Raw genomic sequence first — 72,089 nt, 5'->3', positions numbered from 1 at the left:
GTGACTATGTCAGATTGCTCCATGCTCTCCAACTCTTTCTTCAGACAGGCACGGAGAGCAAGGGAAATCTTTCTTGGTGGTTAGACCACAGGGGTTGCGTCTGGGTCAAGGTGAATGGTACATTCTCCTGGGAATAATCCTATTCCTGTAAAAACATTAGCAAACTCCTCCAGTACATTGTCTGTCTCTACTGGTGCTGTCACTGATAAAACTAGCTTGATGAGGTCCATGTCTAAACATGCTTTAAGACCTAGCACTGCAGGTGCTCTAGTGTCAACAACATAAAAGTCCAACATCATGTCACTTTCTTTGTATTTGCATTTGAAAGTGCATGTGCCTTTTACTGGGAGCTGTCCAACACCATAACCAGTCAGTCTGCACGTGGTCGGTTGTAGCTCGCATTCAGATGTCAAGCTGTGGTACTTATTCAGAGGAATAATGTTTACTTGTGCACCAGTGTCTAGTTTGAACTTTAGCTTTGTGCCTTGTGTTCCTATCTCAATGTCAGCAAAGGCTTGCTCTGTCTCTGATATTTGACTTTTCTGCATCACTGAATTAATAAATAGTTCATCAGCGTTTGACTCTTTGATTGACATTTCATCTTCACTCACGGTGTGTACTGTTTTTCCACAGTAAGCTCTGCACACTTTTGCAAAGTGATTCCATTTTTGTGAGGATTGAAAATATGCTTGGCCTATCATGAGGGTGTCTGTGTATGTTAAAAGCAACATTTTGCAACATGGTGTGACTAGCGGAAAGGCTGTGGCTGGCCTTGGGTGTAGGCAGCTATCATTAATCATTAATTGTTGGGGGCACATACAGAACGTAGGGTAGGGAACAAACAGTCTTTTATTAGATAACAGGAGCCAGGTGTGTGATAACTGTATTGAGTGCATGAGCGCATAGGTATTCTACACAACTACAACGACTGACCGCTGAAGTGTCTAGGGGGCTGGGACCAGCTTGTGTGCCAACAATCAATGATAGGCTGATTGTAGTCTCTACTCTGTGACAGGCCGGCTCGGAAGCAAGAACTACTTCTGTCAGAGTATATTATAATATCTTTGTCAGGAACAAGTCAGTTCTCTGTTCTACCCTGCATGGTGTTACAGCGAACCCGTATATACAAATATTGCATTTACTACTTATTGCTTAGCTAATAAAAAGTACATAGTATACAATCGGTGACTCAATGTCATATTTATCCTGATACAAGATTCGATTGACGCAACCCTTAACATTTTCCACATTTAGTACACTGTTTTCCTTTAGCTGGGCAATTTCCTTGTTCGCCATGCACTTTGTATCCACAATATCCACATGTTTTGGGGCATTTTGAGTCTGTGTCGCAAAATGCGTTCTCTGTGCACCAGAGGTGTGCTATGATGTCTGCCTGACTGCGCACTGCTTGTTCACATGATGTGCACGTGCTGCCTCGCAAAATGTTTTTCATCTGAGCTCATGAGATCTGGCTATGTCGATAGCTTTGTCCAGCTTTGTCCAGCGTTACCTCAGACCCAACATTCAAAAGTTTCTCTCTCACTCGTGGTGAGTGTATTCCAAATACAATACGGTCCCTGACCATCTCATCCTTGTTTGCATAATCACAGTCTTTCACAAGCAGACGCAGCTCTGTCACAAACTGTTCAAAAGACTCGCTAGCTCCCTGTACTTTCTCATGGAATTTGTACCTAGCGAAAATCGTATTGCTCTTCGGAGCAACATATGCTTCAAAACGATCGTAGTATATTTTCAGTACCTTTGATTAAGCCTCGGTAAGTGTCCATGCGTTGTAAATATCTTACCCTTTTTCACCGTTCCAGAGGAGCAGGTAGCTGCACTTTTCCTCTTCTCCTCTGTCCTTCAGAGTATCCGTGAACATTAGCTCCACATGCTGTTTGTACTTACTCCATGCATCGGGTAAGTTTGTAGACTCCCAGTCCATTCGAGGTGAAGGAACTCCAGAAAAATCCATCTTTTAAAAGACCTTTTACTCTGACACTGTCAAGTTCTGACCTCAGTTCCTTTGTTTTGTTTTTGTTTTAGTATGGTCAGGGCGTGAGTTGGGGTGGGCAGTCTGTTCTTTTTTCTATAATTTGGGATTTCTGTGTTTGGCCTGGTATGGTTCTCAATCAGAGGCAGCTGTCAATCGTTGTTCCTGATTGAGAACCATACTTAGGTAGTCTGGTTTCACCTTTGAGATGTGGGTGATTTATTTTCTGTTCTGTGTTTTGTGTATTCACCGTACAGGACTGTTTCGTTCATTGACGCTTTATTTGCTTTGTTAAAGACAACCGTTACAGAATCACCCACCACAACCGGACCAAGCAGCGTGGTACCCAGGAGCAGCGGGTTCAAGACTCTTGGACTTGGGAGGAGATCTTGGATGGCAAGGGAGCCTGGGTACAGCCGGGAGAATATCGGCACCCCAAGGCAGAACTGGAGGCAGCGAAAACCGAGAGAAAACCATTATGAGGAGCTAGCAAGGCAGCGCGGCTGGGAAGAGAGGCAGCCCCAAAACTTTATTGGGGCGGGGGCACACATGGAGTGTGGCGAAGTCAGGTAGGAGACCTGCGCCAACTCCCTGTGCTTACCGTGGAGAGAGGTGGACCGGGCAGGCACCGTGTTATGCCGTGAGGCGCACGGTGTCCCCAGTGTGCAGGCATAGCCCGGTGCGTTACATCGCAGCGCCTCGTATTGGCCGGGCTAGAGTGGGCATCGAGCCAGGTAACATGAAGCCGGCTCAGCGCATCTGGTCTCCAGTGCGTCTCCTCGAGCCGGGGTACATGTCACCAGCCCTATGCATGGTGTCCCCGGTTCGCCAGCACAGCCCAGTGCAGTCTATTCCACCTCGCCGCACTGGCCTGGCTACGGGGAGTATCCAGCCAGGTAGGGTTGTGCAGGCTCAGTGCTCGAGACCTCCAGTGTGCCTCCACGGTCCGGTCTATCCAGTGCCTCTTCCACGCACCAGGCCTCCTGTGGCAGCCCCCCGCACCAGGCTGGCTCTCCGTCTCCTCCCTACAAGTGCTCCCGTCTGTCCTGAGCTGCCAGAGTCTCCCGTCTGTCCTGAGCTGCCAGAGTCTCCCGTCTGTCCTGAGCTGCCAGAGTCGCCCGTCTGTCCTGAGCTGCCAGAGTCGCCCGTCTGTCCTGAGCTGCCAGAGTCGCCCGTCTTTACTGAGCTGCCAGAGTCGCCCGTCTGTCCTGAGCTGCCAGAGTCGCCCGTCTGTCCTGAGCTGCCAGAGTCGCCCGTCTGTCCTGAGCTGCCAGAGTCGCCCGTCTGTCCTGAGCTGCCAGAGTCGCCCGTCTGTCCTGAGCTGCCAGAGTCGCCCGTCTGTCCTGAGCTGCCAGAGTCGCCCGTCTGTCCTGAGTTGCCAGAGACGCCCGTCAGTTAGAAGCTGCCAGAGCCGCCCGTCAGTCAGGAGCTGCCGGAATCAAGCATCACTCCGGCGCTGCCGGAATCGCTTTTCACTCCGCAGCTGCCTCTCGTCCCTACAGGTGCTCCCGTCTGTCCTGAGCTGCCAGAGTTGCCCGTCTGTCCTGAGCTGCCAGAGTCTCCCGTCTGTCCTGAGCTGCCAGAGTCGCCCGTCTGTCCTGAGCTGTCAGAGTCGCCCGTCTGTCCTGAGCTGTCAGAGTCTCTGTCCTGAGCTGCCAGAGTCTCCCGTCTTTACTGAGCTGCCAGAGTCGCCCGTCTGTCCTGAACTGCCAGAGTCGCCCGTCTGTCCTGAGCTGTCAGAGTCGCCCGTCTGTCCTGAGCTGCCAGAGTCTCCCGTCTTTACTGAGCTGCCAGAGTCGCCCGTCTGGCCTGAGCTGCCAGAGCTGCTGCCAGAGTCGCCCGTCTGTCCTGAGCTGCCAGAGTCGCCCGTCTGTCCTGAGCTGCCAGAGTCGCCCGTCTGTCCTGAGCTGCCAGAGTCGCCCGTCTGTCCTGAGCTGCCAGAGTCGCCCGTCTGTCCTGAGCTGTCAGAGTCTCTGTCCTGAGCTGCCAGAGTCGCCCGTCTGTCCTGAGCTGTCAGAGTCGCCCGTCTGTCCTGAGCTGCCAGAGTCGCCCGTCTGTCCTGAGCTGCCAGAGTCTCCCGTCTGTCCTGAGCTGCCTGAATCGCCCTTCACTCCGGAGCTGCCCGAGTCTCCCGTCTGTCTGGTGCTGCCGGAATCTCCCGTCCATTCGGGACCTGTTGCTAGGGTCCCCAGTCCGAGGTCGGCGGCGAAGGTCGCCGCTCTAAAGAGGCCACAGAGGCGGGTAAAGAGGCGGACAAAGACTATGGTGGAGTGGGGTCCACGTCCCGCGCCAGAGCAGACGTCCACCCAGATCCTCCCCTATAGGTTCAGGTTTTGCGGCCGGAGTCCACACCTTTGGGGGGGGTACTGTCACGTTCTGACCTTAGCTCCTTTGTTTTGTCTTTGTTTTAGTATGGTCAGGGCATGAGTTGGGGTGGGCAGTCTGTTCTTTTTTCTATGATTGGCCTGGTATGGTTCTCAATCAGAGGCAGATGTCAATCGTTGTCCCTGATTGAGAACCATACTTAGGTAGCCTGGTTTCTCCTTTGAGTTGTGGGTGATTATTTTCTGTTCTGTGTTTTGTGTATTCACCGTACAGGACTGTTTCGTTTCGTTCGTTGTCGCTTTATTGTTTTGTTCTTTAGTGTTCTGAGTTATAATAAATATCATGACCACTTACCACGCTGCCCATTGGTCCTCCGATCCTTCCTACTACTCCTCCTCGTCAAAGGGGAGGAAGACAACCGTTACAGACACCATGTCTTGTTTTGCACAATTTGTACAAAATAATAAAATGCAGTACTACAGTATATTTCTTAACGTAGCTCTTTATTAGCTAGCTATAACTGGCATATTCACGTATCGCCAACCAGGATCAAACTGACCATGACCTAACCATTTGGGTGGTCTTAACTAATCATAGCACAGTATTATATGATGGTAAAATGCATCCAATTACAATTCAGTATGTTTACAGTATGAGTATTAAAGGGAAGCGAAACTAATGCGTGATAGTGAGAAGAGAGATGTTGTGTGGGAAAATTGCGTTTTTCCACTCGATCTGTCCAACTTATCACCTTATCGCCTCTAAAATGTAAATTAAACACTATAAAGAGTTTATATAATGTGTCATTACATACCTATTTTTCGATTTAAGCAATGTGGCAAAAAAAATCATTGCGACTTAATGAAAACGGCAGATGTAAGATACATTTTCTAAAGATCAACTAACATTTTATCCGTTCGGCAGGGATGGATTTTCTTTTGTCGAACTTCCTTTATTGTGAAAATTGATGATGAAAACAGTGTTTTTCAAAATGTATAATTTAGAAGATGTGGGGCAAGTGATGGCATCACGAAAATGCCTACTGCTTTCATAGTATTACCACGACCACCGGCAAAACAGTCCGTCTTTCAATCACCCACGTTTGTTTAACCAGTGAGGAGATGGCACGTGGGTACCTGCTTCTATAAAACAGTGAGGAGATGGGAGAGACAGGACTTTCAGTGCGATCTGCATCAGAAATAGAAAGGAGTTCTATTTTAGCCCTTTGCATCGCAGATGCTCGTTGGCGCGCGCGAGCAGTGTGGGTGCAATAATTGAATAACATGGATTTCCAAATGTATTTTGTGACGCTCGCGCATGCAACGTGTCCGGTCTGGTCAGCATGTTAGCCCTTGGCATCGCAGACGCTCGTTGGCGCGCGGGAGCAGTGTGGGTGCAATAATTGAATAACATGGATTTCTACATTTATTTTGCGACGCTTGCGCATGCAATGTGTCCGGTCTGGTCAGCATGTTAGGATTATGACAAATATTATTCAGTTATTGCATTCTATCCACGGGCTATTGCGGGCTACCTGAGACATGAAACAGATAGGTGGGCATGGCATACAGGCTGTTGTCAATTTATTAATGTGCAATTTGTGAATACAGATGGCACCGGAGAAGAAGGCTAACGTTCCTATCCAATTGTGTTTTTTTGTTTGTTTCTTTGCATTGTTTGTAACTTATTTTTAAACTTATTTTGTACATAATGTTGCTGCTACCGTCTCTTATGACCAAAAATAACTTCTGGACATCAGGACTGCGATTACTCACCACAAACTGGCAGAATCCTTTTTTTCCTTTAACTAGTCTGACGAGCCCGATGTGAATGATATACTGCTTTCCCGGGAACAGGCCCAGAACCCCGTCATTTGCGTGAAGAGAAGGTGGGAAAAAAGGGTCCGGAGGGCGGGCTGCCTTCTGAGAATTCATAGGCAATCAAATAAACCCCCACTGCTTTCCATTCTGCTAGCAAACGTGCAATCTTCGGAAAATAAAATTGATGACCTACGTGGAAGAGTAAACTACCAACGGGACATTCCAAACTGTAACATCTTATGTTTCATGGAGTCGTGGCTGAACGACGACGACATTATCAACATACAGCTGGCTGGTTTTACGCTGTATCGGCAGGATAGAACAGCGGTGTCTGGTAAGACAAGGGGCTGCGGCCTATGTATTTGTGTAAATAACAGCTGGTGCACGATATCTAAGGAAGTCTTGAGGTTTTGCTCGCCTGAGGTAGAGTATCTCATGATAAGCTGTAGACCACACTATCTACATAGAGAATTTTCATCTATATTTTTCATAGCTGTTTACATACCACCACAGACTGATGCTGGCACTCAGACTGCAATCAATGTATTCCGCCATAAGCAAACCGGAAAACGCTCACCCAGAGGCGGCACTCCTAGTGGCCGGGAACTTTAATGCAGGGAAACTTAAATCAGTCTTACCAAATTTCTATCAGAATGTTAAATGTGCAACCAGAGGGAAAAAAACTCTGGACCACCTTTACTCCACACACAGAGACACGTACCAAGCTCTCCCTCACCCTCCATTTGGCAAATCTGACAATAATTCTATCCTCCTGATTCCTGCTTACAAGCCAAATTAAAGCAGGAAGCACCAGTGACTCGATCAATAAAAAAAAGTGGTCAGATGAAGCAGATGCTAAGCTACAGGACTGTTTTTCTAGCACAGACTGGAATATGTTCCGGGATTCCTCCGATGACATTGAGGAGTACACCACATCAGTCATTGGCTTCATCAATAAGTGCATCGATGAGTTCGTCCCCATGACTAATACAATTTTATTTGATTTTGACTAAATGGGTCATATAAACACTTCAACCACTTCATTTTATTTCGACATTCTATGTTTTTTGTTTAAAGTTGTGATGTCATTACGTCCAGCTTTTAATTTTACCTTTGTTTAACTAGGCAAGTCATTTAAGAACAAATTCTTAATTACAATGACAGCCTGCCCCCTGACCAAACCTGGACAACGCTGGGCCAATTGTGCGCAGCCCTGTGACACTCCCAATCACGGCCGGATGTGATACAGCCTGGATTCAAACCAGGGACTGTAGTGACGCCTCTTGCACTGCACCACTCGGGAGCCCATGTGTACTTATGTGTACTTATATAGTACATTAGCCATCCTGACAACCTGACCCTAATTGTGTAGCTTCTGGAAGCACAATCCAAGTGAGAGGATAAACCCACAAGTACATTACAGAGTATGTGTAATATCTACATGAGTACAATGTAATTAATAGGGGTTACACAGGATTTATCTATTTATAATTAAGTGTATCTTGACGTGTACTTACTTGAAGTGTACCTACAAAGTACGTTAACCATTCTGACAATCTAATCATCAGCTTCTGAAAGTGCCGCCATCCAAGTGAGAAAATAAACAGTGATACACAGAGTACATACCTGCATAAGTACAAGGTTTTTGCTAGTTGTTACACATGATTTAGCTATTTAAAGTGAAGTGTAACTTTATAGTTACCTATAAGCAATTTCTATAATTACTTATTACTCATTACCAAGTGAAAATACGTTTAAAAAAATGCTACTACTTTAGTCAACTTTATTGCAACATATAAAAGACCTTACATATCTTACAAAACAATAAGGATTTGTATTGTTAGATTAATAATTAGATTCAACAAAGATACATGCCTACTCAATAACATATAAATAACTATTCTAGTGATGGTTCAGATCTGTAGCCTATAGAATGGTGAGTAGCCTAGATAGCTATCTAATTTAGAACACCAACAAGCTCCCATCTCTTAACACTTTAGAATTGGCAACTTCCCCAATCACAGCCGTCAACCTTATTGGGCTCATCATCCCAACTCCAACTTCAGAATTCCTTTATGCTCCTCTCACCTCCATGATCCCCTCACAAGGTATCTTGCCCTTACTCCTTAGAACTCTCTACCGCCAAAATGCTGCTGGTGTTGGAAACTATGTTGCTCTCCTCAAACTTCCTTTTCTTCGTCTCCGCCTCCATAGATCTCTCCCGCTTGTACCGCTATGCTCCAGATTTGCTTCGCTTTCTTCTCTATCACTATCTCCTACCATCTCTGACCCAGTCACAGTATAGCCGTGCCGAACCGCAGTCACACCGATTAAAAGTTTGATTGTTTGCTTATTCCCTTCCAATCGAATTGCAGTCTCTCTCCGCTCTTCCTCTACTGACATCGTCACCAGCATAGCACCCCCAAACCATCACACCTCTTATTGGTGTCCTTTAGTAGGGGTTTCTTTGCAAAAATTCGACCATGAAGGTCTGATTCACACAGTCTCCTCTGAACAGTTGATGTTGAGATGTGTCTTCCTTGAACTCTGAAGCATTTATTTAGCCATTTCTGAAGCTGGTAACTCTAATGATCTTATCCTCCGCAGCAGGTAACTCGGTCTTCCTTTCCTGTGGCGGTCCTCATGAGAGCCAGTTTCATCATAGCTCTTGCTGGTTTTTGTGATTGCACTGTGACTGAAGAAACTTTAAAAGTTCTTGAAATTTTTCAGATAGACTGACCTTCATGTCTGACAGTAATGATGGACTGTTGTTTCTCTTTGCTTATTTGAGCTGTTCTTGCCATAATATGGACTTCTATTCTGTATACCAACCCTACCTTGTCGCAACACAATCCTCCAACACATTAAGAAGGAAAGAAATTCCACAAATTAACTTTTAACAAGGGACACCTTTTAATTGAAATGCATTCCAGGTGACTACGTCATGAAGCTGGTTGAGAGAATCTTTCATAGCTTTGTACACTATTGGCAAAGGCTGGCTACGTTGAAGAATCTCAAATATATTTAGATTTGTTTTACACTTTTTTTGGTTACTACATAATTCCATATGTTATTTCATAGTTTTGAAGTCTTCACTATTATTGTACAATAAAGAAAATACAAATAAAACCCTGGAATGAGTATGTGTCCAAAGTTGACTGGTAAATGTTTTATAAATCATTAGGCCTTCTCTGAAGGCCCTCAGTGTTCCCACTGCCTGGAGATATCAGGAGTCTTCTAGCTACAGAATGAAGCACACTGAGTTAATTGTATTAGAAATTTATAGTTGAGTTAAGGTGCATTTTTCTTAAATAACCTTTTGTTTTAGATTCACTCATCAATTACTGATCGTTTTAATCTAGTCATTTTTTAACCTTCAATATTGAAAGTGGATGACAAATTTGACTTTTTGCCATCAACAAAATCTAGAGCCAGCTGATTTTCATTTTCAGTTTTCATTTGAATTCCTGCATTGAATACCTGCTTTGGACACCTGCATTGAAGTGATTAACCTATTATCTTCTGGAGGACTACAAAGTACAGGAATGGGGGACACACATCTTTTACTCAGGATTCCGTCGTGGTTTCAAGAGGATTAAACAAACCCTTAGTAAGGAACTCAAAACGGGTCCTCAACTTGGAATCCAACAGAAGACTGCAAGATGGTACTAAATCCACTCATAAGCCAAAAGAGTCCACACAGAACTGTCTCCCTGTCTTCCCCTACCGCAGCTGAATGTTGTGGTGTTGACCTCAGCAATTTAATAACATTGCCCAAATGCCGAGCCATCCAAGCCCACTCCACTCACCATTCCCCACTTCATTTGCCAGTCACCTGGCAATTTTGTTGTTTTTAATACTCGATCCCTGAACAACTAAGCCCTACTCATCAGTGACATTGTGGACAAATGTATTGATGTTCTGTGCCTAATAGACATGCAACCAACCAATTGCTATTACCTGCTTAACCAAGCAACATCTGTCTGTTTACCTTGACAAACCTCATGCTGTGGGTCGTAGGTGGGCTTGCTGTCCTTCATCAGTCTGACTTGAAGATCAAAGTCACACCTGTATTGCAGGTAACATTTCAATGCATAGCCTGTACATTATCTGGCCCTCAATAAATGTTTATAGTACCAATTTACCGGCCACCTAAAACCTCTAGTCTTCCTCTCTGAGTTAGCTGAGTGCCTAACATCGGTCTGCTCCTTGTGTCCTGCCACACAATTGCTAGGGGACTTTAACATTCATGTGGACTGATGGATGTGCTTTTGACAGAAACTTTATGGCCCTGTTGAATTGCTTCAACTTCACACAGCATGTCAACTACCCCACCAATGTACTTTCCCTTGTGTGCACAACTGCCACGGCTCCCTCCAACCTCTCAGGTCTGGAAATACTCATCTCTGACCACAAGGCCATACTGTTCAGTGTGTCCGCCCCCATGCCCAAGCCTACCAACAAGTGCACAATTTCCTACAGAAATAGCAAAAAGGATCCACACTGCTGACCTAATGGATCTACTGCAATCACATGACACCACTGACCCTAATGTATCCTCAGTGACTGACCTGCTGGCTCATTACAACAGTGAGCAAGCTCTCCTCCCACCTGGATGTTCTGGTCCCCCTTAAAATAAGGGTGGTCTCCAACATCCCAATGCCAGGGTACACTCCTGCCATGAAAGCCAAAGGATGACAACTAGAACAGGGCTACAAACAGACAGGGCTCATCGTCCATAAGGAGGCCTATAAAAAAAAACACGTACACAAGGACTCACTTGCCACAATAAAATCTGCCTATTTCTCCAACATCATAAGGAATGAACAAGGAAACCCAATACTGCTCTTCTCAACCAACAACAAACTTCTCCGCCCACTGGACAAACCCTCTCTCACAATCAACACCGACCTCTGACAGTTTTCTGGCCTCCTTTCAAAACAAAGTGAAGGCCATCTACCAATAGCTGCAACAGTCTCACCCTTCATCTGCCCCCCGCCCCCAGGACTACCTGACTCACCACCTGAGAACAGACTTAAAGTACATGTTTCAATATAACCCCCCCTAAAAAACAATGAGTAGTGCATATATATGTATGAATCTGTTATGTCACTTATATTTTCAATCTGACATTGTGAATTGGGGATATAAATTGATTATATACTTCTGGGCTGCACGTGCACCATAATAATATGAACTAGAACGTTGTCCATGCTTGACGAGGATTCAGGTGAATACTTTTGGAACGATGAGCTTATGGAATACTTTTTGACTGCACTAGATTGCAGTGTGTGAGTGGGTTTCTTCTGACAATGAAGTACCTGACTATAGCCATATTGTTTTGAACCTAGAAGAAGACCTATAGACAGGAGTAGATGGAGTCAGCCGACGTTGGCTAACGCAATGTCTAGTTTGTAACTTAGCCATACTTCTCTGACCGAGTGAGTGTCTGGTAACTGCCTAGTTGGTTAGCTAGCTAAGTGTAAAACGCAGCTAACTACAATTATCAGCTGCTGCTGCTGGACCTTTGTCAGCACCACCGGAGAATGAGTCCGCCGCTAATGTTATAGAGAACGGGTCTGGGGTTACAGTCGAGACTGAGAGGGAAAAGAGCCTAAGGCATTATAGGTTTACCGGGGAAGTTAATATTTTAATTGAAGATGACACTAATTGTAGACAATGTTCAAATATAGGTGAACAATTTGTCATGAATGGTTGTACTAAAAAGTGGAATGAGGCCAATAATGATCATATTTGACAACACAACTGCTTAGCTAACTTGATAACTGAGCCCCACCACCTCAACACAACCTTCTTAAAATAACTATTTGTTATCACATAGGGCCATTTTTTGCTCTAGGTTGCAGGAAATAGCAGTTACAGGTGTTAAAAACGTTGAGTTCGGACAAAAAGAGCCGTTCAAAAAAAAAAGAAGAGCCGTTCGTTCGCAAAAGAACCCATCGCTAGTCTTTATATTCTGATTTTCTTCTCTACTCCGTCAGGCATTCTAAATGCAAGTTGAGTGATTTAAAAGTGCAGGACATCTTCCTGTAAGTGGGCTTCCAACAGAGATTGGATATCACATTACAAACCAGCATATAATATGACACTAAGAAATATTCAAATAAGGCTTCAAACCCTTATAACTCAAAGGAAGTAAACTGAAAGAGAAATGTACTCTGCTGTAGTTGATTGTTAATTCCAAACACAGAAAAGTGTAAAATAGGGATATGATTAAAAAAATTAAAATTATACTGAAGAGGAAAATGGCCATTGGAGTTAAATTAAACAACTCTGAGAGTTGGATGTTTACACAATTGTGTCGTTTTAACTCCAAAAATAACACCATGACCAGAGTAGTTTTAACACAAAATGAGGGTGGGACCATAGTGTTACATTCGACACCATATGAGGTAAATTAACTTGTGATTTGACTGTGTGCAATGAAGTGTTTAAATGGAAAAGCCACAAAAAAAATACATTCATAAAGATTACAACACGCTTATGATAAGCAATGATAAGAGTCATGACATGATAGACTATGACAAGAATCAGCTTTAATTTGTGCAAAGATTGCAACATGGTATACTGCATTTAAAATATACTGTAACTTACAACACTCTGGTCTGCACGCTTAAACACACTATGCACAATACACCACATACCATTGACTTTACAGGAACTGCATAAGGTGACACCCACATCCTCCCTTGTACATCCTCTCTCTGAGTCTGCTTTGTGTGTCCCCTGTCCTTATCATTAGCTCCATCTCACTCCTATTAGTCCAGACCATACCCCACCTCCCCACTGGTGATTTGGTAGAGAAGTCTTGAAATACCCCCTGCAATGTCAAAAAAGTACATCCTGTCTAGAGCTCAGTGGCTCCTGCCTTCCTCCAGGTCGCCCATAGAGGGATTGAAGCACACGTCCAGTTTGCGACGGAGACGGGCCTTGAGCATCAAGCGGCGTTTCACACCGGTTGAGGTGGACTCTTGGTACTTGAGCTTGGCATAGTAGTCTGAGAACTTGTTGAAGAGGAGAGAGATGGGCATGCCATTGAGAATGATGCCGAAGAAGATGCAGGAGAATGCCACCACGCGGCCAGGAAGGGATACGGGCACCACGTCCCCATAACCCACTTGGGAGATGCTCACCTGTAATGCGGGGTTAGAGGGACACACTCTCAGAGCTTGCCTTCCTCTGTCGTTGTCAACATGTTTTATGTTAATAATGACACTATGGTTATAACAGTAGTATGTAGTGAAGATAGTTTGGAAAGAAGTCTCAAGATTGTAGTATTAACATTATTGTCATTTATCTTGGTTGTGTTATTTGATATCTTGTTTTAACCTTTTGTTTTGTCACTTAGAGGTAATGGTAAAATTAAACTTATCCCTGAAAAATCACTGTTAGCATATAGGAGGTGGACATGGTATGGAATGTCAGATTCAATACAATAGAGACTAAGGAAGTGAATGTAAAAATTGGGAAGTTGCACAATTGTGTAATACATATCAAATGATCTATGAGGATCTGCAACAAAATACTGCCCTTCAACTTTCCCCACAAGTCCAAAATGCCGTGACAAGAACAGTATAATTGCAATTCAGTTTGTATTTCACATGTACTAGGATTACATCAGAGAGTACTAATCCTTTAAGTATTTAATCTGAATCTAAACTTGATATACAGGACATTGGGCCGCACACAAACATGATATGCTTCTCTGTTGTCACACAAGAGAAATGCTGGTTTGAAATTAGTTCTCATGGGTTTTATATAGGGGGAAGAGATGATTAGGGGAGGAAATAACACCCCTATGCTGAGTATGTAACTACAGAGGGAGTGTTGGTTATTTCTCAACAATACGAAAAACGGTATTTATGTTGTACTTTTCAAACAACATATTTTAAGGTTAGATGTAGCATCAAGGACAAAGTCAAGTAAGTCAACCAAAAGCTACATACATAGTATAATTTACACTAAAGTCTGAGTACAAGTTTGGGTACTCACAGTCGCCCACCACCAGGTATCAGGAATACTCCTGAATGGAGAGCCTTCGACATCCCGTTCTACCGAATGCAGGAGGGCAGAGAACATGAAAATGCCCATGGCGATGAAAAGGAAAAGGCAACACACCTGCTGGTAGCACTGGCGCAGGGTGAACCCAAACGCCCTCATGCCGGTGGAGTGACGTGCCAGCTTCAGGATGCGAAAGATGCGCATCAGCTTGACAACTTTGAGCACTTTGCTGACCTTGCTGACACGAGCCAGGGTTTTGAGATCTTCCTGGGCACTGAGGTCCTCCACGTTGGCAAACGCTTCAAATATCAGCTGGATAAAGTAGGGCATGACGGCCACCAGGTCCACCAAGTTCAGGGAGCTTTTGACAAAGTGCTTTATGTCACAAGTTGTAACAAGGCGCATGAAGTACTCGATTGTGAAGAAGAGAATAGAGAAAATCTCTACCCATTCCAGGTAGGTCTTGCCAGAGAGGGTGTGGGTCCTCAGTTCCTTCACAGTGTTGAGGGTCATAGCCACGATGGAGATGAGCACCAGGAGGCTAGAGAAAACTGCAAAGGATTTGGCCGACAGCGAGGAGTAAGGATTTTCCATCAGGTCCCAGAGGTCTTTGCGAATTCCACCCAGGAACATGGTCTTGTAGCCTTCCTCATCATGCTTTATCTCGATCTCTGCTAAGAGTTCCTTTTCCACCTTCAGATTGTCCCGGAGTTCATCCACCTTCTCCTCAAACAGGATACGGCAACAGCGCTGGGTGTCATTCCAGCTCAGGCCCCAGTACTGCATCTCCTCCTCGAAGTTGATAGGGCACAGTTCCTGCATCACCCACAGAACGCCACTGCTGTAGAAATGAAAGATGTAGTAAAAGAAAGTTGGGTCGCGATCGAAGAAGAACTCGTTGCTGAGCACCGAGTAGTCATCGCACAGAGTGAGCTGTTTGACGCGGTCTGTGCACAGGGCCAAGGAGCCTATCCGTGTGCGAGGGAATCTGACGGCCATCTTCTTGGGAATGTGAAAGACTTTTCCCCCTACGTTGATGTTAATGTTCTGTTGTGGTCTCAACGTCTCTTTTTGGTGTCTTGGGATCTGGCCCTCAGGAGCAGGGCTGTCCAGGTGTTCCAAAGAGTTCCATGGCTTAACAGAACTGCCCTGGGAGAAATAGAAGGCCTTTTCTTCCTCAATGGACTGTGAGAAACTGGCTCCCAGCACATTGATGGTAGAGCGTCGCTCTTTCAGCTTAGTCTTTAGCTGAGCACTATTAGCATCCATGATGCACTTTCAAGACACTTTTGTTAGGTTTTCTGTGAGTGCTGGCTGTTAATTGTGCATAGCAACCAACCAGTCCGAAATGGGATAACAATAGCGCACAAGAATATTAGAAAACACAAAGGGAATTTACGTAGTTTCAACACTCAGAAGTGCGAGTCGTATCAACCAGGGTGCAGTCTTCATCAGACGTTAACAGAAGAACAGGGGAGGAAACACTGCCGGAAAAAAAGCTCCATCGACTCAGTGCACCTTGCCGAGCCACCTGAAGCGTCTTATAAAAATCATCTAGGCCCAGTTATCCCATTCAGTGGCATTACTTCGTGCAGTACTTCTCAGTTGTGGTCCTGTAAGTCCAAAGGGCAACAAGGGGAAGAACAAAGCCTCCTTTTCTTCTCCTGATGAGGACCGTTATGTGGGGAAGAAGAGTAAAAGTCATTTGAGCAGAAGATCCATGAGGCTCTGATCTAATCTCATTGCTGCCCTTCCTCTTTCTTAAAGCAGTTATAAATAGGAGGGACAGGGGGAGATTAGTGCACACGTTCATGTGGAGATTTTGAACTTGGAAGAGGACGCTGGCTTCAACACTTGCACAAGGCTGTCACTAACACTTTGTCAACTGCTCTTTCTAAAGAAACGTGGTTTCCATCCAGAACCAACCCATGTCGTCTCTACTTCCTAGACACTTCATGTTGATCCAAAAGTGGATAGGGTTAAGCAATTTGGTAGTGAGAAGATAAGTTTGTCTGTTTCCACAGAAATTGTCATTAGAAACTCATTACAGGTCATAAAATACACATGTACAGAACATGGTAGATGCCAGATCCACTTTGCACTCTGATTAGGCTAAGGAGGAATGTGCCTTCTTGCTGAAACATATCCATTCCTTTCAGATCTACACAAGTTCTTAGTGTAGGAACTAGGAGTTGTATCTGAACAGGGCCAGTCAGATCCCAGAGCCTAGTGTAGGGGCTAGGGATTGTGTCTGAACGGGGCCACAAGTCATTTCTCTTACACTCACTGTATTGTTATCTCACCGATTACATTTCACATCCTGAACCAGTTAACCAATCTTCCTCAAACAATGGCCGATGAATTTTCTTTATTCAGATTTGAATTATGGAAATCGTATAATAATCGGCTCTAATTTAATTCTTACTGGGAACATTGTAGTTGACAGTTTCCGTTTGTGGCAAGATGAGGGGCAGAATGCAGCCATAGATAGCATAGCAGTCATTGGTGCCAATTTGTTACTTGTTTATTATTTCACCTTTATTTATACAGGTAAATCAATTAAGAACAATGAGGTCAATAATTCATTCAATCATTCAGTAATCCCCGCCACCGTAATCCACTCTACTGGACCTGATTGTGCATCATCAGAAAACTACTTAACCTGGATACCCTTTCGCCTCAGAAGACTTGAGGTCAAAAGTCCAACAGTCACCTAAGGCTATACATTTAGAAGACAGCCATGCACAAATGGGCTTAACTATGGTAATGTTTGACAGGTTGATGTTCAACTGCCCTGTGATAATAAAAAGTATTACTCTAAGTGATAGCTTTACAATGCTTCTGTATCTTGTTTCCGACGACATCGATCATAATAGTAATCCAAAGCTGCTTTATTACCTTGTTCATTTCCTTGATCTGAACTAATAAGGAAGGAAGGGAATTAAGGTGCAGCTCTCCTCTCTGCTCATAATTCTTGTCATGTCTGGTTTAAAGGCAACCACATTACTCACTGTACAAAGCAGTTGTACATTCAAAATGTATCGTCATTATTGCAATTGCAGGATCAAGCCTTTTATCAATTAAGGTGATAAGATATATTATTTGCCAACTATGAAAGATAGCATATTAGTTAATGAAATCACCTCATGAATATGGAGAAAACTATTTATTTCATTTCAATTAAATAAACTAAATTGTCAACAAGTAAAGATGAACTGAAAGACTATTCAAAAGTAACCACAAAAATGGTCAGGTTTCAATAACGGCAGTCCTTCCAAAAATAAATAGAACCTCCATTCAAAACATAAATACAGCTCACTCAGTAGTTAAGAATCTAAAGAAAAAACTAAGAAGAATGCCTAACATTAAACACAGGACAACAAATCATTTACAATAATCAAAAGGCAAACAATTGTTTTTCAATGAAGGCATAGCAACTGATCTAAACAACGCAGACCAGTACAAAAAATGACTCGATTACAGTGTTAAGTGAATACTCTACTTCAACGTCAGAGCCACATTCTACCCCCTTGTTGTCATTTTATATTAAAACACACCTCAACTTCAGTTGATCCCCAAACACCAGATAAGAGCAGAGAGGCATGTAACTGGGAGCAGAATGTACAACCCATGTCTCTGTGTATGGCTGGTTCAGTTGTAAGGCTGGTACATTGTTTTGCATACACTATCAAATGTGGAGTGACAGATACACACACAATGTATCTACATATTAGTCCAAATATGAATTACAAAACTTTCTTTGGACAGAGTAGTCACTGAGTGCAAAGGGACATTGAGATGTCACAATGAAACTGTATGCATAAGGGATACAGTACCCCAGATAGGCGGAGGTGTCAATCTGTAGCTAAATAACTGATATGCATGAAGACCGCCAAGGCTAGGGACAATTCTAATTAAATTACAGTCAAGTCAGGAAAATCAATAGCTTGGAAAAAAATTCACAGAAAATATTGTTCAAGTCAATTGTACAAGTCATTTTCTAGCCTTCATTGAAACTGAAGTGGAAAGCCACAGTCAAGCGGGAGCACTGCTGGACACCGGTCTCTCTTACGCAAGTGGCTTGGGACACTCAGTTGCAGTCCAAGTCCAGCTTTAGCAGAGTGTCCTGAGGGAGGAGATGGCTGTATACTAAGCATATAGATCACATTCTTCACTTAAGCCCTTTAACAGAGGGCAGTCTGTCAGGTGAGGCACGGTTACGAGACACCAGGGGCCTTGGAGTCAATTAGATTACATTCATTTAATTCATCCTTTAAAATTGGGTTTCCTTAAATTAATATCAAATTATTTCATTTATTCTTCATTCCCATTGAGATCTATATCGGTTTTAACAAGAATCCCTTAAATAGAAGTTAAAACTCAACTTGATGGAATGTCATTAAAACTGAGACATTGCGCATAATGTCAAGTAATAAATTGTATTAAAATTCCTTCACGTGCTACATCAATTAAAAGTAAAAATTAACCATATTAGATGCTTCACTGAGGAAATTGTCCCCCCTTGATACTGTCGTGAATAAGCCCACTGACTCATCCTGTTTAATGGCAGGGCTTACCTTGACAGGACAAGTCTCAGGGGCCATGTATGAGTGGATCCTGGGACTCTTTCAGGGAGAAATCTTGGAAGGCGAGTGTCCTGGAGGGCTTGAACGCATCTCTCCACCACCACCACTGGGCAGAACATAGAGCGGTTAGTTTGAGGTAAGATTTTATATTAAACAATAATAAAGTACTACCACTAATGTATAGTTTAAATGTGCGTTTAAATATGTTAATACATATGTCTTATTAGCCATCGAGTGCTTTGGATTTTAAGGTACTATCTGCAAAAAGATGATTCTGAGATAATTGGCTTTAAAGTTCAGAAACCTTTGTTGGTTTAAATATTGTCTGATTTTTATCTTGTATTCTTTTGAACATTAACAGGGGTATTTTGAGTACTATATTGGTAGAGAAAATTTAACAGAACAATGCTGTCGATAATGAAATTCTGACCAAAATGCAGATAGAACATAGTCAGTCCCATGCGATCGATATATTAGGCCTTAATTGTGTTCATATTCAAAATCATGATTTACTGGCCAATCCTTAATATAGACATTTATACTGAACAAAAATATAACGCAAGAATTTCAAAGACTTTAATGAGTTACAGTTTATAAGGAAATCAGTCGATTGAAATAAATAAATTAGGCCCTGATCTATGGACCCCTCAACCCCCCCCCCAAAAAAACTCAGTCAGTATCTGGTGTGACCACCATTTACTTCATGCAGCACCACATCTCCTTCGCATAGTGTTGATCAGGCTGTTGTGGCCGGTGGAATGTTGTCCCGCTCTTTAATGGCTGTGTGAAGTTGCTGGATATGGGCAGGAACTGGAACACGCTGTCGTACATGTCAATCCAGAGCATTCCAAACATGCTCAATGGGTGACATGTCTGGTGAGTACGCAGGCCATAGAAGAACTGGAAAATGTTCAGCTTCCGGGAAATGTGTACAGATCCTTGCGACATGGGGCTGTGCATTATTATATTGAATGACGGCGGATGAATGGCACAACAATGGGCCTCAGGATCTGGTCACCGTATCCCTGTGCATTCAAATTGCCATTGATAAAATACAATTGTTGTCTGTAGCTGATGCCTGCCGATACCATAACCCCACCGCCACCATGTGGCACTGTGCTCACAACTTTGACATCAGCAAACCGCTCGTCCAGGCAATACTATTCACGCGGTCTGCGGTTGGACGTACTGCCAAATTCTCTGAAATGACTTGAGGCGGCTTATGGTAGAGAAATGAACATTCAATTCTCTGGCAAAAGCTCTGGTGGACATTTCTGCAGTCAGCATGCCAAATGCATGCTCACTCAAAATTTGAGACATCTGTGGCATTGTGTGACAAAACTGCATATTTTAGAGTGGTCTTTCATTGTCCCCAGCACAAGGTGTACTGAGTAATGATCATGCTATTTAATAAGCTTCTTCATATGCCACACCTGGCAGGTGGATGGATTATCTTGGCAAAGGAGAAATTCTCACTAACAGGGATGTAAATAAATTTGTGTAGACAAATAAGCTTTTTATGCATATGAAACATGCATAAACATTTCTGAAACATTTCTGGGATATTTTATTTCAGCTTATGAAACATGTGACCAACACTTTACATGTTGCGTTTATATTTTTGTTTGGTGTGTACATTTCTTTATTACAAGAAACAGACTAAGTATGCTGTCTCAATGTAGAACTAGGTCAAACAAGGGCCATTGGTCGAATTCGGCCCGTGACATTTCTATCTGGCCACGCAATGATTTGTATTGTAAATTCATTTTTGGCCCATGATGCGCTGCATTGCACAACAAGTCACAGCAAGTACTGCCAACGTGCTGCACTCAAAATGGTAGTGCATTGCCACACCACACACACACGAGCCAGCCAGTGCGCTGTATCATATCACTAACGGCACTAACGGCAGTTTCGGTTCAACGGGTCAATGCTGTAGCCTTCAGAAAATGTTACCTTGGTTGTCAAAAAGTTAAGATATAAAATTCGTACAGTCCAATCGGAAAGTATTCAGACCTTTACTTTTTCCACATTTTGTTATATTAAAGCCTTATTCTAAAATTGATTAAATAGTCGTCATCGTCCCCCCCTCAATCTACACACAATACCCCATAATGACAAAGACAAAACTAGTTCAGAAATGTTTGCTAATTTATTAAGAACAAAAAATTGAAATATCACATTTATATAAGTATTCAGACACTTTACTCAGTACTTTGTTGAAGCACCTTTGGCAGCAATTACAGCCTTTGGCAGTGGTATGTCACTGACAGAGCTCCTCTATGGAGATGGGTGAAACTTCCAGAAGGACTACCATCTCAGCAGCACTCCACCAATCAGGCCTTTATAGTAGTGGCCAGACAGAAGCCACTCCTCAGTAAAAGGCACATGACAGACGCTTGGAGTTTGCCAAAAGGAACCGAAAGACTCTCAGACCATGAGAAACAAGATTCTCTGGTCTGATGAAACCAATATTGAAGTCTTTGGCCTGAATGCCAAGCGTCACGACAGTGAAGCATGGTGGTGGCACCATCATGCTGTGGGGATGTTTTTCAGCGGCAGGGACTGAGAGACTAGTCAGGATCGAAGCAAAGATGAACAGAGCAAAGTACAGAGAGATCCTTGATTAAAACCTGCTTCAGAGCGCTCAGGACCTCAGACCGGGGCGAACGTTCACCTTCCAATAGAACAACGACCCTAAGCTTGAGATGATCTGCAGAGAAGAATGGGAGAAACTCCCCAAATACAGGTGTGCCAACAAAGTACTGAGTGAAGGGTCTGAATATCTATGTAAATGGGATATCAGTTTATTTGAATTACATTTGTAAAAAAAATATATATATATTTTTTTTTAAAGAAGAAATTGAGAAAAAAAACGATTTAATCAATTATAGAACAAGGCTGTAATGTAACAAAATGTGGAAAAAGTCAGGAGTCTGAATCATTTACAAAGGCACTGTAAAATGCTGTATTAGCTACTTATATAGACTGATAAACTACAAATTAGTGGCCAATGTGTACCTTAAAATTAAAATAAAGGGTTACAGTTGTTTTGCATATTTTGCATATAAACAGCTGCCGTGTCTATATAAACCATAAGGCACTGACACATTTATATCACATATCATTTGAATCTTTCCTTACATCTGATTGATATGATCTTTTGTACAGTTCCACAGATGAGATATATACATACACCATAAGAGATCTAAATATGTTGGATTAATTGCTAAAAACCCACCTATAAGTGAAAGGATTCCAGCATAGGTTGTATCAGACACCGCTGGGTCTGGAAGTGGGTGAGAAACATCTATATAAACACGAAAAATAACAATTCTGCAATGAAATATATTGTATAAAATATACTAAATGGAAAATGTTTTGTATTGCTCATGTTTTGCCATTGTTACTAACCTCGAACAAGAGCCAATTGTTATACTAGATGTTGTACACACAATAATAAAGTAAATTAGTGCCTTTATAAAATAAATCTCAAAGCGCTTCATAAGCAAAAAAGCAATATGCGCAGATTGTACAAAACATTAGGAGCACCTGCTCTTCCCACCTGCTCTAGGTGAAAGCTATGATCCACAGCTAATTTTCAGTTTTCCCCACCAGACCACTGCCAGACAGTCATAGAAACATTCTGGATTGAGAAATTGCCCTTTGCTAAGAAGCCATGTTTCTTTTTGACCATTTATTAAAAACAAAAAACACAGTAAGGAACTTAATTGTTACCCAAAAATGATTTTATTGGGATAAAAACTGCTGCACTGAACCTTTAGTTAATAACCACCCTTCATTCCACTTCCGCATACTCACCATCACCTGTTGGAGAAACGCAGGTGAAGCTGGGAGAGCCTGTTCCAGAGAAAAGGTATGGCACACACTCATATGGACAAACTCTACTGGTATTTCCACATACAGCAGAGCCTGGAAACATAAGTGATATACCATCTGTCAAATAACATGACAAACTGGGGTTGACTAAGCCTTTGTGCCTTGGAAACATCACACAGTTCACTCCATGAGCTGAAAGACAAACCTTTTGGTTGAAGAACTGGGTGAACGAGAACCAAGGCACCAGTGAAAGCGATATTGGGCAGGATGACTCTGAAGAGGCTGCCATTGTGCTTGTCAGCACTACAGATTGAGTGGGTGGCCTGTCCACTCCAGTATACATGTCCCTGATAGAGAAGTGAGAGAGCAGTGAACAAACATTTGGCAACATCCAGAATACCACACTTCAGAGTGTATTAACGTTTACATTTCAGTCATTTAGCAGACGCTCTTATCCAGAGCGACTTACAATTAATGCATTCATCTCTAAAAAGCTAGGGGAGACAACCACATCAGTCGTAGTAAGTCATTTTTCCCTCTGTGGTTGTTGATTATTGCTAGACAAAACATTTTCAGTTCTTGCCATAGGGGGGGGGGGACACACACGCACTGGCTCCTGTCCTGCACCCTGTCTTTCACACATTGATAGGGATCTGGAGCTTGCCATAAAGCAGTGTACAACATAGACCCAGTGTACAACATAGCGCCAGCAGAGACTCTGGGTTCGCGCCCAGGCTCTGTCGTAACCGGCTGCGACCGGGAGTTCCGTGGGGTGACGCACAATTGGCCTAGCGTCGTCCGGGTTAGGGAGGGTTTGGCTGGTAGGGAAATCCTTGTCTCATTGCGCACCAGCGACTCCTGTGGCGGGCCGGGCGCAGTGCGCGCTAACCAAGGTTGCCAGGGGCACGGTGTTTCCTCCGACACATTGGTGCAGCTTGGTTGGGTTGTGTATCAGAGGATGCATGACTTTAAACCTTTGTCTCTCCCGAGCCCGTACGGGAGTTGTAGCGATGAGACAAGATAGTAGCTACTAAAACAATTGGATACCACGAAATTGGGGAGCAAAAGGGGGGAAAAAAGAAATAGCGCACAGACTTGTTTACCACGAGAATGAAAGATCCATAAATAACATTCCTATGTGAATTTGGTCAGATCGCACAAAAAGTTAAATATTGTAGCTTTAAGGAAATACTTGATTCTCCCTTCACCAAGATGAAAGGCCTGGTAATCATTGCCAGGGTAATGGACTAACTTCCATGATCTGGTGTTGGAGAACAATACATTTCGATTTCTTATACTTCCTATTCACTAGAGAAATAGTTATATCCATTAACCCTGATCACAAAAAAAATTACTGCTTCGCTCAACACACCCCTTGTTCAAGCCCTCTGTTCTGTACACATTCACAAGGTCAGAAAAAAGTTACTTGCAGTAAGCATTGACATTCACATAAAATCACGTTAGATAAAGGAAGCTGTCAAGTGGCGCAAATTCCCCACCTTGGGCAGGTGGGTTGGTAAATATTTGAGCTGGGTTACAATTTGACAGGAATCAGATGCAAAGGGAAAATATTCAAAGATCTTTTCTGAACCCTAAGTCTTGGTGCAAACAAGAATTAAATCAAATGTAATTTGTCACACGCACTGAATACAACAGGTGTAGACCTTAGTGAAATGCTTACTTACAAGCCCTTAACCAACAACGCAGTTAAGAAAAATAAAGTGTTAGGTAAGAAAAATTGAAACAAATAATTAAAGAGCAACAGGGCAAATAGGGACAATGCAACTAGTCTAGGTAGCCATTTGATTAGCTGTTCAGGAGTCTTATGGCTTGGGTGTAGAAGCTGTTAAGAAGTCTTTTGGACCTAGACTTGGCGCTCCGGTACCGCTCTGCTTGTGGTAGCAGAGAAAACTGTCTATGACTTGTGTGACGGGCCGTATGCACTACCCTCTGTAGTGCCCTGCGGTCAGAGGCCGAGCAGTTTCCATACCAGTCGGTGATGTAACCAGTCTCTCGATGGTGCAGCTGTAGAACTTTGAGGATCTGGGGGGGGGATAGGCTTTGTTGTGCCCTCTTCACAACTGTCTTGGTGTGTTTGGACCATGATAGTTTGCTGGTGATGTGGACACCTCAAGGAACTTGAAGCTCTCGGCCTGCTCCACAACAGACCCGTTGATGAGAATGGGGGCGTGCTCGTGCTCTTTCCCTGTAGTCCACAATCATCCCTTTTGTCTTGATCACGTTGAGGGAGAGGTTGTTATCCTGGCACCACACAGCCAGGTCTCTGACCTCCTCCCTACTGGCTGTATCATTGTTGTCAGTGATCAGGCCTACCACTGTTGTGTCATAGGCAAACTTGGTGTTGGAGTCGTGCCAGGCCATGCAGTCGTGAGTGAACGGAGTACAGGAGGGGACTGAGCATGCATCCCTGAGGGGCCCCCGTGTTGAGAATCAGCGTGGCAGACGTGTTGTTGCCTAACCTTACCACCTGGGGGCGGCCCATCAGGAAGTCCAGGATTCAATTGCAGAGGGAGGTGTTTAGTCCCAGGATCCTTCGCTTAGTGAGAAGCTTTGAGAGCACTATGGTGTTGAACACTGAGCTGTAGTCAATGAATAGCATTCTCACATAGGTATTCCTTTTGTCCAGGTGGTGAAGGGCAGTGTGGAGTGGAATAGAGATTGCATCATCTGTGGATCTGTTGGGGCGGTATGCAAATTGGAGTGGGTCTAGGGTTTCTGGGATAATAATGTTGACGTGAGCCATGACCAACCTTTCAGAGCTCTTAGTGGCTACAGGCGTGAGTGATACGGGTCGGGAACAGCTGACACTCATGTGCATGCTTCAGTGTTGCTAGCCTCGAGGCGAGCACAGAAGTCATTTGGTTCGTATCACTGGGCAGCTCGTGGCTGTGCTTCCCTTGGAAGTCTTATAGTTTGCCAGCACTGCCACATCCGACGAGCGTCAGAGCCGGTGTAGTACAATTCAATCTTAGTTCAGTATTGACTCTTTGGTAGTTCGTCGGAGGGCAAAGCGGGCTTTCTTATAGGCTTCCGGGTTAGCGTCCCGCTCCTTGAAAGCGTCAGCTCTACCCTTTAGCTCAGTAGCCTGTAATCCATGGCTTATGGGTATGTACGTACGGTCACTGTGGGGACGATGTCATCGATGTACTTATTGATGAAGCCAGTGACTGATGTGGTGTACTCCTCAATGCCATCGGAAGAATCCCGGAACATATTCCAGTCTGTGCTAGCAAAACAGTCCTGTTGTAACGGTTTTCTAGGTGTGAAGGAGAGTCGGACCAAAATGCAGCGTGTAGATTGCGATCCATGTTAAATGAACGAACGTAAAACACGAAGCAATAACAAACACTACAAAACAAAGAACTTAACGAAAACCGAAACAGCCTATACTTGTGTAAACTAACACTGAGACAGGAACAACGACACATAGGACAATCACCCACGACAAACTCAAAGAATATGGCTGCCTAAATATGGTTCCCAATCAGAGACAACGATAAACACCTGCCTCTGATTGAGAACCACTCCAGACAGCCATAGACTTTGCTAGATAACCCCACTAGCTACAATCCCAATACATACACACCAAAACACCAAGATAAAACACACCACAATACAAAAACCCCATGCCACACCCTGGCCTGACCCAATACATGAAGAAAAACACAAAATACTTAGACCAGGGCATGACAGAACCCCCCTAAGGTGCGGACTCCCGAACGCACCTCAAAACAATAGGGAGGGTCCGGGTGGGCGTCTGTCCATGGTGGCGGCTCCGGCGCGGGACGTGGAACCCACTCAGTCAATGTCTTAGTCCCCTCTCCTCGCGTCCCTGGATAGTCCACCCTCGCCGCCGACCATGGCCTAGTAGTCCTCACCCAGAAACCCACTGGACTGAGGAGCAGATCGGGACTGAAGGACAGCTCGGGACTGAGGCAGCTCGGGACTGAGGGGAAGCTCGGGACTGAGGGGAAGCTCGGGAGTGAGAGAAAGCTCGGGAGTGAGAGAAAGCTCGGGAGTGAGAGAAAGCTCGGGAGTGAGAGAAAGCTCGGGAGTGAGAGGAAGCTCGGGAGTGAGAGGAAGCTCAGGCAGGTAGGTAGATCTACCAGATCCTGGCTGGCTGGTGGTTTCAGCAGATCCTGGCTGACTGGCAGATCCTGGCTGACTGGCGGATCCTGGCCGACTGGCAGATCCTGGACGACTGGCAGATCCTGGCCGACTGGCAGTTCTGGCAGATCCCGGCTGACTGGCAGATCTGCAAGAGTCTGGTTGACTGGCAGATCTGGAAGAGTCTGGTTGACTGGCAGATCTGGAAGAGTCTGGTTGACTGGCAGATCTGGAAGAGTCTGGCTGACTGGCAGATCTGGAAGAGTCTGGCTGACTGGCGGATCTGGAAGAGTCTGGCTGACGATCTGGAAGAGTCTGGCCGACTGGCGGATCTGGAAGAGTCTGGCCGACTGGCGGATCCTGGCAGACTGAAAGATCTGGCTGCTCCATGCTGACTGGCGGCTCTGGCTGCTCCACGCTGACTGGCGGCTCTGGCTGCTCCATGTAGGCTGACAGCTCTGGCGGCTTCTTACAGACTGGCAGCTGTGGCGGCTCCGTGCAGACTGGCAGCTCCTTGCAGACTGGCAGCTCCTTACAGACTGGCAGCTCCTTGCAGACTGACAGCTCCTTGCAGACTGACAGCTCCGTGCAGACTGGCAGCTCCTTGCAGACTGGCAGCTCCTTGCAGACTGACAGCTCCTTGCAGACTGACAGCTCCGTGCAGACTGGCAGCTCCGTGCAGACTGGCAGCTCCTTGCAGACTGGCAGCTCTGGCTGCTCCATGCAGACTGACAGCTCTGGCTGCTCCATGCAGGCTGGCATCTCTGGCTGCTCCATGCAGACTGACAGCTCTGGCTGCTCTATGCAGACTGACAGCTCTGGCTGCTCCATGCCGGCTGGCAGCTCTGGCTGCTCCATGCAGGCTGGCAGCTCTGGCTGCGCTGAACAGGCGGGAGACTCCGGCAGCGCAGGAGAGGAGAGAGGCTTTGGCTGCGCTGAACAGGCGAGAGACTCCAGCAGCGCTGTAGAGGAGAAAGGCTCTGGCTGCGCTGAACAGGTGGGAGACTCCAGCAGCGCTGTAGAGGAGAAAGGCTCCGGCAGCGCTGAACAGACGGGAGACTCCGGCAGCGCAGGAGAGGAGAAAGGCTACGGCAGCGCTGGAGAGGCGAGGCGCACTGTAGGCCTGATGCGTGGTACTGGTACTGGTGGTACTGAACCGAGAACACGCACAGGAAGCCTGGTGCGGGGAGCTGCTACCGGAGGGCTGGAGTGTGGAGGTGGCACAGGATGGGCTAGACCGTGAAGGCGTACTGGAGATCTTGAGAGCAGTGCTGGCACAGGACGTGCAAGGCTAGGGATGTGCACAGGAGGCCTGGTGCGTGAGGCTGGCACCAACTTCACCAGCCGACTAACACGCACCTCAGGACGAGTATGGAGCGCTAACCCAGGTGCCATCAAATCCCTGACACGTTCCGTCGGGCGAATTCCATGCAAAAAGCACCAACACAGCAACTCCCTCATTTCTCTCTCCTCCAATTTCCCCATTAACTCCTTCACAGTCTCTGTTTCGCTCACCTCCAACACCGGCTCTGGTTCTGGTCTCCTCCTTGGCTCCTCACGATAAACAGGGAGAGTTGGCTCAGGTCTGACTCCTGACTCTGCCACACTCTCCCTGAGCCCCCCCCCCCAATAAATTTTTGGGGCTGACTCTCAGGCTTCCTTCCGAGTCGCCGTGCTGCCTCCTCATAGCCTCTCCACTTTCGCCGCTTCCAGTTCTTCTTTGGGGCAGCGATATTCTCCAGGCTGAGCCCAGGGTCCTTCTCCGTTTAGGATTTCCTCCCATGTCCAGAAATCCTTATAGCGCATCTCCTCTTTGGGCTGCTCCTGCCTGTTGACACGCTGCTTGGTCCGTTGGTGGTGGGTGATTTTGTAACGGTTTTCTAGGTGTGAAGGAGAGTCGGACCAAAATGCAGCGTGTAGATTGCGATCCATGTTTAATGAACAAACGTAAAACATGTTTAATGAACAAACGTAAAACCCCACGAAATCCCAATACATACACACCAAAACACCAAGACAAAACACACCACAATAAAAAACCCCAAACACTACAAAAAAAACAAAAATACTTAGAACTTAACCTGAAACTTCTTTATTGACCCAAGTCACTGGTGCTTCCTGCTTTAGTATATGCAAACAGCCTGGATACTTGTGTGTGGAGTTTGTTTTTTTTTTCTTCCTTTGGTTGCATAGTTACATGCTGGTAGAAATGAGGTAAAACGGATGTAAGTTACCCTGCATTAAAGTCCCTGGCCACTAGGAGCGCCGTCTCAGGATGAGCGTTTCCTGTTTGCTTATGTCCTTAAACAGCTCATTGAGTGCGGTCTTCATGCCAGCATTGGTTTGCGGTGGTAAATAGACGGCCACAAAAAATATAGATAAACTCTTGGTAAATAGTGTGGTCTACAGCTTATCTTGAGATACTCTACTGCAGGTAGAGGTCGACCGATTATCGGAATGGCCGATTAATTGGGGCCGATTTCAAATTTTCGGTAATCTGTATTTTTGGACACCAATTTTATTTTATTTTTTTACACCTTTATTTAACCAGGTAGGCAAGTTGAGAACAACTTCTCATTTACAATTGCGACCTGGCCAAGATAAAGCAAAGCAGTTCGACACATACAACAACAGAGTTACACATGGAGTAAAAAACATAGTCAATAATACTGTAGAAAAATAAGTCTAAATACAATGTGAGCAAATTAGGTGAGATAAGGGAAGTAAAGGCAAAAAAAAGGCCATGGTGGCAAAGTAAATACAATATAGCAAGTAAAACACTAGAATGGTAGATTTGCAGTGGAAGACTGTGCAAAGTAGAGATAGAAATAATGGTGTGCAAAGGAACAAAATAAATAAATACAGTAAGGGGAGAGGTAGTTGTTTGTGCTAAATTATAGATGGGCGTAGGTACAGGTGCAGTAATCTGTGAGCTGCTCTGACAGCTGGTGCTTAAAGCTAGTGAGGGAGATACGTGTTTACAGTTTCAGAGATTTTTGTAGTTCGTTCCAGTCATTGGCAGCAGAGAACTGGAAGGAGAGGCGGCAAAAGGAAGAATTGGTTTTGGGTGTGACCATAGAAATATACCCGCTGGAGCGCGTGCTACAGGTGGGTGCTGCTATGGTGACCAGCAAGCTGAGATAAGGGGGGACTTTACCTAGCAGGGTCTTGTAGATGACCTGGAGCCAGTGGGTTTGGCGATGAGTATGAAGCGAGGGCCAGCCAAAGAGGGCGTACAGGTCGCAGTGGTGGGTAGTATATGGGGCTTTGGTGACAAAACAGATGTGCCATCTGTGATAGACTGCATCCAATTTGCTGAGGAGAGTGTTGGAGGCTATTTTGTAAATAACATCGCCGAAGTCGAGGATCGGTAGGATAGTCAGTTTTACAAGGGTATGTTTGGCAGCATGAGTGAAGGATGCTTTGTTGTGAAATAGGAAGCCAATTCTAGATTTAACTTTGGATTGGAGATGTTTGATGCGAGTCTGGAAGGAGAGTTTACAGTCTAACCAGACACCTAGGTATTTGTAGTGGTCCACATATTCTAAGTCAGAACCATCCAGAGTAGTGATGTTAGACGGGCCGGCAGCGATCGGTTGAAGAGCATGCATTTAGTTTTACTTGTGTTTAAGAGCAATTGGAGGCCACGGAAGGAGAGTTGTATGGCATTGAAGCTCGTCTGGAGGGTTGTTAACACAGTGGCCAAAGAAGGGCCAGAAGTATACAGAATGGTGTCGTCTGCGTAGAGGTGGATCATAGAATCACCAGCAGCAAGAGCAACATCATTGATGTATACAGAGAAGAGAGTCGGTCCAAGAATTGGACCCTGTGGCACCCCCATAGGAACTGCCAGAGGCCCGGACAACAGGCCCTCCGATTTGACACGCTGAACTCTATCAGAGAAGTAGTTGGTGAACCAGGCGAGGCAATCATTTGAGAGACCAAGGCTGTCGAGTCTGCCGATGAGGATGTGGTGATTGACAGAGTCGAAAGCCTTGGCCAGGTCAATGAATACGGCTGCAGTATCGTTTCTTATCGATGGCGGTTAAGATATCGTTTAGGACCTTGAGCGTGGCTGAGGTGCAGCCATGACCAGCTCTGAAACCAGATTGCATAGCGGAGAAGGTATAGTGGGATTTGAAATGTTCGGTAATCTGTTTGTTGACTTGGCTTTCGAAGACCTTAGAAAGGCAGGGTAGGATAGATATAGGTCTGTAGCAGTTTGGGTCTAGAGTGTGTCCCCCTTTGAAGAGGGGGATGACCGCAGCTGCTTTCCAATCTTTGGGAATCTCAGACGACACGAAAGAGAGGTTGAACAGGCTAGTAAAAGGGGTGGCAACAATTTTGGCAGATCATTTTAGAAAGAAAGGGTCCAGATTGTCTAGCCCGGCTGATTTGTAGGGTTCCAGATTTTGCAGCTCTTTCAGAACATCAGCTGACTGGATTTGGGAGAAGGAGAAATGGGGAAGGCTTGAGCGAGTTGCTGTGGGGGGTGCAGTGCTGTTGACCGGGGTAGGGATAGCCAGGTGGAAAGCATGGCCAGCCGTAGAAAAAATGCTTATTGAAATTCTCATTTATAGTGGATTTATCGGTGGTGACAGTGTTTCCTATTCTCAGTGCAGAGGGCAGCTGGGAGGAGGTGTTCTTATTCTCCATGAACTTTACAGTGTCCCAGACCGTTTTTGAGTTAGTGTTGCAGGAAGCAAATTTCTGCTTGAAAAAGCTAGCCTTCGCTTTTCTAACTGCCTGTGTATATTGGTTTCTAGCTTCCCTGAAAAGTTGCATATCACGGGGGCTGTTCGATGCTAATGCAGAACGCCATAGGATGTTTTTGTGTTGGTTAAGGGCAGTCAGGTCTGGAGAGAACCAAGGGCTATATCTGTTCCTGGTTCTACATTTCTTGACTGGGGCATGCTTATTTAAGATGATGAGGAAGGCATTTTTTTAGATCAATATCCTTCCAGGATCCTTCCAGGATACCCCGGCCAGGTCGATTAGAAAGGCCTGCTCGCTGAAGTGTTTCAGGGAGCGTTTGACAGTGATGAGTGGAGGTTGTTTGACCGCTAACCAATTACGGATGCAGGCAATGAGGCAGTGATCGCTGAGATCTTGGTTGAAAACAGCAGAGGTGTATTTAGAAGGCAAGTTGGTTAGGATGATATCTATGAGGGTGCCCGTGTTTACGGCTTTGGGGTGGTCCCTTGTAGGTTCATTGATCATTTGTGTGAGATTGAGGGCATCAAGCTTAGATTGTAGGATGGCTGGGGTGTTAAGCATGTTCCAGTTTAGGTCACCTAGCAGCACGAGCTCTGAAGATAGATGGGGGGCAATCAGTTCACATATGGTGTCCAGAGCACAGCTGGGGGCAGAGGGATCCATAAACAATGCCTTTCTTTAAAATCAATACACAAGTATATATTTTTAAACCTGCATATTTAGTTAATATTGCCTGCTTACATTAATTTCTTATAACTAGGGAAATTGTCACTTCTCTTGCGTTCTGTGGAAGCAGTCAGGGTATATGCAGCAGTTTGGCCGCATGGCTCATTGCGAACTTGCGTCCATTTATTCCTAACAAAGGCCGTAATTAATTTGCCAGAATTGTACATAATTATGACATAACATTGAAGGTTGTACAATGTAACAGCAATATTTAGACTTAGGGATGCCATCCGTTAGATAAAATACGGAACGGTTCCATATTTCACTGAAAGAATACGTCTTATTTTCGAAATTATAGTTTCCGGATTTTACCATATTAATGACCTAAGGCTCGTATTTCTGTGTGTTATTAGGTTATAATTATATTTGATAGAGCAGTCTGACTGAGCAGCAGCAGTCTCGTAAGCATTCATTCAAACAGCACTTCCGAATTTTTGCCAGCAGCTCTTCGCAATGCTTCAAGCATTAAATCTGTATCGGCGTTGAAAAATCATAATCGGTAGACCTCTAACCTCAGGCGAGCAAAACCTTGAGACCTCCTTAACCAGCTGTTTACAAATATACACAGACCGCCACCCCTTGTCTTACCTGAGGCAGCCGTTCTATCTTGCAAAAGCAGCGTAAAACTCTGCCAGCTGTATGTTATCCATATCATCGTTCAGCCACAGCATTATCGTTTTTAATGTCCAGTTGGTAGGGTGATCATAGCTTGTCTATTTTGTTATCCAATGATTGTATGTTGGCTAATAGGACTGATGGTGGAGGCAAATTACACACTCGCTGTCAGATCCATACAAGGTACCTCGACCTACGTCCCCAATATCACTGTCTCTTTCTCATGTGAATGGCGGGGATTTAGGGCCTTGTCGGGTGTCTGAAGTAAATCCTTCAAGTCCGACTCATTAAAGAAAAAAATCTTTGTCCAGTACGAGGTGAGTAAATCGCTGTCCTGATATCCAGAAGCTCTTTCCGGTCATAAGAGACAGTGACAGAAACATTATGCACAAAATAAGATACAAATAACGCGAACACACACACACATTCAATAGCACAATTGGTTAGGAGGCTGTAAAGACGTCAGCCATCTCCTCCGGAGCCATTGTGTGTGTGTGGGGTGGAGGTGGAGGTGGTGTTGGTTGAAAGGAAACTGGATGCACAAGGTACTCTTTTGGGTAGGGTTTTTCCTATTCTTACAAGATGTTTTACAACAAAAAAAAGCACCATTTGTCAGAAATTAAATCTGCTTTACCCATTTGCCTCGTCAATGCTCTCAGGTCATAAAGTACTCACTAGAGGTCGACCGATTAATCGGAATGGCCGATTAATTAGGGCCGATTTCAAGTTTAAATGGAAATTGGTATTTTTGTGGGCCGATTTTGCAGATTAAATTTGTATTTATACCTTTATTTAACTAGGCAACCTTTTAGGGATAGGGACAGCATTTTCACTTTGGATGAATTGCGTGCCCATAGTGAACTGCCTCCTACTCTGTCCCAGATGCTAATGTATGTATATGATTTTTACTAATGGATAGAAAAAAAATTCTGAAGTTTCTAAAACTGTTTGAATTATGTTTGTGAGTATAACAGAACTCATAGGGCAGAAAAACTTCCAAACAGGAAGTGGAAATTCTGGGGCTGGTTGATTTTCAACTCATTGCCTATTCACATCCAAATAAGATATGGATCTGTTCGCACTTCCTACGCCTTCCACTAGATGTCAACAGTCAGTAGAATGTGGAATGAAGCCTCTAGTGTGATGTGGGTTGGATGGCAGCTATTTGAGTCACTGGTCTGGCAGAATGCCAGTTCCTGGTTACGCGCAGTAGTCATTATATCGCCTTGCATTCCATTACTCTGTAGACAAAAACGAATGCTCCGGTTGGAACGTTATTGGACATATGATAATAACATCCTGGAGATTGATTCTCTACTTAGTTTGACCAGTTTATTCGACCTGGAATATAACTTTTTGAAGTTTTGTCCGAGTTCGCCTGGACCAGCGCCAGCTTTTGGAAATGTGAACTAAACGTGCTAGCAAAAGTAGCTAATTGGACACTAGTAATGGACATTATGGAACAAAACAATGATTTATTGCGGAACTAGGATTCCTTGCACTGCATTCTGATGAAAGATCAAAGGTAAGGGAATATTTATGATGTAATTTCGTATTTCTGTTGACTCCAACATGGCGGAGAAATATATTTACGTCTGAGCGCTGTCTCAGATAATTGCATGGTATGCTTTTTTCATAAAAAATCAGAGACAGCGGTTTTATTAAGAACCAGTGTATCTTTAATTATATGTAAAACATGTATCTTTCGTCAAAGTTTATGATGAGTATTTCTGTTATCTGATGTAGCTCTCTGTAATTACTCCGGATATTTTGGAGGCATTTCTGAACATGGCGCCAATGTAAACCGAGATTTGTGGATATAAATATGCATATTACCGAACACAACATAAATGTATTGTGTAACATGATGTCATATGAGTGTCATCTGATGAAGATTATCAAAGGTTAGTGATTCATTTTATCTCTAATTCTGCTTTTGTGACCATCTTTGGCTGGGAAAAATGGCTGTGTTTTTTTGGATTTGGTGGTGATCTAACATAAATATATGTTGTGTTTTCGCTGTAAAACATTTTAAAAATTGGACACGATGTGTAGATTAACAAGATGTTTATATTTAATTTGCTGTATTGGACTTGTTAACCTGTTATGGCTGCAATCCCGGTTACCGGGATCAATATGATAACTACCAGTGAAAATAGAGGGCGCCAAAATTCAAACCACAGAAATCTCATAATTACAATTCCGAAAAAACATACATGTCTTACATAATTTTAAATCCATTTTCGTTGTTAATCCCACCAAAGTGTCCGATTTCAAATAGGCTTTTCAGCGAAAGCACTACAAACGATTATGTTAGGTCTCCACCAAACCACAATAAGCACAACCATTTTCCAGCAAAATATAGCATTCACAGAAAACAGAAATAAAGATAAAATTAGTCACTAACCTTGAATTATCTTCATCAGATGACACTCATAGGACTTCATGTTACACAATACATGCATGTTTTGTTTGATAAAGTTCATATTTATATTTTAAAAATCTGAGTTTACATTGGCGCGTTAGAGTCACCAGTTCCAAAAACATCAAGTGATTTTGAATAGCCACATCATTCAACAGAAATACTCATCATAAATGTAGATGATAATATAGTTATACACATGGAATTATAGATATACCTCTCCTTAATGCAACCGCTGTGTCAGATTTTTTAAAAACTTTACGGAAAAAGAAATGCATGCAATAACCTGAGACGGAGCTCAATTTAAAAACACCACAGCTGCAAAGATGGCTTCAACATAAACAAGAAATTACATGATAAATATTCCCTTACCTTTGATGATCTATATCAGAAAGCACTCCAGGAATCCCAGGTCCACAATAAATGTTTGTTTTGTTCAAAAAGGTCCGTTATTTATGTCCAAATACCTTCTTTTGTTAGAGCGTTTGGTATACATATCCAAACACTAATTCTGGTCAGCGTTATATCGGACAAAAACTTCAAAAAGTGATATTACCGGTTGAAGAAACCAGAATCAACCATTAGGATGTTTTTAACATATAGCTTCAATAAAGTTCCAACCGGAGTATTCCTTCTCATCTTCGTGAGCCATGGAACGCAAGTGGGTACCATGAGGAAAAAGCGCAATCACAAAATGGCTGCTTGATGGACAGCTGATATATTCTGCTCTCATTCACTCCCACAACAACATAGAAGCCTCATTATAATTTCTATTGATGGTTGACATCAGTGTAACATCATATCTCAAGGGGATATCATTGGGGACTCTGGTGAATACATACAAAGCCCAGATATCTCAATTCCTGTTTTGATTTCTCCTCAGGATTTTGCTTGTCATATGAGTTCTGTTATACTCACATACATCATTCAAACAGTTTTAGAAACTTTAGAGTGTTTTCTATCCAACACTAATAACAATATACATATATTAGCAACTGAGACTGAGAAGTAGGCCGTTTACATTGGGAACTTTATTCATCCAAGCTACTCAATACTGCCCCCCAGCCATAAAAAGTTCATGTGTGAAAGTTGAATATTTCAAAAAAATATTTTTGAATTTCCCACGCTGCCTTTTCAGCGCAATGTTGGGGGGGGTTCCGTTAGCGGAACCTGTGTCCTAGACAGGTTTGAATTAAGAACACATTCTTATTTTCAATGACGGCCTAGGAACGGTGGGTTAACTGCCTTGTTCAGGGGCAGAACGACAGATTTTCACCTTGTCAGCTCGGGGGATCCAATCTTGCAACCTTACAGTTAACTAGTCCAACGCTCTAACCACCTGCCTCTCATTGCACGAGCCTGCCTGTTACGCGAATGCAGTAGAAGCCACGGTAAGTTGCTAGCTAGCATTAACCTTATCTTATTAAAAACAATCAATCATAATCACTAGTTATAACTACACATGGTTGATGATATTACTAGTTTATCTAACGTGTCCTGGGTTGCATATAATCGATGAAACGCAGGGGGATGATTTAACAAAAGCGCATTTGCGAAAAAAGCACAATCATTGGACGACTGTACCTAGCCATAAACACCAATGCCTTTCTTAAAATCAATACACAGAAATATATATTTTTAAACCTGCATAATTAGCTAAAAGAAATCCAGGTTAGCAGGCAATATTAACCTGCTTGTGTCATTTCTCTTGCGTTCATTGCACGCAGTCAGGGTATATGCAACAGTTTGGGCAGCCTGGCTCATTGCAAAATAATTTGCCAGAATTTTACGTAATTATGACATAACATTGAAGGTTGTGCACTGTAACAAGAATATTTAGACTTAGGGATGCCACCCGTTAGATAAAATACCGAACGGTTCCATATTTCACTGAAATAATAAACATTTTGTTTCGAAATTATAGTTTCCGGATTCGACCATATTAATGACCAAAAGCTTGTATTTCTGTGTGTTATTATGTTATAATTAAGCCTATGATTTAATAGAGCAGTCTGACTGAGCGATGGTAGGCAGCAGCAGGCTCGTAAGCATTCATTCAAACAGCACTTTCGTGCATTTTGCCAGCTGCTCTTCGCAAGCACAGCGCTGTTTATGACTTCAAGCCTATCAGCCTAATGGCTGGTGTAACCGATGTGAAATGGCTAGCTAGTTAGCTGGGTGTGCGCTAATAGCGTTTCAAACGTCACTCGCTCTGAGACTTGGAGTAGTTGTTCCCCTTGCTCTGCAAGGGCTGCAGCTTTTGTGGAGCGATGGGTAACGCTGCCACGAGTGTGGCTGTTGTCGATGTGTTCCTGGTTCGAGCCCAGGTAGGGGCGAGGAGAGGGACGGAAGCTATACTGTTACACTGGCAATACTATTGTGCCTATAAGAACATCCAATAGTCAGTCAAAGGTATATGAAATACAAATGGTATAAAGAGAAATAGTCCTATAAATACTATATTAACTACAACCTAAAACCTCTTACCTTGGAATATTGAAGTCTCATGTTAAAAGGAACCACCAACTTTCATGTTATCATGTTCTGAGCAAGGAACTCAAACGTTAGCTTTTTTACATGGCACTTATTGCACTTTTACTCCCCCAACACTTTGTTTTTGCATTATTTAAACCAAATTGAACATGTTTCATTATTTATTTGAGGCTAAATGGATTTTTATTGATGTATTATATGAAGTTAAAATAAGTGTTCATTCAGTATTGTTGTAATTGTCATTATTACAAATCAATAAAAATCGGTATCATCTTTTTTCTAGTCCTCCAATAATCGGTATCGGCGTTGAAAAACCATAATCGGTCGACCTCTAGTACTCACGCCATTCATACCAGTCCTTGGGCTCATCAGGTAGCCTTCATGCTAGTCGCAGGAGAAAGTTCTGTTGACATGTACAGATAGTTGTTGCAGACGTCAGTGTCGAGGCATGTGTCAATTTCTGAGAAAAGAGTGGGTATTTCTTAATCATTTTAATAGGATATGTCTGATTAGAAAACATCTACTTTTCACCCTCTATGCCTGCGTTCGCACAGACAGCCCAGTTCTGATATTGTTTCCACTAATAGGTCTTTTGACCAATCACATCAGATATTTTTCAGAGCTGATCCGATTGGTACAAATACCAATTAGTGAATGGGCCAAAATACCAGCAACAGTGTGTGAAAACCTTGTGAAGACTTACAGAAAACGTTTGACCTCTCATTGCCACCAAAGGGTGGTGCACAATAAAAGGCCACTAAAATAAGCAGTTCTGTCACACAACACAATACCACAGATGTCTCATGTTGAGGGAGCATGCAGCTGGCATGCTGACTGCAGGAATGTCCACCAGCGCTGTTGCCAGAGAATTTAATATTCATTTCGATACCATAAACTGCCTCCGTCATTTTAGAGAATTTGGCAGTATGTCCAACCGACCTCACAACTGACCATGAGTAACCAAGCCAGCCTAGGACCTCCACATACAGCTTCTTAACCTGCGGGATCATCTAGGAGGTGCTGAGGAGTATTTCTATCTGCAATAAAGCCCTTTTGTGGGGAAAAACAAATTCTGTTTGGGTGGGGCTGGCTCCCCAGTTTTTGTTCCAGGGCCCACCCATGGCTGCACACCTGCCAAATCACATGAAATCCATAGATTAGGGCCTAATTAATTTATTTCAATTGACTGTTTCCCTTATATGACAGTAAAATCTTTGAAATTGTTGCGTTTATATTTTTGTTCGGTATAGTAGGATTCCGATATCCGATGCAAAAGTGATTGTTTTGGAAAACAACGCTATATATGCCTTCCAAAAGAAAATGTTTTACCAAATTCAAAACATTTATTTTGTGGGAATGAGATGCATGTTTCTGGACAAAATGACAGAGCGGCACAGATTACCGTTCCATTTGTGAGAATGGAGCTAATCCCTCCCTGCATTCACCCGATGACGTGACGGCTCAGCATAATCGAAAACGCCCAATCGACGAGAAAATATTTTAAATAGACAAGATAGCGAAGTACACATTGTTGGGTATTGACAGACATTTCGATGAGAGCTGTGGCGGGAAAAGTGGTAACGATAGAAAAGAAGCATGGAGGCGCCAGAGATTGCTAGAATTGTAAATTGGGCTAAGGAACAGAAATTGGGTTTAAGGGAAACGGCATCAGTGTGTGCTCAGTCTGCAAGCAATACAGTGGATTACGTGTGGTGAACAGATAGACATGGTCATGGACAGCGAGGAATGCGAACAGCCGAGTGCAGTGGGAATATATGTTTTGAGGAAGAACGGTGCCAAGTACAAACCATATTCTGCAGTCTCAGAAATTCAACCTGACGAGAGAGGATTAATTACCTGTGGTGGCAGGTGTGGTGCAAATCTCCAAATCCGATCCATGTGTAGTTTCAGGCTGGGTAGAAAATAAATTGGGTACTGTTAAAATCGGCGAAGATAGCGCGAAGTCATTCAGAGGGAGAGGGAGGGCACTTCTAGGGACAAGACCTGTAATTTGCTTTGCTCACTAGAGCAGGGCGCCTTTGAAACGAGTGATTACTCTGGTGGCGTTGTGTGTCTGCGGTACAGTGGATTTGAATTTGTATTAAAGCAATGTATGTGTGTAGGCTTAGTTGGTGGTGCAATGTTACCCTCCCCTCCCGATTTTGTTTATCAAAAAAGTAAATGACCGCACAGTAGGTGGAAGCATGCACAAACAAAATGTGTGAACGCTATGATACCAAATAAATAGTGTACCCGTTGTTGGATTACTTCATGTAGAAAGGAATTCTTAATTCAAACGAACCACCTGCAGCTGGACACATTTTATAATATGCATGTTTGGCCGAATCGAGAACGACAATATTAAAGCCATGCTAAGGTTGGTCGAAAAATCTCTGCTGTGCAAAACAATGGGTAATTGAGCATAACATGGCTAGCTTCAATGCAACCAAAATAGTTTTTACATCGACGCTAACCCGTTAATCTGCTAACTAGCTAATGCAACTGTAATAAATGTGGGCCTCACATCATAAAACAGCTGCGAATCGGGCGATGGCAATAAAGTTACACGCGCCACCAATGCAACATGACAAATACCAATAAAACACATGTGAAAATATGTAACTGGCAAGTTTATCTTACCCCAAATATAATGGAAGGTTAGTAACTGAGTAAGAAGTATTCTACGAAAGTTTCCCATACTCTGAGTCTACAGTTAGAGGCGCGTGGAAATCACGTAATTGTGCTTTAATAAGGCGAGCTGTGTTCAAACAGAAGTGTTGCAATGTGTTCTGAAATCCAAACTAATCACGTCTGTGAAGCTCCCACGACTGATCAAGACGTAAATCCCTTTCCCGGTGCTGATGCCGCGTTGAAAGCAACTGGGAACTTGGAAATCGCCAACTTCTGTCTTCAGTGTGTTCAAAACAACTGGGAACTTCAACTTGGAAAAGCGATAAAAATGTTCATCCAACTTGGAATTCCAACTCTGGAACATGGGCCTCATTCTAGAGATCCGCATTTCCAGGCTGAATATCACTGACGTCATGATTTGACCTCATATTTTTCAGAGTTCCCAGTTGTGTTGAATGCAGCTTAAATCGCATGCATTAATGTCATTTCGAGGACTCATCTTTATTAATAAGTTGATTGAGGACCTTGTGTTTGTGTGATGAAGGTGTTTGTTTTTTATGACTGGATTTCTTTCAGCTTACATTTTGTATTTATATTTGTACGTGTGTATTTTCTGTCATGTAATTTAATTCAAGGGCTCATCAGTAAATTAGACCATCTCAGTTTGACTCTCTAATAAAATAAAGGTAAAATTAAATCTGTGCCATTATAGTGACTGTGACAGCGCCATTGAGGTTACAACTCATAGGAAATCCCACCCAGGTGACTAGTTTGACTACTTTAAAATGGTGGAAGCCCTCAATGGCTCTGCCCATGCTAAAACGACCTTTTGGCCATTAGAGGCCTCTATCATTCTCTATGGGGTAACAGCATACTTGGAGTGTGTGAAAGTGGATGTAGCCACTAGATGATCCAAATATACATTATATGTACAAATGTATGTGGAAACCCCTTTAAATTAGTGGATTCTGCTATTTCAGCCTCACCCGTTGCTCACAGGTGTATAACATTTAACACACAGCCATGCAATCTCCATTGGCAGTAGAATGGCCTTACTGAAGAGCTCAGTGACATTCAACGTGGCACCGTCATATGATGCCACCTTTCCAACAAGCCAGTTCATCAAATTTCTGCCCTGCTAGAGCTGCCCCTGTCAGCTGTAAGTGCTGTTATTCAGTGAAGCGTGTAAAAATCATCTGTTCTCGGTTGCAACACTTACTACCGAGTTCAAAACTGCCTCTGGATGCAATGTCAGCACAAGAACTGTTCGTCGGGAGCTTCATGAAATGGGTTTCCATGGCCGAGTTGCAGCAAACAAGCCCAAGATCACCATGTGCATACTTTTGGTCTTGTAGTGTATCAGAGAGGAAGAGGAAGAGAGACCCAACTCGGCGGAAAATCTGTCTCCCTCCAGCAGGTGGCATTTTTGTTATTGTTTCGCCCACCAAGCAAGGAGTTTTTGTATGGAGGTCAATGGTAAACGAAAATGTGTATGGCTTATTTGCTAAGTAAGGTTTATTTTATAGAATATACATTTTGTAATTCTTATATTGTTAGGAGTATACTGATATAAGTAGGACATGGACATCCCGGTAATTTTGAGAAAAAACACTTTATATCAAAATTGCCTCGAGATGGCTATGGATATTCCATTGAATACGTCAACAACCCTCATCAACACTCTCGCATTGAAACTCCTCGCTTGGTGACTGAAAAACGCCACCTGCTGGAGAAGACAGATTTTGGGCTCAGCTATCCATCTCGCTTCGCCTTTTCCTCTGGTGAAGCAAAATAAGTGGTTGAATGAGCAGCGATGGGTGTAGCATAAGTGTTATCCATGACTAAGTGGGCGCCCTTGATACCATGGTTAATGGTGGGGAAATAACAGAGTTTAGGAAACTGTCCTTGACATAACAACCCTGTCTGCGATTAATCATTTTGGCAAATATATTTTATCAATGGTTGTCTTGTCTCAATTAGTTTTATACTTACCCTGATATTCTATGATGATCAGCAATGCAGTCTTCAATAGTTTCAGACAGTGTCTGCTGGACAGGTCTTATCATCTATGTAGACTTATCTGGTTTATCGAGTCTGTGTCTAAACATTTGCTTGATATTGATGAGTGGAGATGAAGAGCAATCCTGGGGAGTGGGGACACAACACAAGTCTGACCATCTGCATTGCCCAAAGAATCCCTCTGTCTGGTTCCTGAACAACCGTTACGTTTAATCAATTATTATATGGATTACATTTACAATAGATTATCATGATGACTTTGCTTCTTCACACCCTGCCCACACACCCCACCTGACTACGTGATTCTCATGAAACCATGTCTGTGATGAATTCCGCTATATAGCCTGAATTCACTATCATATTAAGGCTCTCTACAGTATGCTTGGTTTCTTAACTTGTTTTGGCCTTAAATCTAGTGTTTTTTAAATAAAATGTTTACGACTGTATATCTCATTACTGTAATATGTCCAGTCAATTTTGTAGGACTTTACATACATTTAATTTATAAGAAATACCTAACATATTTAATTGAAACCAATGAAATACTGTTTAAAGTAGTACATATTCAACGACAGTTATAATTTCAGGGTATTCACATTACAAAGTTGTAACAGTTTTCTTCTGGTGAAAGAGAGGCGGACCAAAATGCAGCATGGTTAGTTTTGTACATCTTTAATAAAGATGAAAGTAAAACAATCTACAAAACAATAAACGTGAAAAAAACGAAACAGTCCTCTCTGGTGCCACAAACACAAAGACAGGAACAATCACCCACAAGAGACCTAAAGAATATGGCTGCCTAAATATGGTTCCCAATCAGAGACAACGATAAACACCTGCCTCTGATTGAGAACCACTCTAGGCAACCATAGACTTACCTAGAGTACTACTCTAACCACAATCCCATAACTACACACAACCCCAGACAAAACAAACCACATAAATCCCCATGTCACACCGTGGCCTAACCAAAATAATAATGAAAACACAGAAATACTAAGGCCAGGGCGTGACAAAAGTAGTCATATTTTAAACAAAAACAGTTTCTCATTACCGTAGCATTTCTTCAAGTTTATATACAACGTAAAGTGTTTTAAAAATATGTATACATTCCACCCATACTGCATTACTAAGAAGAGAAGATCAAAGATGGCTACAAAGTAAACTAGTCTTTTCACATTTATTATGTTTAAATTTGATAATTGTCCCCGTACACTCCATTTACCCATTTTAGAATATCATTACCTACCGTATATGTGTAATATTTGATGTTTGAGCAAAATTATTTATTAAACTATATACAGTATAATAGATTAGAAAGAGCATGAATGGATGTCTTATTTTTTTGTTGAGTCATAATGGCTTCTGCCATTGTTTGCTAAATTTGCTAAGGGCTTCTCGTTACCGTAATTCTAATTTCTCATTACCATGCCATATGGTTGTCTGTTACGGCAATTAGATGTTCAGTTACGGTGATGCTAAAAACTTTCTGAAGCATGTACAATTTGACACCATCACGCTATGCTCACAACAGATAATGGCGCTGGAGGAGATGGCTGCTGTTTTACGTGCTCCTAACCAATTGTGCTATTTTATGTGTTATTTTGCATTGTTTGTAACTTATTTTGTACGTAATGTTTCTGCCACCGTCTCTTATAACCGAAAAGAGCTTTTGGATATCAGAACAGCGATTACTCACCTCGAACTGGACGAAGATGGTTTCTTTTACGAGTCGGACGCAAAGGATTTACTCCAGATACTCGACCGGCCCAAATCCCTGTCCTTCACACGAAGAGAAGACACCGATACAGGGAACGCAGGTCCGGGTGTCTTGTGAGAATTAGTCAGCGAGTGGGTAACCCGCCTCTACCATCCATCCTATTGACCAATATGTAATCATTGGAGAATAAACTGGATGAGCTCCGTTCAAGACTATCCTACCAAAGGGACATTAAAAACTGTAATACCTTATTTTTCCCCAAGTTGTGGCTGAACGACGACATGGATAATATACAGTTGGCTGTTTTTTCCATGCATCAGCAAGATAGAACAGTTGCCTCCGGTAAGACAAGGGGGTGGCGGTCTGTGTCTATTTGCAAATAACTGTTGGTGTGCAAAATAAAATATTAAAGAAGTCTCTAGATTTTGCTCGCCTGAGGTAGAGTATCTCATGATAAACTGTAGACCACACTATTTACCAAGAGAGTTATCTATATTTTTCGTAGCTGGCACTAAGAGCGCAGTCAACCAACTCTATAAGGCCATTAGCAAACAAGAACATCCTAGTGGCCAGGGACTTTAATGCAGGGAAATTAAACCAGTTTTACCTAATTTCTACCAGCATGTTACATGTGCAACAACAGGGAAAAAAACTCTCGACCACCTTTACTCCACACAGAGACGCGTACAAAGCTCTTCCTCGCCCTCCATTTGGCAAATCTGACCATAATTCTCATGAGCAAGAGAATAAGTGAATTAGAGTGTCTAGCTTGAGAAACAGACACCTCACAAGTCCTCAAGTGGCAGCTTCAGTAAATGGTACCCCACAAACACCAGTCTCAACGTCAATAGTGAAGAGGCGACACCGGGATGCTGACCTTCTACAAGCTATGGGTATTGATCATATTCCGGCCTCTATTAGAAAAGGGGAGCGTCTTAAACAGTTAAACCAAAGAGAAAGTTTTGGGATTTACAAACTACAGGCCACTAAATCCCCTAGTTTAAATGAAGATGTGGATTTCTCACCCTTCCTGTAGGGTCGTGATGGGTCCATTTGCTGTCATCTAGTGGACATTTTTGCTCTATTGCCCTCAGCTATGTTTAGACTGTTGTTGTTCATGTTTTGCTGTGTTCTAGTGTACTATGGAATATTTAGCTTTCTTATTTTTGACACTTCTCCCAGTCATATTTAAGGTTAGAACTACCTTTTAGTGTTCTGATACTTCTAGTTTGGAGTTGTATTTTTATGATAACATAGCTACAGTATTTCAATGTGTATAGTATTGCTTACTAGGTGTGTCCAATTGTGTAACCACTCCCTCTTCCAATTAGGGCTAATTGATAAGTTGTTTAAAAGAGGACCTTGTATTCCTTTTTTTTGTACTCCCTGGCAAAGGCCATCCAGCCGAAACACGTCGGTTTAAAAAAAAAAAACGTTGTTTCTATTGAACATGCCATACTAATAAAGGCATTTTAATCAATTATATGAAGAGTGCCTTGGTCCTCCTTTTTCATTTCTTATACATTGTTTGTCTTCAGGAAGGCAGTAAGTTGCTGCGTAACAGCTTTTTCAAAAATGTTTGAGAGGAATGGGAGATTTGATATAGGCCGATAGTTTTTTATATTTTCTGGGTCAAGGTTTGGCTTTTTCAAGAGAGGCTTTATTACTGCCACTTTTCGTGAGTTTGGTACACATCCGTTGGAGCCGCTTATTATGTTCAAGATAGGTGGGCCAAGCACAGGATGCAGCTCTTTCAGTAGTTTAGTTGGAATAGGCAGAGTTGTGCAGACTCAGGACAACTGAGCTTTGGAGGAATAGGCAAATTTAAAGAGGAGTCGGTAATTTGCTTTCTAATGATCTTTTCGTCAAAGAAGTTCAGGAATTTATCACTGCTGAAGTGAAAGCCATCCTCTCTTCGGGAATGCTGCTTTGTAGTAAGCTTTGCGACAGTATCAAAAATAAATTTTGGATATGTCTTTTTTTCCACAATTAAGTTAGGAAAAATAGGTTGATCGAGCAGCAGTGAGGGTACTGCACAGTAAGTACTGCATGGTACTATCTTTCCAAGCTAGTCGGAAGACTTCCAGTTTGGTGTAGCGCCATTTCCATTCCAATTTTCTGTAAGCTTCCTTCAGAGCTCGGGTATTTTCTATATACCAGGGAGATAGTTTCGTATGGCAAATGTTTTTTGTTTTTAGGGGTGCGAATGCATCTAGGGTATTACGCAAGGTTAAATTGAGTTCCTCAGGTGGTTAACTGAATTTTTGTCCTCTGATGTCCTTGGGTAGGTGGAGGGAAGGGCATCTAGGAGTCTTTGGGTTGTCCAAGAATTTATAGCACGGCTTTTGATGATCCTTGGTTGGGGTCTGAGCAGATTATTTGTTGCAATTGCAAACATAATAAGATGGTGGTCCGTTAGTCCAGGATTATGAGGTGTCCCGCCCTGGTCTAAGTATTTTGTGTTTATGGGTTTATTATGTGGTGTGTTTAGTCTTGTTTTTTTTGTAGGTATTTGGGATTGTGGTATAGTGGGGTTATCTAGAAAAGTCTATGGTTGCCTGAAGTGGTTCTCAATCAGAGGCAGGTGTTTATCGTTGTCTCTGATTGGGAACCATATTTAGGCAGCCATATTCTTTGAGTGTTTCATGGGTGATTGTTCCTGTCTCTGTGTTTGTTTACGCCAGATAGGCTGTTTAGGTTTTCGCGTTACGTTTCTTGTTTTATATTGTTCGTGTTTATTCGTTCATTAAACATGTATCAAAATTACCACGCTGCATTTTGGTCCGATCCTTGCTACACCTCCTCTTCAGAGGAGAAGATAGAAGAAAACCGTAACAGTATCACCCACCCTAACAGGACCAAGCGGCGTGGTGACAGGCAGCGGCAGGAGGAGCAGCGATCACTGGACTTGGGAGGAGATATTGGACGGAAAAGGACCCTGGGCACAGCCTGGAGCATATCGCAGCCCCAAAGAAGAACTGGAGGCGGCGAAAGCGGAGAGGCGCTGGTATGAGGAGGCAGCACGGCGACGCGGATGGAAGCCCGAGAGTCAGCCCCAAAAATGTCTTGGGGGGGCTCACAGGGAGTATGGCTACGCCAGGTAGGAGACCTGCGCAAACTTCCTGTGCTTACCGGGGGGCTAGAGAGACCGGGCAGGCACCGTGTTATGTTGTGGAGCGCACAGTGTCTCCAGTGCGGGTGCATAGCCCTCTGCTGTACATACCAGCTCCTCGTATCGGCCGGGCTAGAGTGGGCATCGAGCCAGGTAAGGTTGGGCAGGCTTGGTGCTCAAGAGCTCCAGTGCGCCTGCACGGGCCGGTCTATCCTGTGCCACCTCCACACACCAGCCCTCCGGTGGCAGCTCCCCGCACCAGACTTCCTTTGCGTGTCCTCGGCCCAGTACCACCAGTGCCAGCACCACGCATCAGGCATACAGTGCGCCTCGCCTGTCCAGCGCTGCCAGAGCGTTCCTCCTCTACAGCGCTGTCGGAGTCTCCTGCCTGTCCAGCGCTGCCGGAGCCTTCCTCCTTTACAGCGCTGCCGGAGTCTCCCGCCTGTTCTGCGCTGCCAGAGTCTCCCGCTTGTTTAGCGCTGCCAGAGCCTTCCTCCTCTACTGCGCTGCCGGAGTCTCCCGCCTGTTCAGCGCTGCCAGTCTGCATGGAGCAGCCAGAGCTGCCAGTCTGCATGGAGCAGCCAGAGCTGCCAGTCTGCATGGAGCTGCCCGTCTGCATGGAGCAGCCAGAGCTGCCAGTCTGCATGGGAGCAGCCAGAGCTACCAGTCTGCATGGAGCAGCCAGAGCTGCCAGTGTGCATGGAGCAGCCAGAGCTGCCAGTGTGCATGGAGCAGCCAGAGCTGCCAGTGTGCATGGAGCAAATCAATTTACAAAAACGACTGCGTTTTCATCTTTTGAGCTTCTAGTCATGAAATCTATGCAGCCTACTCAAATCACTTTGTATTACTACTGTTTACAGTCCACGGTGGCGGCTCCGGCGCGGGACGTGGACCCCACTCCAACAAAGTCTTAGTCCACCTACATCGTGTCCTTTGATTGGCGACCCTCGCCGCCCCACCTGAGGGGTAGCCTGAGTAACCCTCACCAAGGACCCCACTGGACTGAGGGGGCAGCTCGGGACCTGAGGGGTAGCTCGGGACTGACTGGCGGCTCTGAGCTCTGGCTGCAGACTGGCGGGGGCTGAGCTCGGGACTGAGGGGCTGAGCTCGGCTGACTGAGGGGTAGCTCGGCTGACTGAGGGGAAGCTGGCGGCTGAGGGGAAGCTCAGGCAGGTAGTTGGATCTGGCAGATCCTGGCTGGCTGGCGGTTCCGGCAGATCCTGGCTGACTGGCGGTTCCGGCAGATCCTGGCTGACTGGCGGAATCTGGCTGACTGGCGGATCCTGGCTGACTGGCGGATATGGAAGATCCTGGCTGACTGGCGGATCTGGAAGATCCTGGCTGACTGGCGGCTCTGGCTGCTCTGGCTGCTCCATGCAGACTGGCCGCTCTGGCTGCTCCATGCAGACTGGCCGCTCTGGCTGCTCCATGCAGACTGGCAGCTCTGGCTGCTCCATGCAGACTGGCAGCTCTGGCTGCTCCATGCAGACTGGCAGCTCTGGCTGCTCCCATGCAGACTGGCAGCTCTGGCTGCTCCCATGCAGACTGGCAGCTCTGGCTGCTCCCATGCAGACTGGCAGCTCTGGCTGCTCCCATGCAGACGGGCAGCTCTGGTTGCTCCATGCAGACTGGCAGCTCTGGCTGCTCCATGCAGACTGGCAGCTCTGGCTGCTCCCATGCAGACGGGCAGCTCTGGTTGCTCCATGCAGACTGGCAGCTCTGGCTGCTCCATACAGACTGGCAGCTCTGGCTGCTCCATGCAGACTGGCAGCTCTGGCAGCGCTGAACAGGCGGGAGACTCCGGCAGCGCAGTAGAGGAGGAAGGCTCTGGCAGCGCTAAACAAGCGGGAGACTCTGGCAGCGCAGAACAGGCGGGAGACTCCGGCAGTGCTGTAAAGGAGGAAGGCTCCGGCAGCGCTGGACAGGCAGGAGACTCCGACAGCCATGCAGACTGGCGGCTCTGGCTGCTCCATGCAGACTGGCGGCTCTGGCTGCTCCATGCAGACTGGCGGCTCTGGCTGCTCCATGCAGACTGGCGGCTCTGGCTGCTCCATGCAGACTGGCGGCTCTGGCTGCTCCATGCAGACTGGCAGCCCTGGCTGCTCCATGCAGACTGGCAGCTCTGGCTGCTCCATGCAGACTGGCAGCTCCATGCAGACTGGCAGCTCTGGCTGCTCCATGCAGACTGGCAGCTCTGGCTGCTCCATGCAGACTGGCAGCTCTGGCTGCTCCATGCAGACTGGCAGCTCTGGCTGCTTCATGCAGACTGGCGGCTCTGGCTGCTCCATGCAGACTGGCGGCTCTGGCTGCTCCATGCAGACTGGCGGCTCTGGCTGCTCCATGCAGACTGGCGGCTCTGGCTGCTCCATGCAGACTGGCGGCTCTGGCTGCTCCATGCAGACTGGCGGCTCTGGCTGCTCCATGCAGACTGGCGGCTCTGGCTGCTCCATGCAGACTGGCGGCTCTGGCTGCTCCATGCAGACTGGCGGCTGCTCCATGCAGACTGGCAGCTCCATGCAGACTGGCAGCTCTGGCTGCTCCCATGCAGACTGGCAGCTCTGGCTGCTCCCATGCAGACTGGCAGCTCTGGCTGCTCCATGCAGACGGGCAGCTCTGGCTGCTCCATGCAGACGGGCAGCTCTGGCTGCTCCATGCAGACTGGCAGCTCTGGCTGCTCCATGCAGACTGGCTGCTCCATGCAGACTGGCAGCTCCATGCAGACTGGCAGCTCCATGCAGACTGGCAGCTCTGGCTGCTCCATGCAGACTGGCAGTCGTTTTAAATTAATTTACCAAATGTGACAAACATCCAATCGAAATACTGCATGCAGAGTTTTGCAAGACTATTGCAAGTGCAAAGAAACTCCAAATAACACATGTAGAGCAGAATTGAGCTTCAGAACCAGCTGGTTGAGGGGACTCTTCTCTTGTTTCATCTCTTGACATTGTAGCGCTGTGTGATGGAATGTTTTGGGGTCACTTGTTTTTAGATGGTTGTCAAATTTGATGGCTCTTTTTTCTATTCGAACGAGGGGGTATTGGCCCAATTCTGCTCTACATGTGTTATTTGGAGTTTCTTTGCACTTGCAATAGTCTTGCAAAACTCTGCATGCAGTATTTCGATTGGATGTTTGTCCCATTTGGTAAATTCATTATTAGAGATTGGACCCCATACTTCACTGCCATATAGAGCAATTGGTTCTATAACTGATTGAAAAATTGAGCCAGATTCTAATTGGAATTTCGATTTTGATGTTCCTTTTAATGGCATAGAATGCTCTTCTTTCTTTGTCTCTCAGCTCATTCACAGCCATGTGAAAGCGACCTGTGTTGCTGATATTTAGTCCTAGATATGTGTAGTTTTTGTGTGTTCTAATAGAACTGTGTCCAAATAGAATTTATATTTGTCATCCTTATTTCTGGATCTTTTTTGGAACATCATTATTTGTTTTTTTTAGGATAACGGTCAGAGCCCAAGTCTGACAGAACCTGTGAAGATGATCTAGGTGCTGCTGTAACCCCTCTTTAGTGGGAGACAGCAGCACCAGGTCATCTGCGTACAGCAGACACTTGATTTCAGTGTTGTGTAGGTTGATACCAGGTGCTGCCGATTCTTCTAAAGTTTTTGCCAATTCATTAATGTACAATAATGTTGGACTTATTGGGCAGCCCTGTTTCACTCCCCGTCCCTGAGAGAAGTCTGTTTGCGTGTTGCCAATTTGTTTTTAGTGTACATTTAGTGTAGCATTTCTTAATGTTACTCGGCTCCTTTGGCTTTGATGCCTCGTGATTTGTATTGCTCTGTTCAAGTACACTGTGATTTTGCTGTGGTCTGATAGTGGTGTCAGTGGGCTGACTGTGAACGCTCTGAGAGACTCTGGGTTGAGGTCAGTGATAAGGTAGTCTACAGTACTACTGCCAAGAGATGAGCTATAGGTGTACCTACCATAGGAGTCCCCTCGAAGCCTACCATTGACTATGTACATACCCAGCGTGCGACAGAGCTGCAGGAGATGTGACCCGTTTTTGTTGGTTATGTTGTCATAGTTGTGCCTAGGGGGGCATATGTGGGAAGGAATGCTGTCACCTCCAGGCAGGTGTTTGTCCCCCTGTGTGCTGAGGGTGTCAGGTTCTTGTCCGGTTCTGGCATTTAGGTCGCCACAGACTAGTACATGTCCCTGGGCCTGGAAATGATTGATTTCCCCCTCCAGGATGGAGAAGCTGTCTTCATTAAAATATGGGGATTCTAGTGGGGGGGTATATGGTAGCACACAGGAGGAAATTTTCTCTGTTAGGATAATTTCCTTTTGAATTTCTAGCCAAATGTAGAATGTTCCTGTTTTGATTAATTTAATGGAGTGAGTTAGGTCTGCTCTATACCAAATTAGCATACCCCCTGAGTCCCTTCCCTGTTTCACACCTGGTAGTTTGGTGGATGGGACTACCAGCTCTCTGTAACCTAGAGGGCAACCAGTGGGTCCGTCTCCTCTATACCAGGTTTCTTGCAGGATGACAATGTCTGTATTACCGATTTCTTTGGTGAAATCCGGGTTTCTGCTCTTTAGGCCAAAGGCAGATGACCTCAGGCCTTGGATATTCCAGGATTATATAGTGAAGGCTTTTTGTTCCATAGAGTGTCCAATGTTGTTGGTCGTGGTTTGGCCTCAGGCCAGTAAGTGTGAGCAGAGCCTGCTGAGCATCTGGTACATGCCATTGGCTTGGGCGAGTGTGAGAGTGGGGGTTGGGACTGTTTGCCCGCTCACTACCTGGGCGTATGTGTGGCTTCCATGTTGAGGCCCTCTTTGCGGGGGTGGGGTGCATGGGGTGGGCAGGAGTGGCATAGGTCTGATCTGAGGGGGCCTAAATGGGGTGTGGGCATGGTTGACGTGGGGGGTGTTGATTGGTTGGGGTGGGGGTGTGGATGTGTCTGGGTGTGCTGTGGTCTGGATGTAATTCCTCTTGGCGTGGGTCCTCTATGTGTAGGTCCAGGGGGGGGTCCTGCAGGTCTGGGAGGGTGTCTCGCTGGTCTGGGTGGGGTGTCTATTGATCTGTTGCTCCTGTGTGAAGTGTTGGGGATACATTTGAGAGCGATGTCCTTTAGAGTTCGGGCAAAGGTGGGCACTGCTGCCTTGTAGAGGTGGACCTGGTCATAGAGGCCAGGCCAGGAAAACATTTGGTTTTGAGGCATAGTCACAGGAAATACTTGCGTTTACCCGCTGTATTGTGGCGGAAGGGTGGAAGTCTTTTCGTGGTAGCAGGGTGGAGATAACCACTTGTGCGTTGGGGAAAGTAGAAGAAGCCTTTTCAATCACTCTCTTCAGTGCTGTCGCCACCCTTTCCTGCTGTGCTCTCAGGTCATTTGTGCCTCTGTGTATTATTATGTGGCTGGGTGAGCCTAGTTGGTCCTCAGACAGAAGGTCGAGGGTGCGCTGGGTGTTTGGACACGAGTTTAGACACACTGTGTTTGGGAAAAAGTTTTTTTTCTTCTATATATTTCCCATTTGAGTCCATAAGTAATACAATCTGTGTCTTGTGTTTGTCCTCAGTGGGTGTGGGGGGGTTGTCAGAAGGGCTATCAGGGTGGCCGACAGGGGAGGTGCTCAGAGGGGGTGAGAGCCGCTGGGCTTGGGGTTCTTCATTTGTCTGTTCTGCTGTGATGTCGACTCTATGGTCAGGGTCTGGTGTGGACTGTTCTGCTGTGGTGTCGAGACTTTTGTCGGTTGCTGAGGTGGGCTGTTCTGCTGGCTTCTCTGTGGGGGTGGCCACCTCTCTAGTGGGTTGTTCTCTGTCACACGCCGTCCCCCTCAACCTCTCCTCCGTCCCCCTCATGCTCTCCTCCATCCCCCTCAACCTCTCCTCCACCAGCAGTCTGATCCTCTCCTCTAGTGCTCTGTTCTTCTCCTGATCCTGCTCTTTCTCCTGTTGAAGTTGACTCACCACTGTCCAGAGTGCAGATATGTCTCTCTCCATCTCTAGCATTCCGGGTCTGGTTAAGGGGGTGTTGTTGTGCTGGACTGTTGTCTGGTTCTGTGCTGACTGAAGTGTAATCACCTGCTGTTCCAGCTCCACCTGCCTTACCTCCAGCTGGGTGAATGTATCCTTCATTTCAATGAGGGAGTAGTAATCTGTGCTGGGGGTTGCTCGTCTGTGGGGTTACATAATGAAGAGGTCTGGTCTGACCCGCTCGGAGTGGGGGTATCTTTATCAAGGGAGAGCTTCTCCTGCTGGGCTGATTCTTTAATTTGGTGAAAGTCCAGCTGAAACTGTTTGGGGTTACCCTGTACAAGTACTGTTCTGGACTTATAGAGGTTTATATTAGCTGACTCAGAGTCCTCGTTGTCAAGTATTCTGAGTTTCTCTCTCGATGCATCTCTCTCTCCCAAGATCCATCTCTCTCTCTCTCTCTCTCGATGCAACTCTCTCGCTCTCGTGGGGGGGTGTTGATTGGTTGGGGTGGGGGTGTGGATGTGTCTGGGGGTGCTGTGGTCTGGATGTAAGTCCTCTTGCCGTGGGTCCTCTATGTGTAGGTCCAGGGGGGGTCCTGCAGGTCTTGGAGGGTGTCTCGCTGGTCTGGGTGGGGTCTCTATTGATCTGTTGCTCCTGTGTGAAGTGTTGGGGATACGTTTGAGAGCGATGTCCTTTAGAGTCCGGGCGAAGGTGGGCACTGCTGCCTTGTAGAGGTGGACTTGATCATAGAGGCTGTTCAAGTCCAGGGTGGAGTGGTGGGCCAGGAAAACATTTGGTTTTGAGGCAGAGTCACAGGAAATACTTGCGTTTACTTACTGTATTGTGGCAGTGCGTAAGTCTTTTTCTGGTAGCAGGGTGGAGATAACAACTTGTGCGTTGGGGAAAGTAGAAGAAGCCTTTTCAATCACTCCCTTCAGTGCTGTGGCCACCCTTTCCTGCTGTGGGCCACACCCTCTGGTCATCTCTCTCTCTCTCGATGCATCTCTCTCTCTCTCTCTATGCATCTCTCTCTCTCTCTCTATCAGGGCGGCAGGGTAGCCTAGTGGTTAGAGCGTTGGACTAGTAACCCGAAAGGTTGCAAGTTCGAGTCCCTGAGCTGACAAGGTACAAATCTGTCGTCCCCTGAACAGACAGTTAACCCACTGTTCCTAGGCCGTCATTGAAAATAAGAATTTGTTCTTAACTGACTAGCCTAGTAAAATAAAGGTTAATTTTTTATTTTTTTATCTCTCTCGGTGCATCTCTCTCTCTCTCTCTCGATGTATCTCTCTCTCTCTCGATGCTTCTCAATTCAATTCAAGGGCTTTATTAGCATGGGAAACGTGTTAACATTGCCAAAGCAAGTGAGGTAGATAATATATAAAGTGAATATACAGTGCCTTGCGAAAGTATTCGGCCCCCTTGAACTTTGTGACCTTTTGCCACATTTCAGGCTTCAAACATAAAGATATAAAACTGTATTTTTTTGTGAAGAATCAACAACAAGTGGGACACAATCATGAAGTGGAACGACATTTATTGGATATTTCAAACTTTTTTAACAAATCAAAAACTGAAAAATTGGGCGTGCAAAATTATTCAGCCCCTTTACTTTCAGTGCAGCAAACTCTCTCCAGAAGTTCAGTGAGGATCTCTGAATGATCCAATGTTGACCTAAATGACTAATGGTGATAAATACAATCCACCTGTGTGTAATCAAGTCTCCGTAGAAATGCACCTGCACTGTGATAGTCTCAGAGGTCCGTTAAAAGCGCAGAGAGCATCATGAAGAACAAGGAACACACCAGGCAGGTCCGAGATACTGTTGTGAAGACGTTTAAAGCCGGATTTGGATACAAAAAGATTTCCCAAGCTTTAAACATCCCAAGGAGCACTGTGCAAGCGATAATATTGAAATGGAAGGAGTATCAGACCACTGCAAATCTACCAAGACCTGGCCGTCCCTCTAAACTTTCAGCTCATACAAGGAGAATACTGATCAGAGATGCAGCCAAGAGGCCCATGATCACTCTGGATGAACTGCAGAGATCTACAGCTGAGGTCTGTCACAAGGCAGGAAAAGAAACGACTCCCGAACATGGTCGCCACAGGAGAGGAGGAAGGTAATGTGATGGAGAAGTCCATCGCGGGCAGCATTTAGTAAGCTAACACACCTACTCAGCTACGTTAGCAATGTGGGTCGACACAAGTTAATCTAGCGATTTCAGTTCATACATAGCACACATTCTTACCTCCCTGCAGATACAGTTTGGTATGGTATAAAGAATATACAGATAAGATTTCATGTTTAATTTAAGTGATGTCTATTGTACTTATCAATGTTTTTGAGTACTGTGTTTGCTTGTTTCTGTTCTTCTCTCTCCGTCTCTGTAGCTTCCGAGAATGCTGGAATAAGGACGCAAGCTATGGCAATTGGGCTGGCTTTGTAGTGCCTGTCCCGAATTGAACACCCATGTGAATGGATGTATTGGAAAACACCATGACAGTAGCGGTGGGGTTATGTAAATGTATTCTATTATGGTGCTATATGGAGTTATGAGAAGTCGATTGCAAATGTACAATTAAGATAATCATATAATTAATTATCTGAGTTGAAAATGTATGTTTTGTGTGTAATGGCTTGATGAATTAATGAGTTTGGAAAGTCCCCCTACATAAGGAGCCCCTATCAGTTCAAAATGGGGATTTTTCCATTGATGGGACAGTACTAGTTAGCGGCCCCCATCATTTGAGTATACTTTTGCGGCAGTACTGTTTTTTGGGGAAATCACTATGTAAATAAACATCCTTGCACATAACCAATGGCGGTGCCGCAAAAGCAAAAAATTTTTTGTTTAAGTTTAATATAGGCTTAAGTTTTAGAAAAGGTTTTTCAGTTCAGCCTTCTGGCCTACTCTACGCGATAGTCCCTGCTTAGACATTGCATTCATGTGCCGTGACATCAACTGAGCCGGGGCGGACATTGAACAAGGCTGGACACCATTTAATGCAATGTTCCCATGACATCAGCTAGCAGAGTATAACAAAAGATCTCAATTGCATATGCTTCACGTTTGCTCTCCTCAAAACCTATTGGATGAGAAAGCCAGAGGTCCCGCCCCTCTGACCACCTCCAATGGGATTTGAGGAGAGGGTAAGAGGAGTATGCAATTGAGATCTTTCCCATGTCACTAAAGAATGAGACTCAACACTCTACTAAACTGATTTCTCATACATTGTAACTTCGGATATTAAAAGGGTAAATCTGCAGTTGCTACTTCCATTCTTAGACTTGATATGTATTGATTATTTATAAAAGCCTCTTCAGCTTAGTTCAACTGTCGTACACCATCAGAACCCAAAATATACAATTATTTTTCTAAACAAATTGTGAAAAAAGTAAATGTAAACAAACATGTAGCCTCGAAACATGGTTAAAACTATAATTTTTTAAATCATGGACGGTCAGACAGCTATGCATGCAATGAATATGAATTTGAGTGGTTACATTTCTCCAGCCCTATCCATCAGTGTTTTACTAAAACAGGGGCAAGTGGTACGTTCCCTATTTTCTGTGTTGTGGTTTTGGTTGTTTGTGTATGTTTCAGGATGGATTCCTGAAATTCCCCCAAGCAGCTGATTGGTCGGCCCTATTGCAAATTGGAGCTGACCACGCCCTCTCGTCAGAGGATACAGCTGTATCCCATTACAGACTCCTTCTCCAGCGAGAAAAAGCCAGTGTTCCGTTGTTAGAGAGAGATTATTAGTTTGTCCAATGTTGGTTGTTGCTGAGAGAACTTATTAGTATGTCCTGTGTAGGTCAATAGGATGCAGTTTTTTAAATTATTGACATTGTTTGTGTTCTTCTGTTTCATTTGTTCCCAGGGGGAGGCACCTAGGGATTGCTTAGGCAAGAGGCCTGCGGGCATACATAACCAGTAGTATTTACTGTCTATACACACTAGGTAAGACCTGGGTGGACCACCCCCTGTATTTTGATTAGCACACCAGGTGGTGCTAAGTTAGGTAAGTAGTGGGTAGGCAGGTAAGGTAGGAGAGGGTAGGTTAGGTAAGTAGTGGGTAGGCAGGTAAGGTAGGAGAGGGTAGGTTAGGTAAGTAGTGGGTAGGCAGGTAAGGTAGGAGAGGGTAGGTTGGGTAAGTAGTGGGTAGGCAGGTAAGGTAGGAGGGGGCTTTGACATTTACTTTCTTTGCTTTGGTTCCGTTCAGCCCCTTTTCCCCAAATTTACCGTGTGAAGGAATAAATTCCCAGTAAACGGTAAATTCTCTGCCTTTGTCATCCGTACTCGCACCTACAATCCCATACCTCTTTCACTCCATGGGGAGATGAGTTGGAGCAGGGTGTTGCGTTCCCTTTTCTTAGAGGCATACGTAACAGCAAGGAAAACGCTGTGCTTTGTTATCGTTTCAACTGCGGATTACCCCTTTAAGCCTTTTATAGTATGTCAGACTATGTAGTCTGGGTCAGGTTAGAACAATTATCTATTTGTGGCCACTTCAATCAATCCTCAATTAATTTCCTTAAGGTCCATTCGCATGTAATATTGCAGAGTTTGGTCCTAACAAACCTATTCTGCACCTTCCACTGAACAATTTAAGAGAACCCAGATGCTTGCAGGAGCTAACTTGGCATTGAGGAAAAATATAGTTACAGTTAAGATCATGTTGACTTCAAAGCCAGAACAAGTGCAAAAAAAAGTACAATTCATTTGGGGCTGTTTGGGGCAAAAGTTGGGACGTTCAAAGTTGCTACACTTGATCATGTAAATAAATCCAGCAAGAGTACAGGGGGAAAAAACATGATGCTGTCACAATGAGAGAACATGCTGGTACTATAGGTTGGGGGAGTGAAAAATATGCAGCAGACTACATGCATGAATGGTTGAGTCGACTCCTGATAATGATGAGCTACTTTGGGGATATTAAAGGTAGACTCACTGAAATGAAGTTGCCACGAGCAGCACTGGAGAGAGATGAGCTAGATGCAACACTTCGCTATCACACAGCATCTGCGCATGTGCATGGGTTCGCATAACACAGTTCACAGTGTGGTAGCCAGGGCACCAAACAGCAGAGAAGTTGAGCTTCGCGCTTCAACGCTCTTAGTTGTTGTGGAAATTGACCCACTATGCTGTTTACTTTCTGCATCTACGCCATATCGCTGAGTCTACCTTTAACCAGGTACCCAAAACTGTGATTGACCCCCAAAGTAAATATGCTAGTAACATGGTCATTACAAAACATTTCTTCAAACATTACATAATTTATTAACAATTTAATATTTTACAAGATTTGAACAATAGTGATAGCAACATCGTGCTCTGCTGTTAGACCTACAATAAGTCAGGAAAAAAACAATGTTGTTCAGGGGTATGGCTGATCTGTAGACAGCGTTAGCTCACTGAGAACATTTCCAGGTGTGACTGGACGCTTTGCTGGCACCTCCAGGACTTGGCTGTAAGGGAATGAAAGCATAAGTTAATGTTGGTACATCACTCAGAAGATACAGTAGAAAGTTAATTCTCTAGCTAAATCAAATGCACACCGATATTGTATAATACTGTCCAACATATGTACTATGATCCAAAAATATTGCTTGATTGGCCATTTACAGAATTAGGTGTCTGTGTAGGCAAGTTAAGTTGTATTGTCAAGTGCACAAGTACAGTGAAAGGACTTTCTTACAACAATCCAGTAATCAATATCCGTAATACTATAAAGTAAAATAGAACAAAAACACACAAGATATATGATCACAAGAAAGTAAGTAAGCTATATACAGGGTCAGTGCCAATACCATATTTACAATGTGGAGGGATACTGGAGGGGGAGGGTTATGTATAGGGGTAAGATGACTACGCATCAGGATATATGATAAGAGTAGCAGCAGCGTATATGATGATTGTATGCGAGAGTGTGTGAGCCAATGAAGGGAGTAGTGTGTGTGTGAGAGGTGTGTTTGTGTGAGTGAGTGAGTCATCTGTGTGTGAGTGAGTAGTCTGCGTGTGTGTGTGTGTGTAGTCTGCGTGTGTGTGTGTGAGTAGTCTGTGTGAGTGTATATGTGTGTCTGTGTGTGTGAGAGTGAGGAGTGTGTGTGAGTAGTCTCTGTGTGTGAGTGTATGTGTGTGTGTGTGTGAGTAGTCTGTGTGTGTGTGAGTGAGGAGTGTGTGTGAGTGAGTAGTCTGTGTGTGTGAGTAGTCTGTGTGTGTGTGAGGGAGAGTAGTCTGTGTGAGTAGTCTGTCTGTGTGAGTGAGTAGTCTGTCTGTCTGTCTGTCTGTGTGAGTGAGTAGTGTGTCTGTATGAGACATTTTTCACAAGAGACTAATGCAGTCTAATCTAAGCGGGACTGCAGTAAAGTAGTCATATGCACTCAACTTCCACCCAGTTTGCCAGAGAAGGAATCCCAACAGTTGTTCCACTGTCATAGCCTTTATTATGTACCACCTAGCAAGCAGTCAAGGCCTTTTGACACGACATCACAACCATTGCTGGTGCAGACTCTCTACGCCCATCTCTGCCTTTATAGTAATTGAAGGCAAACTTGTGGCTGGGCCCAACAGGAAGTTTGGGTTTTGGTAGGGTCCTGCAGAAAAGATTGGAACAAAGATTGTGGCATTTACAAAGTGTACAAACACCATCCTTTCCTTCCCTCCCATCCCATCTGAGTGTCATGCAAAACCTGCTGAAAACGTTCTGCCTAAATTGATTCTTAGCTATCATCAAACATTAAAGACATGAATGAGCTGCCACTAACCTCTTTGCAATCTCACCGTAACACAACTGTAGCTTTGCTTGCAGATCATGCTGTGGACATTTGATAAGGTGAATTAAGAGTAATAACTTGCTTTTAAAGAGTCTTTCATTTCCAACATACAATGTCAGCAAACTATAGTAACAAGCCACCTGGCTAGCTAACGTTAGCTGTGTCCTTAGGCAGTTCGACAGGCTGCAAACTCTTCAAATGTGTTGGCAACTTGAAATAAGTGACACTTGCACTAAATACACAATGTGATGAGATCTAGCTGTGGCTTACCCCCGATTAAAAGATTTCTGAGCCTCTGGATAATTTTTGTAGCATTGTTGTCAAAGGTAGAATACTTTATTTTCAAGACAGGCAATGGGCATTACTGACACCTACCGTTCTGGGGTGAAATCAGAATGTGCTGCCATTGTGCATTATTATTATTTACCTAGGCAAATCCGTTAAGAACAAATACTTATTTTCAATGACAGTGGGTTTAACTGCCTTTTTCACGGGCAGAACGACAGATGTGTACCTTGTCAGCTGGGGCTTTCGATCTTCCAACCTTCGGTTACTAGTCCAACGCTCTTACCATTAGGCTACCTGCTCTAACGTTGCCCCTCGGCCCTAGATTTAGCTCGAGGGAACAAGTGAACAACATGGTCATTTGCGGGGTTGATACTACCCACAATTCAATACAAGCTGTAGTCACATGTCAAATTAGTGACGGACATTCCGTCTCTTTTCAGTGAGCCGACTCGTTCGGCTCAGCTCAACAAAAAGAACCGGCTCTTTTGGCTCCCAAACGGCTCTTTAAAAAAAATATGTTTTGTATTTTTTCAAGTCAAACAGTTTGTGATAGTTTGACTATGATTGGTGTTAAAACAATTATAATTAAATTATTAAATTAAATCATACTCTACCTTAACCACAATGTATTTAAAAATGCATCGGTTTGTTATGATAAATAAATATTAAACATTTGAATTTAAAGTATTGTAATGACCTGACTAGATCATAAAGGAACAATTGTCCAGACAGAGGGTTGAGTTTACAAATTGACGGTTTATTAAACCAACTTTACACAGGCTACTGTTTGGTCGTAGTACACGCAAAATAAATGAAAGGTAACCCACAAGCCAATCGTGACCTTCTCTTGTGAAGCCCAGACGTAAGAGAGAGAACAAAGGCTAAATCTGGTCTTAACTTCCAATGCTCCATCCCCCTGCCCAACCCCCCTCCACGCCACTCCGCCAACCTCCAGGATGCCCGGCATCAGAACATTCCAGGCATTCAAGTGATTGGCAGATACCAGGTTGATTGGCATGTCGGACCCCACGAACACTGGGTACTGGTAAGTACAACACAACCACCTACTAGCCTAACACATAACACACAGCTGTCTGTGCGGGTCGCTACACAACCCCCCCACCACAAAGTCCTTCGTCCCCGAGGGGACAAACAAAGTCTCTGAAGCGACCCGGAGGTCTCCTTTGCCTGCGTGGCCGTGATGGTCGCAGAGTGCCCCTCTGGGAACCAGGGGATGAAGGCAGGAATATGGGGGACAAGGAAGCGGGATCGGGTAATACAGTCCGTGGCTCTGGGGAAACCACGCGGTGACACGGGGGGGAGACAGGGGGGGTGGGCTGTCTGGAGCCTTGTCTGCGGCACCTGGGGGTGGGTGCCTGGAGAATGTCATTGCCAGAGAGGGGAATTGTGGGGGTTCCTGGTGTTTGGGGAGAAGAGGCCCCTCTGTATGAGGCTAACCTGTCCCGGTGCAGTGTCACCTTTCTCCCCTTGGGAGGAAGCTGCACCCGGTAAACAACCTCCCCTACCCTCTCCAGGACACTGCAGGGTCCCAACCAGTGACTGTCCAACTTGGGGCATCTGTCCAAGTGCCTTCCCCGGGTGTGCACGTCATAGTTCCTCTTCTGCCTCACACCTGCATTCACCAGCTGCTCTCTGGTGAAGGTGTGGGCTGTCTCCAGGTGGTCCTGAAGTCTCCGGGCATACTCCGGCCCCGGGGGAACATGAGGGCTATCCAGGGGCCGACCAAACGCCATCTCCGCAGGGGTGCGGATCTCTCTCTCCAGCATGAGCAGGCGTGCAGGAGGTGGAGTCTTGGACAGCGGAGCGGCATGCCATGAGGACCATAGGCAGGTGCTTGTCCCAGTCACACTGGTGTTTGGAAGAGACGATGGCCAGCTGCTGTCCAAGCGTTTTGTTGAAACGCTCCACAAGGCTATCACTTTGAGGATGGAGAGGAGTAGTGGGGGTCTTGTGCATACCCAGCCTCTCACACATGGTGGCAAACACACAGGACTCAAAGTTTCTGCCTTGGTCGCTGTGGATGGACTCTGCAGCTCCAAACATGCTGAACATCCCCGCTGTAAGGGCGTCAACAATGGTCTCTGCCTCCTGGTCAGGCAGAGCATAGGCCTCGGGCCATTTTGTGAAATAGTCCATGGCCGTGAGCACCCGGTTTCCACTGTCTGTGGTGGGGAACGGCCCAACTACATCCACTCCCACCCTCTCCATGGGAGCCCCCACTGGGAACTGTTGGAGATGAGCATGAGAGCGGCCTGGGGGGCCCTTTCTCGCTGTGCAGTGGTCACAGCGGTGACAAAAATCCTCCACATCCCTCTTGTGCTGCCCCCAGTAAAAGCCCTGACGGAGGCGGCGGAGTGTTTTTGTGACCCCATAGTGTCCAGTCCCCACCCCCCCATGAGTACTCTGGAGCACAGCCTCCCACAATGCTTTTGGGACCACCACCTACCATCTCTCCTCTCCCATAGCTGACTCCTTCCATGCCTGCTGCAGCACGCCATCAGCCAGCCGCAGTCTCTCAAACTTTGACCACAACCCTTTGGTCGCAAGTGAGAGCGCTGTCACCTCTTCCCATGGTGGCCTCACCTACGCCTCTACCCACTGTAGCACTGGCTGTAGGTCTGTGTCCCGTCCCTGCTGATGCCCCCATTCAGCCACGTCGACAGTCTGCAGCTCACAGCAGACAGGCCGCTCGCCCAACACACTATGGCACAGACCCCCTCTTCTGCACACAGCTCTCTCTCCCGTCCCTCTCTCCGCTCACAGTGGAGGCAGCCGTCTGCAGTACAGGGCCAACGTGACATGGCGGCGGCGTTGGGAGTGGCGTGCCCCTGCCCTGTGCACCACTGCGAAGTCATACGGCTGAAGCTCCTCCAATCAGCCTGCCACCTGCCCCTCTGGCTCTCTGAACGACATGAGCCACTGGAGAGCAGAGTGGTCAGTCCTTACAGTAAAGCGCAGGCCACCCAGGTAGTACTTGAAGTGTTTGACGGAGGCCACAATAGCCAAGAGCTCCCACCAGGTGACACAGTAGTGGCGCTCATGTTTGTCAAATGTTTTGCTGAAGTACGCCACCACTCTCTCCCCCTCTGGCCCCACCTGGGCCAGCACCCCACCCATGCCCACATTGCTCGCGTCTGTGTCCAGGATAAAGGGCAAGGTGAGGTCAGGGGGGGCGATCACGGGGGCCTCGATCAGTGCACGTTTGAGGGTGTTGAACGCCTCCTCACACTCCACGGTCCAAGTGAAAGCCTTGTCCTTCGGCAGCAGGCGGTTCAGGGGAGCAGCGACGCTTGAGAAGCCCCATACAAACCTCCTGTAGTACGAGGCCAGGCCCAGGAAGCTCTTCAGCTGACGCTGGTCGTGGGGGTGGGCCAGTCTCTGACAGCCCCCACCTTGTCCTCCATGGTGCTGGTGCGGCATAGGCAAGATACAGTAGATGGTATTGAGTGCAGTATATACAGTGCCTTGCGAAAGTATTCGGCCCCCTTGAACTTTGCGACCTTTTGCCACATTTCAGGCTTCAAACATAAAGATATAAAACTGTATTTTTTTGTGAACAATCAACAACAAGTGGGACACAATCATGAAGTGGAACGACATTTATTGGATATTTCAAACTTTTTTAACAAATCAAAAACTGAAAAATTGGGCGTGCAAAATTATTCAGCCCCTTTACTTTCAGTGCAGCAAACTCTCTCCAGAAGTTCAGTGAGGATCTCTGAATGATCCAATGTTGACCTAAATGACTAATGATGATAAATACAATCCACCTGTGTGTAATCAAGTCTCCGTATAAATGCACCTGCACTGTGATAGTCTCAGAGGTCCGTTAAAAGCGCAGAGAGCATCATGAAGAACAAGGAACACACCAGGCAGGTCCGAGATACTGTTGTGAAGAAGTTTAAAGCCGGATTTGGATACAAAAAGATTTCCCAAGCTTTAAACATCCCAAGGAGCACTGTGCAAGCGATAATATTGAAATGGAAGGAGTATCAGACCACTGCAAATCTACCAAGACCTGGCCATCCCTCTAAACTTTCAGCTCATACAAGGAGAAGACTGATCAGAGATGCAGCCAAGAGGCCCATGATCACTCTGGATGAACTGCAGAGATCTACAGCTGAGGTGGGAGACTCTGTCCATAGGACAACAATCAGTCGTATATTGCACAAATCTGGCCTTTATGGAAGAGTGGCAAGAAGAAAGCCATTTCTTAAAGATATCCATAAAAAGTGTTGTTTAAAGTTTGCCACAAGCCACCTGGGAGACACACCAAACATGTGGAAGAAGGTGCTCTGGTCAGATGAAACCAAAATTGAACTTTTTGGCAACAATGCAAAACGTTATGTTTGGCGTAAAAGCAACACAGCTCATCACCCTGAACACACCATCCCCACTGTCAAACATGGTGGTGGCAGCATCATGGTTTGGGCCTGCTTTTCTTCAGCAGGGACAGGGAAGATGGTTAAAATTGATGGGAAGATGGATGGAGCCAAATACAGGACCATTCTGGAAGAAAACCTGATGGAGTCTGCAAAAGACCTGAGACTGGGATGGAGATTTGTCTTCCAACAAGACAATGATCCAAAACATAAAGCAACATCTACAATGGAATGGTTCAAAAATAAACATATCCAGGTGTTAGAATGGCCAAGTCAAAGTCCAGACCTGAATCCAATCGAGAATCTGTGGAAAGAACTGAAAACTGCTGTTCACAAATGCTCTCCATCCAACCTCACTGAGCTCGAGCTGTTTTGCAAGGAGGAATGGGAAAAAAATTCAGTCTCTCGATGTGCAAAACTGATAGAGACATACCCCAAGCGACTTACAGCTGTAATCGCAGTAAAAGGTGGCGCTACAAAGTATTAACTTAAGGGGGCTGAATAATTTTGCATGCCCAATTTTTCAGTTTTTGATTTGTTAAAAAAGTTTGAAATATCCAATAAATGTCGTTCCACTTCATGATTGTGTCCCACTTGTTGTTGATTCTTCACAAAAAAATACAGTTTTATATCTTTATGTTTAAAGCCTGAAATGTGGCAAAAGGTCGCAAAGTTCAAGGGGGCCGAATACTTTCGCAAGGCACTGTACATATGAGATGAGTATGTAAACAAAGTGGCATAGTTAAAGTGGCTAGTGATACATGTATTACATAAAGATGCAGTAGATGATATAGAGTACAGTATATACGTATACATATGAGATGAATAATGTAGGGTATGTAAACATTATATTAGGTAGCATTGTTTAAAGTGGCTAGTGATATATTTTACATCATTTCCCATCAATTCCCATTATTAAAGTGGCTGGAGTTGAGTCAGTGTGTTGGCAGCAGCCACTCAATGTTAGTGGTGGCTGTTTAACAGTCTGATGGCCTTGAGATAGAAGCTGTTTTTCAGTCTCTCCGTCCCAGCTTTGATGCACCTGTATTGACCTCGCCTTCTGTATGATAGCGGGGAGAACAGGCAGTGGCTCGGGTGGTTGTTGTCCTTGATGATCTTTATGGCCTTCCTGTGACATCGGGTGGTGTAGGTGTCCTGGAGGGCAGGTAGTTTGCCCCCGGTGATGCGTTGTGCAGACCTCACCACCCTCTGGAGAGCCTTGCGGTTGTGGGCGGAGCAGTTGCCGTACCAGGCGGTGATACAGCCCGACAGGATGCTCTCGATTGTGCATCTGTAGAAGTTTGTGAGTGCTTTTGGTGACAAGCCGAATTTCTTCAGCCTCCTGAGGTTGAAGAGGCGCTGCTGCGCCTTCTTCACGATGCTGTCTGTGTGGGTGGACCAATTCAGTTTGTCTGTGATAGCACATGATCTTGAACTGTCAGTGTCCTCTGTTAGTGGAGAATGCAGTTTTGGCTCTGGCCTCTGGGGAGAGGGGTACCTGCCAGTAGCCACTGTGGAGGTGTAGTGAGGAAAACCAGGAGGACCCCCTAACTAGGTCCAGCGACTCATCGATACGTGGTATGGGGTATGAGTCCTTCCTGGTTACCTCATTCAGCCACCTGTAGTCCACACAGAACCTCAGCTTGCCCCCCTTCTTAGGAACCATGACGACTGGCGCCGCCCAGGAGCTGTCAGAGGGCTCGATGAAGTGTGCCCGCTGCATCTCCAACACAGCCTTGTCTGCCGCCTCCTGGCGTGCCAGCGGGATACGGCGGGATGCATCTTGATGGGTCGAGCATCACCTGTGTCAATCTCATGCTGCACCAGATGAGTCTGATCCACCTCTTCCTCACTCAGCGCAAAGCTGTCTCTGAATTCAAACAGCAACTGCCACAACCGTTCCTGCTGCTCGGTGTCAAGACCAACACAGTTCCTCCCCCATATCTCCCTCACTGCAGACAGTGTCCTCTCCTCTCCCATCTGGGGTAGCTGGACTGGGGGGGCGCAGCCCGGACTCACGGAGAGATGTGTTGTGGATGTAACTGGGGGAATGTAACACACAGCTGATGAGTGAGTCTCTGCTGCTTTAACTGTTGGAGTAAAGGGTTTGTTGGGTTGCATGAATGTGACATTAGGGGGGGCCATGGTGAGTGCCGGCCCTCCCTGGAAGCTCAGTGTGCCCCCATTTAGGTCTAACTGGCAGCCTGTGCTCCTAAGAAAGTCCAACCCCAGTATACAAGGGTCCTGCACAGCCGCCACCCACACAGGATGACGCACAGACCTGCCCCCTACTGTCATGGGTGCCAGCTCACCTGTGACTGTGCGGAGCTGCACAGTTGTGGGCTCACACTGAGTTCAACCTGGCACAATATCTGGCCTCACCAGGGTTACTGTGGACCCAGTGTCCACCAGGGCAGAGCAGGGCACCCACTCCACAGTGACATGACAAAAGTCCCCAACACAGGTCCGGCCCACCACAACAACAGGCTCCATCCGCTTGCCCTCGTCTGCTTCTGGGGGAGGTGGAGCCTTGCTTCGCCATCTGTGCCGGTGGGCTCCTCCTGAACAAGATGGTGTTTGGGATAGAAAGCAAGGGGTCCGCACTACCCGGTCTTTTCGGACCCCGAGCCGTTTCCCTGAGCTCTGGGGTGCATGGGGCAACCTCGGCGCAGATGGCCTGGCTGGCCACACCCCCAGCAGAACCTGGGACCAGGGTGTGTGTTTTGTGCTGCCTGTAGCGACACAGCACGAATGAGTTCTGTCATTTCAGCCACCCATGCAGGCTTTTCCGTCTCCGGGCTGCTCTGCCCCCCAGCTCGCACAGAGGGTCTGTCTCCCTGCACCCCCACCAAAGCCCCAGCTGAAGCCCACACCAGCTCCCTCTCCAAAGCCATCTCCAAGGCTATCTGCAATGACTCAGGATGAGGCAGCTGGGTCTGTATGCGCAGCTCCGTAGGAGAGAGCGTCTGTATGAACTGGTCCCGTACTAGCTCGCTCTGCACTGAGGGGGGCATGTGAGCATATGCCCGCCGAGAGAGGCTCTCAATGTCATTAGCTAGCACCCGTAGAGGCTCTCCAGGCTGCCTGCATCTATTACTCAGTTCAGAGCGCAGCAGCCCGGGCTGTACACACTGTCCATAGCGCCTCCCCAGTGCTCCCACTAAAGCACCATAATCATGTCTGTCCCCGGGGCTAATCAATATCAAACAGGCCAGAGCATCATCCGACCACCCCCTAAAATGAGCTAACAGTTCAAACTGAGCATGAAAAGCTTCCCAATCCGCCTTACCGGAGGACTTCGGTGTCTTAACAGATACGGACGCAGCCGGGAACTGGGAGCTGCCATGTTTGTTTACATCCCGAGCCCCAGATTCCTCGTCCCGCCGCGTCGACGTCACCCCTAGGTCCGCCCAACCGAATCCGCGGGAAACACAGTCGATAAAGGACTCATGCCCACTTCAGCCGCCATCACTCTAACGTCCACCCTCAAGCGGCCTCTGGGCTCCGACGCCCTGGCGGTCTCCTCAGCCAGATCCTCCGACGTCCATGCACACGCACCTCCTTGGCCATAATTGTCCCCTACCTCCACCTTCACTTTCGGATTCCCTCAAAGCATTTTCAACCCCCGTTCTCACCTACGGTAGCTAGCCACAGAAGTTAGCTACCTAGCTGGCTAACTTTTATCAACGTTTTTACTTCTGACACCAATGTAATGACCTGACTAGATCATAAAGGAACAATTGTCCAGACAGAGGGTTGAGTTTACGAATTGACTGTTTATTAAACCAACTTTACACAGGCTACTGTTTGGCCGTAGCCCACGCCAAATAAATGAAAGATAACCCACAATCCAATCATGACCTTCTCTTGTGAAGCCCAGACGTAAGAGAGAGAACAAAGGCTAAACCTGGTCTTAACTTCCAATGCTCCATCCCCCCTGCCCAACCCCCCTCCACGCCACTCCGCCAACCGCCAGGATGCCCGGCATCAGAACATTCCAGGCATTCCCGTGATTGGCAGATAGCAGGTTGATTGGCATGTCAGACCCCGCGAACACTGGGTACTGGTGAGTACAACACAACCACCTACTAGCCTAACACATAACACACAGCTGTCTGTGCGGGTTGCTACAGTATAACTTTTTAATGTATATAAACAATGTGCATATAAATGTAACCATTCAAAATGAATACAATCTGAACAGCATAATAGAATATTGCACCATATCAAAGAAATATAAATAACAATTTGCAAAACTGCAGCATCTCACAAATTGAATAAAATGTAAAAAAGAAGGATGCTATTACACATGTGCATTTAAAGTATAACTTTTGTAATGTATATATAAACAAAGTGCATATAAATGTAACAATTCAAAACGAATACAATCTGAACAACATAATAATAGAATATTGCACCATATTAAAGAAAAATAAATAACAATGTGCAAAACTGGTCCCACTTTTCTCTCTCTTCTTGATTGCCATGTTATAACCAGCAGCACACAGCAATGCTGACCATATTTTGCTTTTATGAGAGATTTGCATTCAGAAATGCAAGCTGCCTCACTTGAGGGGCTGATGCGGTTTCTTCGCTCAGTAATTATTTGTCCAGTTTTCGAGAAGACCCTCTCAGAGGGAACGGATGTGGCCACTATGCAGAGTCTCCCTGTCATGACTTTAGTAAACCACGGGTAGACAGAGGCCTTGTTCTTCCACCAGCTCAGAGGATCTCTTACAATCAGGTTGATTGTTTGGGTAAGACATGGATGATGGATCCATTTTAAAATGTTCATGTCTTTGGTTATGTTAGCTGCATTCTCTGGCCACTCTCAACAGTTCCTCTGCCAAGTTCTCTGAGGTGTGTCTGTCGCTGAACTCAAAGCAGTCCAGAAGACAGCTAGACATCGAAAAATCTTCAATGAAGTGACATGTAACCGACATACAAGAAGTGGTTACCCTTGATGTCCAGCAGTCAGTGGTAAGCCAAACTGCAGTAGCTTTTGGACTCTTTCCCGCACTGAAGCTTGTGTGCTCTCGTATAGTTGTGGAATAAGTGATTTTGAAAGGGTTTTCCTGCTTGGAATTGTGTACATTGGTTTTAGACTATTGCTATAATTTCTAAAACCTCTGTCCTCCACGATCGAAAATGGCTGGAAATCGGTGGCAGTCATTTTAGCCAATGCGATATCAATGTGGCCTTGTTTTGCTACAGACAGACTTTGGTATAAACTGGTCCATAGAAGACTGCGTTACTGTGGGTTACGGAGTAGGCCTACTAGAGTGAGTGGATACATCTCCACATGTGGAGGTGCTGGCTCCACCACTATCACTAGCAGGCCCGCTAGTTTCTCAAAGCTCAACTATAGTTCACAGTTGGGTGCACAGTTCGCATATGCCGGTGTAGGTTTTGGGTAGAACCGGCTTTATATGAGATTTTGTTTTGCCAAATTCTACACTGTGCTCTAACATTGTCTACATTATTAAAATGCATCCAAATGCTACTGTGCTTCCGACTAATTTTCCAGCTGTTGTTTTCACAGCTGTCGTTACTCTCTCTTCTCGGCTGCTAAGTGTGTGAATGTGAGTGAGTTGGCTTTGCCCTCCCACATGCATCTTTAGTTCATTGGTTGACACTGCGTGTCTGACAGGAACAACAGGTGAGTCTGTTAGTCTGAGCACAACAGTCAGGATGAATGTGTGTGCACTTGTGCATTTAGGCCTATATTATTATTATTATTTATTTTTTTTCTTCTTTGAAATAGTTAATTTTATTTATTTAAATCTTTTGATTATTCATATCTTAATTTTTTTATAAATAGATTTGCCTCTTCTGATATGCGAGCCGGCTCCCAACGTTCACCTACAAGAGCCGGCTCTTAGCATATGCCTAAATGGCAGTGGTGGAAAAAGTACCCAATTGTCATACTTGAGTAAAAGTAAAGATACCTTAATAGAAAATGACACAAGTAAAAGTGAAAGTCACCCAGTAAAATACTACTTGAGTAACAGTCTAAAAGTATTTGGTTTTAAATATACTTAAGTATCAAAAGTAAATGTATTTGCTAAATACTTACGTATTAAAAGTATACATCTTTTCAAATTCAGATTCCTTATATTAAACAAACCAGACCCTTTTCTTGTTTTTTACATTTACGGATAGCCAGGGGCATGCTCCAACGAAGCATGTGTTTAGTGAGTCTGCCAGATCAGAGGCAGTAGGCATGACCAGAGATGTTCTCTTGAGTGTGTGAATTAGAAAATATTTCTGTCCTGCTAACCATTCAAAATGTAATGAGTAGTTTTAGGTGTCAGGAACTATGTATGGAGTTAAAAGTTCATAATTATCTTTAGGAATGTAGTGAAGTAAAAGTTGGCAAAAATATAAATAGCAAAGTACAGATACCACAAAAAACAACTTAATTATGGCAAGGAGTCGCCTAAAGGGAACCCCCTCTCCCATTCAGCTTTAAAGATGGCACGGGAAATTCAAAAAATATTCTTTAGAAATATTTAACTTTCACACATTAACAAGTCCAGTACAGCAAATGAAAGATAAGCATCTTGTTAATCTACCCATCGTGTCCGATTTTTAAAAATGTTTTACAGCGAAAACACAACATATATTTATGTTAGATCACCACCAAATTCAAAAACACACACAGACATTTTTCACAGACAAGGATAGAGTCACAAAAGCAGAAATATAGATAAAAATGAATCACTAACCTTTGATTATCTCAATCAGATGACACTCATAGGACATCATGTTATACATGTATTGTGTGTTTTGTTCGATAATGTGCACATATATATATATATATATAAAAAAATCTCAGTTTACATTGCCGCGTTATGTGCAGTAATGTTTTGATTCCAAAACATGCAGAAATACTCACAATAAACATTGATAAAAGATGCAAGTGTTATTCACAGAATTAAAGATAAACGTATCCTCTATGCAACCGCTGTGTCAGATTTCAAAAAAACTTTACTGAAAAATAATAATCTGAGAACAGAGCTCAGAACACAAAGAAATAGCCGCCATTTTGGCGTCACCAGAAGCTACAAAAAAAACACTATAAATATTCACTTACCTTTGAATATCTTCATCAGAAGGCAGTTCCAGGAATCCCAGTTCAACAATAAATGACTGATTTGTTCCATAAAGCCCATCATTTAGCCACTTGTTGATAGCTTGTTCAGCCCAGCATTCATCCTCAAAAAGCACGAGCAATTCCTCCAGACAAAAACTCAAAAAGTTCCGTTACAGGTCGTAGAAACAAGTCAAATGATGTATGCAATCTATATTTAGGATGTTTTAAACATTAATCAGCAATAAGGTTCCAACCGGAGAATTTAATTGTCTGAAGAAATGCATTGGAACGGAAGAACACTCTCTCGTGACCTCGTGCAATGAGACCGAGGCTTTCTGCCAGACCACTCACTCAAAGAGCTATTATGAGCCCCTCCTTTATAGTAGAATCCTACAACCAGAATCTAAA

At 44.9% G+C, this 72,089-nt stretch overlaps 1 protein-coding gene and 1 long non-coding RNA gene across 3 annotated transcripts; both read right to left on the bottom strand.

Annotated features, from left to right (window-relative positions):
- Positions 1–12,675: 12,675 nt before the first annotated feature.
- On the bottom strand, positions 12,676–15,911 carry LOC112252157 (potassium voltage-gated channel subfamily V member 2-like). Its single transcript, XM_024423149.2, has 2 exons — positions 14,152–15,911; positions 12,676–13,292 (listed from the first exon to the last, which is right to left on the bottom strand). Exons 1-2 carry the CDS (start codon positions 15,427–15,429, stop codon positions 13,014–13,016), a joined length of 1,557 nt encoding a protein of 518 aa, XP_024278917.1. The 5' UTR covers positions 15,430–15,911; the 3' UTR covers positions 12,676–13,013.
- A 42,480-nt stretch (positions 15,912–58,391) lies between these two features.
- On the bottom strand, positions 58,392–71,743 carry LOC112252158. Of its 2 annotated transcripts, none has more exons than XR_002953812.2 (3): positions 59,886–60,755; positions 59,507–59,714; positions 58,392–58,586 (listed from the first exon to the last, which is right to left on the bottom strand). It is a non-coding gene; the product is annotated as an uncharacterized LOC112252158 (long non-coding RNA). The 2 variants fall into 2 exon arrangements; XR_006083581.1 differs by lacking the exon at positions 58,392–58,586 and adding an exon at positions 71,682–71,743 and having other exon boundaries at positions 59,364–59,714; positions 59,886–59,935.
- Between the last annotated feature and the right edge of the window lie 346 nt (positions 71,744–72,089).

This window comes from Oncorhynchus tshawytscha, linkage group LG06 (assembly GCF_018296145.1).
Source record: "Oncorhynchus tshawytscha isolate Ot180627B linkage group LG06, Otsh_v2.0, whole genome shotgun sequence".
Classification (NCBI taxonomy): domain Eukaryota; kingdom Metazoa; phylum Chordata; class Actinopteri; order Salmoniformes; family Salmonidae; genus Oncorhynchus; species Oncorhynchus tshawytscha.
This window is presented reverse-complemented; position numbering and strand designations above follow the sequence as displayed.

What these genes read in the sequence shown, in the direction of transcription:
- LOC112252157 (XM_024423149.2), bottom strand. Translation starts at nt 15,429, where the DNA reads ATGGATGCTAATAGTGCTCAGCTAAAGACTAAGCTGAAAGAGCGACGC. An exon ending in ATACCTGGTGGTGGGCGACT is followed by an intron (nt 13,293 to 14,151) that starts GTGAGTACCCAA and finishes CCCGCATTACAG; the next exon opens with GTGAGCATCTCCCAAGTGGG.